We start from the raw sequence: 72,089 nt of genomic DNA on the forward strand, positions 1-72,089 counted from the left end.
TTATTTTTTTAAAAAAGATTTTATTTATTTATTTGACAGAGAGATAGAGAGCACAAGTAGGCAGAGGGAGAGGGAGAAGCAGGCTCTCCGCTGAGCAGGAAGCCGGACATGGGGCTCGATCCCAGGACCCCAGGATCATGACCTGAGCCGAAGGCAGCTGCTTAACCGACTGAGCCACCCAGGTGCCCCCCTTTCACATTTTAAACAGGCAAAGACTGTCTTCTTTGGCCAGGAGTGGAGGGTAGCTATTTATACAATGTCACTAAAAATGAATCAGTGCTAGGTAAATAGCAATTCTGTCATCTGCTGGCCTTGATATGTTATCAGTGGGTCAGAATGTGGCCACATTAGAGTGGATCTCTTCAGTGGGATGAACACATTATCCAAAAGTATCTTGATTCCTGGAATTCCAGTCTTCTTATTCCTAGAGTTCCTAAATACCTTAAACTTCTTGGCAATAAAGTTCGGGGAACAGTCCACCAATCTCCACTTATCTCAAACCAACCATAAGCCCCCTTCCAAGTCCCCAAAGACAGGCAATGCACTTTGAGGATCCACCCCGTGCAGGGGCTTGGGTGGCCCTGGGGCTGATTTTGGTCAGGCAGGTGTAGTAATAGCACAGGACCCAAGACCTCAAGGTCTTGTCTCCCTTTTGCCATCTTTCTTTGTTAATTAAATATTTTTGTCTTGAGAGATTATCTATTAAGATAATCATACTGTTCTTCTGTTTTAATTTGTTAATATGGTGACTTAACATTGATTCATTTATTAATGTTAACCAATTTTGCAATCCTGGAATAAACCCTATTTGGTTATACTTACCATTTTTAGGTACTGTTGGATCAATTTGTTAAAATTTTATTTAGAATGTTTGCACCTATTATCATGGTGAATACTGGTCTGTAGTTTTCTTATAATGTCTTTGCCCAGTTTTGATCTTAGAATAATGTTGATCTCATAAAATAAGTTGGGAAATGTGCCGTCCTCTTCAATTTTCTCAAAGAATTTGTGTGGAGTTGTATTTCTGCCTTAAATGTTTGGTAAAATTCACCAGTAAAGCCATCTGGGTCTGGATCTTTCTTTGTGGGAAGGTTTTAAACTACAAATTCAATTTATTTAATAGATATAGTGCTATTAGATAATCCATTTCTTCTTTGGTAGTTTGTGTCTTTTAAGAATTTTTTCCTTTTCATCTGAGTTGTCAAACTTGTTGACATAAAGTTGTTCATTCTTCCTTATGTTCTTGCTAATATCTGCAGAATCGGTAGTGATTTCACCTCTTTCATGCCTGATTGGTAATTGGTATCTTATTTCCTTTATGGTCTGGCAGGAGGTTTATCAATATTATTGATCTCTAATAACCAGCTTTTGATTTCAATGATTTTCTCTATTGTTTTCCATTTCATTTATTTATGCCTTGATCTTCATTATCTCCTTTCTTTTGCTTCCTTTAGTTTAATTTGTCTCATTTTTCTAGTTTCTTAAGGTGGATACTGAGGTCATCGATTTGAGACCTCTCTTTCATTCTACTATGGGCATTTAATGCTACAAATTTCCCCCTACTGCTCCTTTTGCAACATCCCACAAATTCTGTCATGTTTTCATTTTCACTCAGTTCAAAGAAGACTTTCTAATGTCCCTTTTAATTTCTCCTATTACCTATGGCTTATTTAGAAGTATGTTATTTAGTTTATAAGTATTTGAGAATTTTTCCAGAGGTCTGTAATTGATTTCCAATTTAATTCCATTATAACCAGAGAAGATACTTAGTATGACTTTAATCTTATAGAACTTATTAAGACTTGTTTTATGGCCCCAAATATGGCCTCCCTTGGTAAATTTTCCATGTGCACTTGAAAATGTATGTTTTGTTTTCTTACACCGTATACAAAAATAAACTCAAAATGGATTAAAGACCTAAATGTGAGATCTGAAACCATAAAATTCCTAGAAGAAAACATAGGCAGTAATCTCTTGGATACCTGCCATAGAAACATTTTTCTAGATATGTCTCCTTTGGTAAGGGAAACAAAAGCAAAATTAAACCATTGTGTCTATACCAAAATAGAAAGCTTTCACACAGAGAAGGAAATCATCAACAAAACAAAAAGGCAACCCACTGAATGGGAGAAAATATTTGCCAATGATATATCTGATAAGAAGTTAATATCCAAAATATATAAATAACTTATACAACTGAACACAAGACAAATAATCCAATTAAAAAATGAGCAGAAGACATGAACAGACATTTCTCCAAAGAAGACATACAGATGGCCAATAGACACAAGAAAAGATGCTCAACATCACTAATCATCAGGGAAATATAAATCAAAACCACAATGAGATATCACCTCACACTTGTCAGAATGGCTAGAATCAAAAAGACAAGAAATAAGTGTTGGCCAGGATATGAAGAAGAAGGAACCGTCGTGCACTATTGGTGGGAATGCAAGCTGGTGTAGCCACTGTGGAAAACAGCATGGAGGCTCCTCAAAAAATTAAAAATAGAATTACCATATGATCCAGTAATTCCACTACTGGGTATTTACCCAAAGAAAACAAAAACACTAATTCAAAAAGACATATGCACTCCTATGTTTACTGAAGCCTTATTTATAATAGTCAAGATATGGAAGCAGCCCAAGGTCCATCTATAGATGAATCGATAAAGAAGTGGTATATACATACAATGGAATATTACTCAGCTGTAAAAAAAGAATGAAATCTTGCCATTTGCAACAATAGGGATGGATCTAGAGCGTATAATGCTGTGAAATAAGTCAATCAGAGAAAGACAAACAGCATATGATTTCACTCATATGTGGAATTTAAGAAACAAAACAAACAATGATAAAAAGAAACAAACAAAAAAACAAACTCTTAAATATAGAGAACAAACTAGTGGTTACCAGAGGGGAGATAGGTGGAGGGATGAGTCAAATAGGTGAAAGGAATTAAAAATACACTTGTGATGAGCATGGAGTAATGTATAGAGGTGTTGAATCATTATATTGTACACCTAAAACTAATATAACACTGTATGTTAATTATACTTGAATAAAAAAAAAAAGGAAAATGTGTGTTTTGCTCTTGTTGGGTGGAATGTTTTAAGTCAAGTTCATTGATAATGTTATTCAAATCTTCTAAATCCTTTAGGATGTTCTATCTTCCTGTCCTATCAATTGTGGAAGGATGGGTAATGAGATCTTCAACCATACTTGTGAATTTGTTTATTCCTCCTTGCTTTAGTCTTTGCTTTATGTATTTTGAAGATCTGTTAGGCACAGGGTGCCTGGGTGGCTCAGTTGTTAAGCATCTGCCTTTGGCTCAGGTCATGATCCCAGGGTTCTGGGATTGAGCCCCGCATCGGGCTCCCTGCTCCGCGGGAAGCCTGCTTCTCCCCCTGCTTGTGTTCCCTCTCTCACTGTGTCTCTCTCTGTCAAATAAATAAATAAAATCTTCAAAAAAAAAAATGAAGATCTGTTAGGCACATAAACATTTATGATTTTTATATCTTCTTGATGAATTGACCACTTTGTCACTATAAAATGATTTTATCTCTATGAAATCAACTTTGTCTGATATTAATATAGCCACCCCAGCTTTCTTCTGACTAGAATATGCATGTATATATTTTTCCATTCTTTTACTTTTACCCTAAGTAATTTTATTTTCTTTTTTTTAAAGCCTTGAGTTTTTTTTTTTAAGATTTTATTTATTTATTTGAGAAACAGAGAGCACAAGCAGGGGGAGGGGCAGAGGCAGAGGGAGAAGCAGACTCCCTGCTGAGCAGGGAGTCCAAGGAGGGGCTGGATCCCAGGACCCTGAGACCATGACCTGAGCTGAAGGCAGATGCTTAACCAACTGAGCCACCCAGGTGCCCTGCTAAGTAACTTTATATTTAAGTGTGTTTCATGTAGGCAGCATATCGTTTGGTCTTATTTTGATAACTAATCTTTTTTTTTTTTTTTTTTTTTGAGAAACAGAGAGCATGCATGTGGTGGGATGGGGGGGCAGAGGGAGAGGGAGAGAGAGAGAATCCTAAGCAGCCTCCAAGCACAGCAGGGAGCCCTGCTGTAAGAGGCTTTCTCAGCCTGTGATCGGCAATCTGCATTGGGACTGAGAGTCAGAAAATGCCTGGGGCCCCCAGTCTTTCTCAAGAGCTTCCTATTAGTATTTCTCAGCCAGCATAAAAAGCATGAGAGCCAGCATAATGACAAAGATCAGATTAAGGATACCGCCTTCCTCTTAAACATATTGTTTCTTTTTTTAACATTTTATTTATTTATTTGGCAGAGAACACAAGCACGGGGAGCAGGAGAGGGAGAAGCAGGCTCCCCACTGAGCAGGAAGCCCAATGCGGGGCTCAATCCCAGGATCCTGGGATCATGACCTGAGCCAAAGGCGCCAAAGGCAGACGATTAACTGACTGAGCCACCCAGACGCCCCTTAAACCTACTGTTCCTGATGGCCTCAAGCAGCTGTCCTTATGTTAAGGAAGAAAGAACTGCCACATAGAGCAACCAGTAAATAACTGAAATTTCAGAATGCTGAACTCTTTAAATGAGATTTTATGCACTATGTGGCCATGGTTACCCGGTCATAGCTGTCAGGAGGCCAATAGCTGGAAAGCCTCCTAAGTGTCAGCAGGAACTTGTATTGTCAACAAGACCACACATCAGGCCTGCAAGCTGCTCTTGAACCACAGGATTCCCCATCTGGTTGCCCCAGAGTCTGACATTTGACTTTGCTCCTTTCAGCACAATACCCTCCTCCAGGCCAGCCTTCTGTTTTACCTGGAGCCTCAAATCTGTCATAGTGACCAAGTTAGACCAGTAGCCTTCTCCACATTTCCCACACCAGATTCCCCTCTGCTACTCCTTACAAGGTCTCCCTGACACTAATCAAGGGCCAGCAGTCTGCGTGTTGGACCAGACTTACGCTAGGGTCTGCCACCCAGTCTCCACCCTGCCCCACTGGCAAGTCCAATCTCCAGGTACCAGATCCTCCAGTCGGGCCTGAACTGTTGCCATCACCACCCAGGTGTTGAAAGAGAAGACTTCAGATGAAATCCACCTGCCTGCCCAGGCAGGGTCCTCAATATAGGGTCAGCTATTAGTGTTTCTCTCAATTAATTGAAGTGTCTCTGAATATGACTTCCACCCAAGGTTCTCAATTCACAAAGAACTTCCCTACTTTCCCCTCCATCCAACCACCCTTCAGACAAAAGACTTTTTTGATCATGTGTCCCTTTTGCCTTCTCTCCTCAAAACCACAACATTTTCAGTTGAATGAAACCTAGAAAAAATCATTGAGCCCTACTAAGGATATCTAAGATATAGCTGGACTCAGAGGTAGAAAAGTAGGAAGAAGGAATTCTGATCTCTGCATCAAGGAATTTTTTTCCTACTTGATGGGAAGTGGAGTAGATCCAGGCTCAATAGATCCTGAAGCTTATGCAATTTTGTGGGCCTCTAAGAGAAAGAATACAAAACTCCAAATACACACAAATTTTTTTCTTAAAATAAGGAAGTAAATCACAACAAATTAAAAACTATATAAACTTTAGAAATACAAGGATCATGAAACCCAGAAAAATTACATATTTTCTTAAACAGATATATCTCTTTAATACTTTTTCCCTACATTTTCTGGCCCACACACTCTCTGGTTGCTCCTTCATGTAACAATAAATTTGTGAAATAATTTTTTATAGAAAAAACAGAAGGATAATTTAGTCTTTCCTCTACCATGTTTGAACAAAACTTGCTTTTCATTGACAGTTGAGAAAAGTCTCTTTCAACTTTTCCAGCTCAGCTTCACAATTCATTAGTTGTAATATGTATATTGTTGGATTTTTCCCAAATTTGGGAAACACTGTCAAGTTCATTTCGTATAGGAGCTATATATAATTTCAGGGACTTTCAAGTTTTCTTGTTCAGTGACTCATCTTATTCTTCAAATTGACTACACTCACTATCCAGTTTGCCACCAATATTTTCATAGTGGCTTATTATGAGCTATATATCCTTTTATGTTATGCCAATGTTTTATATCAGGACAGCAAAAACTTAGTAAGAATGTATATAGATGTGCTTGGGAGATGCCATTTCAGGCTGGAGAGCAGTCTGAGCACAAGCAGGCCCAGAAAAGACAAGAATTCCATGGATGAAGCAAAGGGTACATGGATAGTGGTGATGGGTAATAAAGACTAGGGCGTTAGACCAGGCCGGAAAGTGGAAAATAGTGTCAAACAAAGCAAATATCTGAGGACAGACTCTCATGTCTTTAAGTGTAAGAATCAAAGCCTCTGATGAATCACTGAGAATAAGAAAGCCAACGTAGTCTGGTGTTAAGTCCATGAGATGAAACTTGGAATGAATCCTAACTCTGCCAAGTACCAGCCTGTGAAACTTTGCTAGCAACAACATGACTTTACACAGAAACGACTGTAAATCAGGTGAATGTATGTCCCTAAATTCCACTAATGGTACCTCCAAGTCAACTTTCCCTTAGCCAACTCCTCAAAATACCCCAGCCATTCCCACACCACCAGACTCAAGAGGAAGTATGAGGGAGGGGAAGCTAAAGTAGTAAGGGGCACCAGGCCCTAACTGACTGCAGTTAAAAAGTTTTCTGCAAATCTTACAAAAATGTATGACCACATGAACACATTGCTAGGGACTCTCCCAGGGCCATGCAAGGGGCTTATGCAAGGGAGGAGCCCAGAAACTTAAGTTTCTCTAGTTTCATAATACATTCATCTCTTGGGGGAGAGCATAAAACAAAAACCACATACACACTATATTAATTATCTCCTCTTGGGTAACAAATTATATCAAAACTTAGTGCTTTCAAACACATACATTCCTTATCTCAGTTTCTGAGGGTCAGGAATCCAGACACAGCTCAGTTGGGTCCTCTGCTTCACGGTCTCTCACAAGACTGCAGTCAAGGTGTTGGCCTAGGTTCTGCAGTCTCATCTGAAGACTCAACTGGGGTAAGAGTGGCTGCTAAGTCATTCATGTGGTTGTTGGCAGGATTCACTTCCCTGAGGACTCTTAGATGAGTAGCCTCACTTCCTAGTTGGTAGATGGCCAGAGACCACCCTCAGTTCCTTGCCACATAGCTCTTGGCAACATGGCAGCTTGCTTCATTAAAACTCGAAAAGAGAGAGTTTGCTAACATGACAGGAGTCACAATCATTTTGTGACATGGAAGTGACATCTCATTATCTTTGCTGTCCTCTATTGGTTACAAGCAAGTCACTAAGTTTAGACACTTGGAGACTCCATGAAGTGAGCTGGTCTCTAGAATAATTTTCAGTCTCCCTCCACTGGCAGGGACACCAGGCAGGACACAAGCTGCCTGGTTGGCCTACAGGGTGTGGCGGGAAGTAGGAGTGACTCTTATACGCTCTAGACACAGGAAGTGGTGGGGATGGAATGCCAGACTCCAGTCCAAATGGCTCACGCTGAGATTCAGATCTCAAAATGAGTCAGTAAATGCAAGACTGGGACAGATATCAAAGCCAAGAACAGAGGCACATGGGAGTTGGATGAGAAGAAATTCAGGTAGTCCTTTAGGTAAGTGGCCAGCACCTATGGCAGGGTGTTTACCTGTCCTCAGGTTATCTCTGCATAGACAGTTGGTCCAGTAAGAGGCTGAGATACGACAGACAGAAAGAACATAGTAAAGAGTTAGCACCTATGTGGAGCAAACACTTCCCTGCTTTTTCTTCCTCCTCTCTCTGGAGACCTTCAGAGCACCCCTCTAGCTTTCAATGAATATTACCATGTTCATCTATTCATTCAGCCAACAACTCTCTACTGAGCTCCTATTATGGAAAGGTATAGAGGTGAACACAACAGATACCTGCCCTTCAAGAACTTTTCATCCCAAGAAAACTGAGTGGAAAAAACAAAGATTAAATTCAAATTAAATCAGCCAATCTGGTTAGTACAAAACCTTAGGAAAAACACTTTGGAAATCTGAAACCACTGCCTATTCACTCACATACTTCTCCCTTAAATATTCTCTGCATTTATGCATTCATTCAACAACTACTTCTTAAGCTCCTATCATGGGTAAGGTACAGAGGTGAAAAGGGCAGTCACTCCTATGCCCTATTAGAACTATTACTTCAGTTGGTGGGAGACAATATGCAAGCAAAGAAACCAGTGCTTTGACGACAAAGGGAGTAACAAGACAGCAGGCACTAGGAGCTCCAGACGGATAAGACAGAACTGGCCTCTACCCTGACCACCTAGTCCAACAGGTGACAGATGGCAGGGCAGCAAACTGACCATGCCCAGTGAACTACAACCCTTTGCCCAGAATGTACCCCAATTCCACACAACTAGTTCACAGACAGGCAGGGGTCTCATGGCATCATGGGATCAGAATTATGGAATTTCAGCATCAGGAAAGCCCTTAGGCCTTTATTTTATCACCAGCACTGGGAAGGAGTATATGGACAATTCAGAGAAGGCCCCCGCGTGCAGGGGGAAAGCATTAAAAGGACACTCCTAGAGGGCAGTAAATCCAGTGTAGCCTAATGTGAAGGTCTTGTCTTTTACTGGTATTGGGGGGAGCTCAGAATTGATTGATTTGGTCTGTTTCTTTGCAAGCATTGGAACTGAGTCCCTGCCTTACCATTTTTTCCCCTTAGATTCAGTGAAATTTTATTTTTAGATAAGTTTCTTGAGATATAACTCAAACACCATACAATTCACCTATTTAAAGTGTACAAAGTCAATGGTTTTTAGCATATCCACAGAGTTGTGCAACAATTATCACAATGATTTTAGATCATGTTCATCATCCCCAAAAGAAATCCCACACTCCTTAGTAGACATGCCCCATTTCCCTCCAGCAGCACCTCCAAGCCCTAGGCAATCACTGTCCTGCTTTACCTTTCACAGCTTTTCTGAAATTAAAAGGCCACATGTTCTGTGGGTCTCAGTTTTCTCACCTAATAACACTTCTTCTCAGTGGCCACAAACCTTCCACAAACAGGCAAGTCTGTGAGTAGAACAACAGGCTTTGCATAGTGAGTCACCAGGGCGGGGTGTGGATCAGACTTTGGGATGACAAAGCCTGAGTGAAGCAGCTGATGGAGGCAAAAGTCCCTGGACAGCAGGGTCAAAGGACTGGCAGAAATACCACAGTACCAGAGGCGCTTTGGTGGGTCATGATAGCCTCCCAAATCATCTTCTGGAAGGCCCAGGCAGACAGTCCCGCAGTGGAATAAAGCTCTGGGGCTTTGGAGTCAGAGACCCCAAGTATAAATGCTGGCTGCCCACTTGCTAGTTGTGTGAATTTGGGCTGACATAAATTCTCAAGCCTCACTTTCCTCTTTGGCCAACTGGAGGAAGAAACCAGGACTGGGATAGGTGGATTGCAGTGTTCAGGCTCACAGAACATCCCCCTCTGCAGCTGAGTGCTTGACACACAGACGGACCACCAACCCTTTCCCCAGTGAGGCACGGAGGTCCCACCTCCCCATGTCTGCCAATACCAAGAGCATTTTTAAAAGAATGATCACTTGATTATGAAAGCATTGTCCTTTGGCTGTCCCAACCTTTGCAGCTGTGCTGCTGGGCCCCAGCTGGCTCAGGCCTGGGAGAGTCCTGGGCAGCTTGGAGCGCAGAACTTCCTAATGAGCATCCATCCGCCTTCCCCCTCACAGCTGCGCCCGGCTATTCACTACCCCACTATGGAGGAGCCAGGGTCTGGACCCAGGCACTCCTTGCCTTGACCATAGGACCCCACACAGGGGACCCACACCCCACACTCAGGTTGCATGGGCAGCTAAGCACCTCCCTCTGCCCAATCCTTTCCCACACCACCGGCATTTTCTCCCAAGGAACGGGATTTTACCCATGCAAACACACACAGACACACCCGTCTACCTTTTGTTGTTGTTGGCTCTTCATGTGTCATCAGAGCAAACACAAACAGAACCTTGTCAAACTGAACCTGAAAAAGAAGCTGTAAACTGTCTCGTCTGGGGATCTCCAGACCTACACTGAATATACCCTGGGAGAAAGGAAGGACGCCCCTGCTTCCTGAGTCTACCCAAATTCTTTGTCCTAAGACAAGTCTATCAACTCCCATCCCCAGCTGCCTACCAGTGTCTCGGGCTAGGAACCTGGAGACACTCGCGGCCGGCCTCAACCTAAAGCTCAGGGAAGGAGCCAGGCTTTCATCGTATCAGCCAGGACTAAGAAACCCAAGCCCAGCAAACCTGAGCAACAACGGGGGTGTCTTGGCTCACAAGGCTGGTGAGGCAGGGGTGGTGCTGGATCCAGGGCTCCACGCCCCCACGTGTCACCTTTGCTCTCTCTATTCCCCCCTTTCTGCTTCCACACATGTTCCTTTATTCTTTGGCCAATGGGAAGCTTTGTGCAGATAGTCAGGGAGCTGGCAGGGTAACTCTGTCAGCCCCATTTAGCAACCCTGAGAAAGAGCGGCTCCTCCCTTCTAGCCCTGGAGGGGTCCAACAGGCCCTGCTTGGTCACATGCCCAGCCCTCCAGTCCTGGGGCTTGGTCTGTCTCGAGGAGGAGACGCACAGGCGAAAGCATTCTGGGCAGGCAAAAATAGTAGCCACAACAGTCCCCTACCTGGCAGCTGTTTTCAAACATGAGAAACCTCTCCTCTTGGAGTAAAAATAGAGCCTAAATGCTCTAAAGTAGAGGAAGCGTCTGGAAGGCCCAGAAAGCTGCCAAGAACAGCCATTCTGTAAATAAAGCGCTGTGTGCTAGAGTAGGACAAGGAACCTCCTGAAAAGTCATCGGTAACAGGCTGTCCTTGAGCACCCTGGCATCTCCTGACCATTCTCATGTAGAGGCAACAAGGTTACTTTAACTTGGGTATCCTTGCCCAGTGTGGGAAGAAAGGGCAGACTTTGGTGCTCTTTCCACCCCTGACGTGACTCTCCTTCTCTGGTGGGGCCCCTAAAGTTGCCCAGTGCTGCAATCTACCCCCTCATTGGAGAAAACTCCACCACCTTCTACAGGAGGAGGTCCACCTCTGGCCCATTCCAGGCCCATTAGGAGAGTGACTGTGGGTCCTCAGGTTCTGGTCCAGACTCCCACCACAAGGGTATGGGACAGCTTTCCCCCCAACTATGATTACCTCAGAAGTAAACACATTTGGGGGTGCCTGGGTGGCACAGTCAGTTAAGCCGCTGACTCTGGGTTTTGGCTCAGGTCTTGATCTCAGCCTGTGGTAGGCTCTGTGCTCAGCACGGAGTCGGCTTGAAATACTCTCTCTCTCCCTCTGCCCCTCCTGCTCATGCTCTCTCTCTCAAATAAATAAATCTTAAAAAAAAGAAGAAGAAGACGAGGTAAACACATTCTTCGAAGACAGATGAACCCTTCCTCCTGTCAGCCCAGGGGCTTTGCCCTTACCCTGGAGTAATGGCAGGCTCTCGCTCCAACCTGATCCCCACGTGCTGAGGAGCATTCAGCCCTCTGTACCCTTCTTGAAGCCTCAGATACTTTTTTTTTTAAAGATTTTATTTATTTATTTGACAGAGAGAGACACAGCGAGAGAGGGAACACAAGCAGAGGGAGTGGGAGAGGGAGAAGCAGGCTCCCTGAGGAGCAGGGAGCCCGATGCGGGGCTCGATCCCAGGACCGTGGGATCATGACCCGAGCTGAAGGCAGATGCCTAACCATCTGAGCCACCTAGGTATCCCTCAGATACTTTCTTAAAAGATGTATTTATTTGTTTTAGAGAGAGAGCACAAGTGGGAGGGGCAGAGGGAGAGAGAGAATCAGACTCTGCACCGAGCGCAGAGCCTGAAGCCGGGCTTGATCTCATGGCCCTGAGATCACAATCTGAGCCAAAACCTAGAGTCAGATGCTTAAACCGGCTGAGCACCCAAGGCGTCCCAAAGCTTCAGATATTTTGAATGACAGTGCCAACCGCACGGTAGGAAGTGACCAACGAGAGGTGGATCAGCATGGGATGAAGAGGATAATGAGGGAACAGTAACAGTGGCCAACACCAGAGGAGGAAAACCAGAGAAAGAACAGGGACAGAGGGAGCAACGCTGATGATGAAATAAGCAACAGCCACAATTCACTGAGCACTTACTACATGCCAGGCTCTAAGCACTTCACATGCGTGAACTTAATTTAATTACTTGTACGTTTTAAATATACAAACTCTTAAATGTACAAATGTTCCCCAAGATATTTTTTAACTACAAAGAGAAAGATAGTAACTTACAGAGGAGAAACCCAGTCAACATGTGAAAAGTCACCAGGAATAGGACATTATTGGCACCATAAACCCCCACCGTGATGCATCGAGGACAATACATCACTTCTGTGGTATTCTTGCCCAAAATACACAACCTCATTCTAATCGTGAGGAAACATCAGACAAACCCAAAACGAAGGACATTCAACTCTTCAAAAGCACTCTTCAAAAGTATTAAAGTCATAAAAGGCTAGGAAATGTGAAGAAACCGCAACAGATTGGAGGAGTCCAAGCAAAAATAACTCCTTGCCATGTGGGACCTTGAACAGGATCCGGGAACAGAAAATAGTGTAGGCAATAGAATGTTGATTTCCTGTTGTTGGTTTGTCCAGTGCTGACTGTGACCACGGCAACACGGTCAGGGAAAGTTGGGTGGGGGGAGATGGGTACTCCCAGTACTACAACTTGGCAGTAAGTCAAAAATTAATTCAAAATTTAAAATTTTTAATTATTTTTGAATTTAAAGTTTTCTAAGCGCGAGATTTCTCCAAACAAATCAATCCCCCTCAGAAGAGTAACTTTAGAGAATTGGTCTACCAGCAGTGAAAAATGCCCAGACCTTGGATAAGGCAGAGAGATTTTTGTCTGTCGTATTGTTAAGAAATTCACCACAGCTGGGATTTTACTGCTCTAATAGCCCCTTTTTGTTATGCGGGTCCTCAGGTGCAGGGACTGTACCAGCACCCATTTCAATAAGCTTTTCTGCAGTTTCTGGAGGTGTGACCGCAAGATGGGCTGCCTCCGACCATGGAATGCTCCTCCCCAGCCTCGTGCACCAGCGGGCTCACAATGAAGTTGTTCTGCATCTTCTGTCTTATTCTTCAACCCAGCAGGACTCAGGGAGTGAGAAAGTTCTCAGCTTTCTTGACAGTGCATCACAGCCCCCCTTTTTCATTCCTTCCATGGTGACTCACTTTTGGAGGCTTTCACAATCAAATAAATAAAGGCATTTCCCACCAACTTCAAGCTCGACAACTTCATTCCTCAATGTCCACCACTCCTTTCTCATATCCCACAGAGGAAAAACCAGTGTGACACTTTTGCTGTCTAAGCGGTTGGGGTCTGCCTACGTTTGATTATCTTCTTTACCTTTCTTTGTGCTTCCCTGGGTTTCTCCCATCTCACCAACCAGGCTGGCAACAGCAGTTCGGAGGTTGCTGCTGAGAATCCTTAGCCCTGGCCTCTGGGCTGACTGCAGCTCCAGGAGCAGACACTTTGGTCCTCAAGTTTCCAGGGAGCAAAACAGGCGGGACTTGCACCTTGTCACTGTGCGTCCGGGACCTTGGCGCATGTCATCTGCCTGCTGGGCATCTGCCCAGTTAGGTCTCCTGCTAGGCCCCTGCAAGCCTGCCCCTTGGCTGTCTTTGTGCTGAGCCAGCACAGTTCTGTTTTCATTCCCTTCCGTCCACCCCACAGACTGGAAACAAATTATCCAATGATTAGTTAACACCTCATCCTTGTGCCACATTTTGCAAGGAGATGGGACACGTGGACAAAGGAATTCTGACCCCAGACAAAAGGAGGCAGAGCCCAGGGGGTTATTGATTCAAAGGAGGCGAGGGCTGGGCCTTCCTCTAGTGTCCAAGGACATTTTGGGTGGGGCCAAGTGAGGCTGGGAGCGCTTGATCACTTTGCACCCACTCAGGAATTTTTGGCAGCTGAAGGGGTGCAGCCTGGGTAGGGTCGGCTGTCTGCAAATGAAACCCAGAGCCCCCTTCCAAGGTCACCTCCCTGGCTACGGAGCTTTGCAGAGGGGGCTGCATGAAGCCTAAGGTAGAGGCAAACAGCTCTGCCCCCAGGCCCTTCCAGGCCAGTTTCAGCTGTCACCTCCAGCAGATTAACAAACAGGGAGGACAAGGGGCACCATGTCACAGCACAGAGGGGACTGTGTCGAGGGGAGGAGGTCAATGTGGTGAAATGCTACAGAGGTCAGGAATGATGAGAATGACGAGGGCTGGGGCCTCCTGGCCCAGTTCAGGAGAGCGGGCAGTCGTAAGTGCTGGCCTCCACCTCCTACTAAAATCACCTTGAAATGACAATAAAGGGATATAAAAATGAAGAAACCCAGGCAGCACTGGCAACAAGGATGTTACCATCAACAGAAGGATAGGAAATATACGCAACTGTATTATTGGACAACCTGGATAAGGGGAGGACAGCCCAGAACATGAACGAGGGAACACTGCAGGGATACGGGGTTGGCCTTCCCAGGGGAGCCCCACAAAGGCTCCCAGCTTGGAGAAGACGATGGGGATGACTTACTGGGGGCCTGGCTGCACAACAGCTGGACCAACCCCTCCAAACGCACACACACACACACACACAGTTGGGTGATCATGGGCTCAGATGCTTACATGCCAAGAGATGTTCCCTAAACTGAGCAGAGATAGTGTTCAGGGTAGGAGGGGAAGCTGAGTAGAACACCCTGAAACAGACCCAAAGCAAAAAGGAGAAAAGGCAGCTCCAGCATCTGGGGTCCAGTCTACCTGCTCAATCCCTGAAAGGATAAACAGGACACTACTTACACAGACCCGCACTCAGCCTTCCAATGCAGAGAAGTAGTCTTTGGGGCAAACAGCCTTGAAAAGAAACCCTTCCCAGGAACTTATACGAATCAGTTCAGTACATTCATTCACAGAAGTGGCCAAGGATCATTTAGTTTTCTCTTCCATGAAAATTAAGGTGAAAAACAGGCGCTGGGTGGCTCAGTTGGTTAAGCATCTGCCTTCGGCTGAGGTCATGATGTCGGGGTCCTGGGACTGAGCCCAAGGTCAGGCTGCCTGCTCAGCGGGGAGTCTGCTCCTTCTGCCCCTCCACCCGCTCATGCTCTCTCTCTCTTTCATATAAATAAAATCTTTAAGGTGAAAAACAGCATAATTAAGGCCTGAGATACTTCAGTAAGAATTATCAAAATAAAACAGAGCTAACTCATCTAAGTCACTGCATCCACAAAGAACAGGCTGCTATGGAAAGAGGAGTAATAAAAGAACAAGATATTGTTTGGGAAATTAAAAAAGAAAAAATATGGCCAAAAAAAAAAAAAAAAAACTATAGAGGGCTAAGCAAAAGAATGGTTAAGACTGGAAACGAATTTTTCTTTCTTTTTGCTGCAAAAAAGCTTTATTGTTTCCATTTGGTCCAGGCTTGGGAGAGGGCTCCAGGGTGGCTAAAAAGCTGCCTCGTGGCTTCAGGGAGAGGCTGGTACCAGCCCTGGCACCTGGGTGGGAGGGACGCCAGAGGGGCCTCTCAAAGGCTGCTGGGCCCCTCATTGTGTTCGAGGGTGAGCCTCTCCAAGAGATCCTCGCCCAGCCCAGCCTTGGGGCCAGCCGGCCTGTGGAGGTGAGTTAGGTGGCGGCACATCTTCTTGATTACTTTCTCATTGTGGTTCTCCAGCAAGTCACAGAGATGGGGGCCTGTGTGTGCAGAACCCAGGGCGTGCAGATCCAGACCTGCCTGGTTCGGGTTCCTCTCCAGAACCAGGGTGGCGTCTGTGGTGTCCAGGGTTTTCCAACACTCCTCTTGGGACCGCTTCTGCACATCCTGGGAGAAAGCACAGCCTCCTCGCTGATTTTGCATCTTCAAGAGATGCTCATCCCCCTTGTGCTTCTCCTCAGCCAACATGCAGAAGAAGTGGCCCGCGCCCTCCAGAGCCACATCGTCGAGGTCAACATAGAAACCTGGAGAGAAGCAGGTGTAGGAGACCTGCAGATGCATGCTGACCACGCGGGTGACGGCGGCCTCCACCTCAGTGGAATAATTCTGAGGAATCTAGGAGCTCGCGGTTGATCGGTAATGAGGAGCTAAACTCAAAATAGCGTGTTGGCTCGTCCCAGAGGCAGAGGATGGCCGAGAAGATGGCTCTGAAGGTTGTCATTGGAAAAGAGGTTGGAAGGGGGTCGGAGGCTGGTAGAAGGGGAGTCCCTGGGTCTGTTCCGTCCAAACATCATTGAAGCAAGAGACAGATCGGCAGGACCTCACGGCGCATTGCCGGAAACCGAATTATTTTTGTATTGGATTGCAGTGCAAGTTACAGCACACTCTAATTGACTAAAAAAATCATTGTATACTCAGAATGGGTCACTATCTTGGTGGGAAAATTATACCTCAATAAAGCGATTATAAACAATAGCCCAGCCCCCTCAGCCTTAAGAGGGATCATTCTGGGGCATGTTTTCCACACTGCTGTTTCCCAGAGATGTCCCGTGGGCTGAGCTCCAGCTCCATGGTAGCAGTTGGCTTAACACACACTCCTTGTTGGTTGCCGTCCTTCCCAACATCACCTCCTCCCCAAACTGTGTACCCAAAAAACTACTCGTGGTAGAATCCTTCTCTTAAGGTCTGTTTCTGGAAGAACCCAAACCAAGGGCAGAATATTTTTTCATTTTGCTCCAAGTTAAGAAGTGGTCAAGTTGGGGGGCGCCTGGGTGGCTCAGTCGTTAAGCGTCTGCCTTCGGCTCAGGTCATGATCTCAGGGTCCTGGGATCGAGCCCCGCATCGGGCTCCCTGCTCGGCAAGAGGCCTGCTTCTCCCTCTCCACTCCCCCTGCTTGTGTTCCCTCTCTCGCTGTATCTCTCTGTCAAATAAATAAAAATCTTTAAAAAAAAAGAAGTGGTCAAGTTGGTGCAAGGATCAGGGTTACTGATGACATTTCAATAGAATGGTCAGGGAAGCCAATCTGGGGAGGAGCTTGGTGATGAACAGAAAGGGGATGTTAGTTGAAGACAGGCCAAGAAAAGGCATGTCACAGATGGTAGGTTACCAGGGCAATGAGAAGCCCTTGCTAACACTCAAGATGCAATTTCTTCATGTGGCTTATGCTTGAGTATGACAAGGAGGACAGCATTTCCCTGATGCAGGGCAGCTGTCGGGAAGCCGCAAGCACCTTTGTTCAACCACCAGGCCTCTGACTTAGAAATAAGCCCTTGGATTACAATCAAATTAGAAACTTTATTTTTGCCGCTTTGAAGAAACCTCCCCTTTCACAATGCACACTAGGCAGGAAGAAAGCAACTGCCAAAGCTCAAAAGCCACCATGGTTTCTTGGGTGGAAATTGCTAAATGGGGAATGTCACACAAAAAAGTGAGAGAAGCAGAAAATATTCCTCAAAAGGCCTCCATTTTTTCAATTTAAGTGTTGCATATATATTATGTATATATATATGCATGCTATGTAACACACAGTAATGCTGTATTTCAATTATTCTAAGATGTAATATTTCACATTTTAATATCTCTGCAATTGAGGCATATCATACAATATAAATCATATTGAACTGACCTTTAATGGTAAATAAAATATTACATCTTAAAATAATTGTTATCCAATGTCACAAGATTTTTTGGCTCCTTAAATATAAAAAAATGCCTCATTCTTGGCCTCTCCTTTCCAAAGCATTACTTTAAGAACTGAATGAATCAGGACAAATACTTCAATTTTTTAGATTTACTGTTAACTCTAACAAGGTGAAGTTCTGCTTCAAGATTACTTGGCAGATGTTCCTAGCATTTAAAAAATATAACCAATATACAATTAACATTAAGGAAAAACTGAATTTATCCAATAGTCACAGCCCAGAGCATGAAAAATGTTTTCAACTGTTCTGAACAAGAATTTTTACTTCATCTGACATTTTTCTTAAGAAGGCAAATCATATTGAATTAACATTTGGCCCAAGTAAAGGTTTCATTCATTTCACTTTTCTTGGAAGTGAGAATAAGTCATCCTTTGCCTTAATAAATGCATTTTCCCCTTTCTGCATCTGAGGGAACCAAGACAACCCAGAACACCAAATATTCTAGACCACTCTCATCAGGGTCAGAGGTAGTAGGAGATGGTCACACTTGGGGAGGACTTTAAATTTGGATTCTACTTCCAAGGGATGCAAAGTATTCCTTCAACCTCTTGCCCTTCTTTTCCATTCTCCCTTGACCAAATCAAGAAAGGAAACCAGGGTCAAGGATGTCTCCTTCATCCTTTTCCTCTTAACACCTGCCTGGGTTCATGAAAATTTAAAACCAGGCAATGCTCATTCGGTCTTGACCTTCAAACATAAAATCAACATGATTTGGGAGTAGCCAAGAAAAAGGTCCAAACGTGTTTCTGCTGAAGACTCAATTGAGCAGTTCTCAGTGAACTAGACTGTGATGCTTACATCCATGAGGTGGAGGCTCAAGGGAGAATCCATCTTGTAAGCACCAAGAGAGGGCTTCATGTCCTTAAAGATCAGTTGGTAATCATAATGGAGCCCAATGCATATGTAAAGCTCTAAATATCCCATTGCTAAAAAGGACACAAACCCCAACATGGACATGGATTAGGATAATACAGTCTTTTAAGATGCCCCTTTAGAGGCAAGAATATACAATGGGGAAAAGACAGTCTCTTCAACAAATGGCGCTGGAAAAACTGGACAGCTACATGCAACAGAATGAAACTGAACCACTTTCTCACACCATATACAAAAATAAACTCGAAATGGATTAAGGACCTAAATGTGAGACCTGAAACCATAAAAATCCCGGAAGAAAACATTGGCAGTAATTTCTTTGACATCCGTAGCAACATTTTTCTAATAGGTCTCCTGAGGCAAGGGAAAGAAAAGCAAAAACAAACTATAGGGACTACACCAAAATAAAAAGCTTTTGCACAGCAAGGAAATCATCAACAAGACAAAAAAGGCAACCTACTGAATAGGAGAAAATATTTGCATGATATATCCAATAAGTGGTTAGTATCCAAAATATATAAAGAACTTCTACAACATCCCCCCAAAAAAATCCCATTAAAAAATGGGCACAAGACATAAATAGACATTTTTCCAAAGAACACCTACATATGGCCAACAGACATATGAAAAGATGCTTAACATCACTAATCATCAGGGAAATGCAAATCAAAACTACAATAAGAGAGCACCTCACACCTACCAGAATGGCTAGAATCAAAATGACAAGAAATAACCAGTGTTGGCAAGGATGCAGAGAAAAAGGAACCTCCATGCACCACTGATGGGAATGCAAACTGGTGCAGCCACTGTGGAAAAAGTGTAGAGGTTCCTCAAAAAATTACAAATGCCATACGATCCAGTAATTCCACTACTGGTATTTACCCACAGAAAACAAAAACACTAATTCGAAAAGATCTATGTACTTCTATGTTTACTGCAGTACTGTTTACAGTAGCCAAGATATGGATACCAAGGTATGACACTCAAGTGTCAGTACGTAGATGAATGGGTAAAGATGTGGTAATATACACACAATGGAATATCACCCAACCATAACACAGAATGAGATCTTGCTATCTGTGACAACATGGATGGACCTAGACAGTATTATGCTAAGTGAAATAAGTCACGTACCATATGATTTCACTTAAAGGTACAATCTAAAAAACAAATGAATAAACAAAACATAGAAACAGGCCCATAAACACAGAGAATAACTGATGGTTGTCAGAGGGAAGAAGGTGGGAGGATGGGCAAGATGGGGGGAGGGGAGAGGGAGATACAGGTTTCCAATTATGGAATGAATAAAATTCACAAAGATAAAAGGTATAGCACAGGGAATATAGTCAATGATAAAACAATAGTGTTGTACGGTTGACAGACGGAAGCTACACTTGTGATGAGCACAGCATAATGTATGAAGAAGTTTAATCACTATGTTGTACACCTAAAACTTACTAACATGGTATGTCAACTACACTCAAAAAAATTTAAAAAGGTGCTGCTTTATTTCCAATTACATTTTCTACTCACCACAAATGGAAGCATAAATAAATATTTATATTCCTCTTTCAAGACTCTAGATGGGAAAGCACTTCTAAGAATTTTAAATGCAAAGACAGAGAACCCACTGAGACAGAGAAAAAGTTATATTCTACTATATAAAAAAAGTTATTATATTACAGTAATAGTTTCTGGGGGGAAATGGTCTCTTTTGGGAAAATGTAATCAAACACAGGAAACAAAAAGAGATCACAGATTATTACACATTACACAGGACAATTAAAAATACAGTGACTTTATTTCCATCTTCTTACAGTCCCCAGTATCACATGTGGTAAGGAGCATCATCTCTATAAACACAAACATTTTTCAAGAAAGCATGTTACAAGATAGGATATGTAAGCAACAGTTCGGCAGAATTTTATCAACTCTAGTAGTTCAGAGCCCCCCTCCCCCACAAAAAAGCCAAGTTTTAAAATGCAAAAATAACAGTTAGCTTTATTTAACATATGTTACACCTTAACACTTAAAATACCATGCTCTAGTTAAATATTTCATCAACAACACTGTATACAAATAAAATATTACACAAAATATATTTAAGAAAATGTTTTGGTCTTTGATCTGAACAATAAATAAAAACACAGGCACTTCTACACTGAGACAGGGAAGCAGTCACTACTCAGAATAATTTTGTATAAGCGGCATGTGAAAATATGGCAAGAATAGAATCCTGGAGTTTTAAACTGACAATCCACTCATGAGAAGGTCTGCAGTTTCCATCTTTTCACTTAAAGTTCAGAAATGACATATGCTTTCCTGGGTCAATTCAATTTTCAGCTGACCATTACAGAATCATACTCATTACCGTCAAATACTAAAATTTGAGAACTATCATGATACCCCCCAGCAACCCAAATACAAGAACAGTTAAACTTTCTCCTTAATACAGCCCCCTAAGACCATAACAAGGTAAACCGGATAAATGTTACACACTGATTCTCATTTTGCAAAATTAACTGACCTGATTAACACAAGAAAATACTGTTGGGGTGGCAGGAAATTATGACAGAAGTTAATTTTTCTAGACAATTTAAAAAATTCATCCAAACTCCATGAAAATAAATGGAATTCCATTCAACAAAAACCACTGGATCGTATAAAACAAAGTCTTTGTAGCCAGTAAGTTTATAAACACCTAAACTGCAGGTAATTCACTCATTATAATGTAAAGTAGGAATATGAGGATATGGGGGCAAACATAAATAATCTAAAACAGTCAAATTCCACAAACTTATGATTTCAGATAAGAAGGGAGGCAAATTAGAAAATATGGCCATTAGCCACAGGAAGGATCAGAACCAATCATCCCCACCACATCCTCGATAAAAAAATTATAATCTGCTTTCCCTCTTCAGAAGGTACCACACTAGAGGGTTTAGAGGTCCTCAAATGGATACTACTAATAAAGGCAATTTTGATGGTTTAACATAGAAGTTACCCCTAATGTGAAAGAACACAACATGGGAACTATTCAAGATAGGTCTTTCTATGCAGAACTTAGTTTGTATGTATTTCAGCAATTTAAATGAGCATCTTGCAACCGAGACCAAATATCAATCATCTCTTGAGGTTTTCTACTATGTACTAACATCAAATCTACATAGGAACAAATGTTATTCTTGTTTTTCTCCTCTATATCAAATGTCTTGAAGCCTTTATGTTTCTCCGGAACGAGGCCGAGCTTCTGAAGGCACATTCCAGTATACACATCATCAATGGGGTATAGAAGGACCTGGTCAGTGATGTTATACAGCCTCAGGGCCAGGTGGCCAGAGTAGAGGAACCCACCTCCCCCCGCATAAGGCGGATAGACGCCAGTGTAAACAACTTCTGGGATGTAGTACTTCAGTTTCTTATCCCGGTGGGGTCCAGCATTGTGGATCACATCACCTATAAACAAATCTTTGGCTTTGTTTTGGGGTAAGCTATTCAAGTAATTCAGGATGTGATGGGTATTCACAAAAACATCGTCATCGCCCTTGAAAACGAACTCGGCATTTGGGCAAGAAGTGCTCACCCACCTGAGAAAGAGCACTTCTTTCAGGGACAAGTTGAAGAAAGTGTCTCTGTAGTTCCACATAAGAATGTCTTGGTGCTTCTCACTCTCAAATTTCAGCATGTCTGACAGGTCTGGGTGGTTGTCCTCAGGCGGGGTCTGACCCAGTAAGAAGACTCTCACCACCGTCTGGTTCCCCACATGGGTTTCTCTGCCCCAAGATTCCCGAATTGCTTGCCTTCTAGCAAAATGTGGGATGAGGGACTTTATCGCCAGTATTAGGAAGGGTTTCTTTGCACATTTATCCGGTTGATCTATAAGTAGTGAATAATTTCGACATCTCAAATACAGCAGAAAGTCTTTAAATCTGTCTGGCAAATTGCTGAAACCTGAAACCACTGACATGACCCTCAGGTCAGGTTCACAAAAGTTTAGATGGCTTATGTTGGAAAACCCATATACGTCCCCTGTGTGGTTGGCCAACGCGTTCAAGATGGGATTGTACTGCCTGTTCAGCTTTTCTTGTTCTCTGTTCCAGTAAGCCACAGGGGGGTCCGAGATCTTCCAGAACTTTTCCTTGGGTATTATTACTTCCCCCTTTCCATTTTTTTCTTGGCTGCTACTTTTGGAGACTTCCACGATCAAATAAATGAAGACATTAACCATCATCAGGATACCCAACAATTTTATTCTTCGACGTCCAACACTCATTTCTCATATCTGGAATAAAAAGGAGGAGCACTGTATTAATTAGATAATTACTAATTTGCATTTGCGGACATATGTCACTTGTCTCTTTATCTTCTCTGGAATAGTGGTTTAGAACACAGATTCTAGACTTGTACCGCCTAGGTTCAAATCAGGGCACTACCATTCTAGCTCTGTGACTGTGGGCAAATCGTATAACTGACGTCTCAGTTTCTCCATCTCTAAGATGGGGACAATAACCCACTTCATAGGATGGTTGCGAGGGCTCTACGATTTTATATGTAAAGCTTTGGAAACAGTGGCTGGTCCATAGCAAGCAGTACATAAATGACTGTAAACAGTGTGGCTGTCTTAGACACCTGAGGGCAAAGAGATGCATTTACTAAATAACCTCACAGGTGTCCAACTTCCTTGCTTATAAGGACACACATACAAATCAGTGTGTTGCAAACTGATTTGCTCACAATTCATAGCAAATACGTTTTATATCGTGACCTAGTAAACACACGTAACTGTATTTATATGTGTGTTACAACTGTGAGTTGCCATGTAATTCACAAAAATTTTCCATTTTGTTCTATTTCATTTTTTAGAATATGGCGGTCCCAACCCTGAATTGTTCCTCAACCCACCATTTAACAAATGAAGAAAACAAGGCAAGAGAGACAGATTAAGATGCTTGCCCAGGGTTGCAGGGCTAGGAGGTGGAGGAGACACTAACCACAACGAATATTCAGAAAATGGAAAGCCTCACACCGGCTTTAACTGACTGGCCCAAAACTGAGAACGACCCAAATACCATCAACAGAAGAATGGATTATCAAACTGTGGTATATTCATACACTGGAATAACCCTCAGCAATAAAAAAGGAAATGACTTCTACTCGCAGCAACACTACAACACTGTGCATGAAAGACAGACCTCAGGGGTGCCTGGCTGGCTCAGTCAGAGGAGCACGTGACTCTTGATCTTGGGGTCCTACGTTTGATTCCCAAGTTGGGTGTAGGAATTACTTCAAACAAAGAAACAAAGAACTGTTTATAAAAAAAAAAAGAAGAAGAAGATGACAACCTTGGGGCACCTGGGCGGCTCAGTCGTTAAGCATCTGCCTTCGACTCAGGTCATGATCCCAGGGTCCTGGGATCGAGCCCCACATTGGGCTCCCTGCTCAGCGGGGCATCTGCTTCTCCCTCTACCACTCTTCCTCTGCCCCCTCATGATCATGCTCTCTTTCTCTCTCAAATAAATTTTTTTAAAAAGAGAGAAGAAGAAGACCTGAAATTCCATTTATGTCAGGTTCAAGAAGGCAAGATTAATCTAGGACCTAGAAAACTGAAAACAGATAGGGATCGACATTTCCATTGACTGGAAAAGGGCAGGAGGGAACTTTCTAGGGCATAGAAATGTACTATGTATGTCTTGGCCTGGACGAGGGTTTCATGGATGTATACATTTGTCAAAACTCAAACTGCATACTTAAGAGCTCTGCTGTTTATAGTAAAATGAAAAAGGGAAATGAAAATGACATTTTCGTGAAATATCAAAGGCCAAGAATAGATTTCAGGCTGTGGGCAACAGCAGAAAAGAAGAAAGAGTAATAAAATAGTTTGCTGGATATAACTCCAGAGTTCTAGCACTACTGAGATAGATAACCGACCGTAAGAACAACCATTTAGATAAGCTCGACATTAAAAGACAAGCCATAAAATAATAAATAAATAGATAGATAGATAGATAGATAGATAGATAGATAGATAGATAGATAAATAAAAGACAAGCCATTAGGCAATACACTGTAAGGAATTTTCTTATCAGGCTAATTCTACAACTGAGCATCTATACTTAGAATTCCTAAGAACTCTTGCATTCCAGGCACGGTGTAGTATCCTCCTTGATATGGTGAATCTATGAAGTAGGTGTTGTTACTTTTATTCCCATTTTATACCTGAGGAAACAGTTTTAAAGAAGTCGCTGTTAAGGGCAGAGATGGGTTCCAAGGCCACCAAGTCAATGAGGTTCCAAGGCCACCAAGTCAAATGGTAGCCACTCTCCTCCGACCTCTAGAAACAAAGCTGGGTGTCCATTTTAATCAAGGGTAGTGTTTATTATTATTTTTTTAATATAAGAGGATTTTTAGGTTTACTGGGTTCTAACAAATAGTCCCAAGGTAGAAATGTCCATCATGCTGCAAATGTTGCTAAGTTATCACACGCCGGACAGCCCAGATTAGATGGGTTGGAATTCACAAGTTCTTTTGTGTCTCTTAAAATCTGTCTAGTAGATCCCTATCTAGTTGCTTGTGTTTACCACTGCTAAATAGCTTTGGTTATAGACACAGCAGTAAAAGATGTTTAAAAAAAAAAAACAACAACAACAACAACCGGGGCGTCCAGGTGGCTCGGTCGTTAAGTGTCTGCCTTCAGCTCAGGTCATGATCCCAGCGTCCTGGGATCGAGCCCCATGTCGGGCTCCCTGCTCAGCAGGAAGCCTGCTCCTCCCTCCCCCACTCCCCCTGCTTGGGTTCCCTCTCTCGCTGTGTCTCTGTCAAATAAATAAATAAAATCTTAAAAAAAAAAGAAAAATCCCCTATCCCATACCCCTACACCCCTAAAGCTTTTGCATATCTAGAAAACAAGGCAGATGACAAAGTTATGTGGGAGCCCCCTCAGCTCACCCAGTAAGCAGCTCCCCCATCACCACCCCCATTTCTCCCCTCACTTCTCAACCACTACCCACCTCCACCCCTCAAGAATCCCACCACTTAGCCACCAAGAAAGGGCCATTTTAAAAAATATTTTATTTATTTATTTAGAGAGTGAGCAAGCAGGGGCGGGGGGGAGGGGTGGTAGAGGGAGAGAATCCCAAGCAGACTCCCAAGGCAGGGCTCAATCTCATGCCCCCGAGATCATGACCTGAGCCGAAATCAAGAGTCGGACACTTAGGGGCGCATGGGTAGCTCAGGATTAAGCGTCTGCCTTTGGCTTGGGTCATGATCCCAAGGTCCGGGGATCGTGCCCCGCACTGGGCTCCTGCTCAGCAGGAAGCCTGCTTCTTCCTCTCCCACTCCCCCTGCTTGTGTTCCCTCTCTCACTGTCTCTCTGTCAAATAAATAAATAAATAATCTTAAAAAAAAAAAAAGAGTCGGCCGCTTAACTGACTAAGCCACCCAGGCACCCCAAGAAAGGGCCTTCTTAAACTTCCTCCAGAGAAGGCAGTTTAAAAAAACCACAATACATTTCTTACTCCTTAATTCCAGTTTGAAAGGGCCCCAAGGCACATACAACCTGAATAATTCAAACACCCACACCCAAGTCTAGGGTCCATATCCTCCTTAGGTCAGCTCCTTTCAAATGAGCTTTTGGGCAAATCTAAGGAGCAAACTGAAGGTCTCAGTCCAAGACACCTTTGGCAACTTAAACCTCTTTGCTCTGGGCCTTACTTATAAGGAGAAGAGAACTCAAATGGACACTCAGAATGTACTTGCATGGGGTACCTCATGCAGGTAAAGAAATCGCCATCTTTTAAGAAAATAAATCATAATTTTAAGGGTTGTTCTTTTTTTTTTGGTTTCTAGATGAGACAAAATGGTTTTCAAAAACAAGTGATTCTCTCTAAATTGGAATAACTCTCCTAAAGCTACAGTAGCACTTGGCCCCGTATCTCTGATGCCTACGTCTTGGGTGCTTCATGTAAACAGCTTGAAGGAAGGGCAATAAGGAAAAGAGTGAGGGTGAATGGAGAAAGCCTACAATGAGGAAAAAGATTTGGAAGGTACTCAGGAAAAAACAGCACACACTGTGAACAGCTAGCTACTGAAATTTTCAACTCAGAAAAGGAATATGGGTATCAGGAGACTACTTCTGAAAGTTCTAGAGTAAGAGAGATCAGCTTAAGGAAGAAAAAAGGAAAGCACAGAACTCTACATAGCAGGTTGTGAACCTGTGAGTTAATTTTCCTAGGTAAAGATTCCAGGAGAATAGTATGTGAGATGACTGCAGATGAATGAGCTGGTTGTACATCCAGGTTATGGGGCAGGGTTATGGCTATTTGGAACCCAGCCATAACTGTCTGAATGACGGTCTGAAGTTTCTGTCATGGAAAGCACCGTTCCTTCTTTTGGGAATACTCTGAGGAAAACATTAGGCTTGCCAACCTTGGCCAAGATTTCCAACTTCATCCATTGCAATTCAAGCTTTTATTTCCATGATCAAGACCCAGCTAGGACTTCCATCACCTTGGCCAAGACAGGGCTCTGTGGCTCTCAAAGGGACACCATCCCCACCTTCTATCTGCTCAAGGATTCCAGACCGCAGAGCGTTTTCCTGCGCAATTCTCATTTGCACCCCTAAGGGAAGCTGAAAGGAGAGCCCCTTAACAGTGAGAAAAATGGGGGCCCACAGACGGTTAACTGAGCTGCCTAAACGTTACACAGGAGTTAAGTGACAAGAGTGACATGATGCAGCTTTCTGGTTACCAACCCAGGGCTCTTTGGATCTCCTTTTTCTACAAGGCACGGCCACATTCTTGTAACCTGACCCAGGTAGGTCAACGGTAAAGTCTCAAGGGCTGGCTCAAGACTAAAAAAAAAAAAACCCAAAGCACAGGAAAACTCTATTTGTTAGCTCAAATGTACCCCAGGTACATCTGATCATTACCAAGACTCTCCAAAGAATGGGAAATGGGAGTGCCTAGAAGCTCCCAGCCCCCCTTCTGAGAATGGGCCAGCCTTCCCGGGTCCAAATTCCCAAACATGCATCTCAGGCTAACTCTACTTGCTAAAGGGCATTTCTTCCAACCTGAGAGGGAAGGATGGGAAAACCAAGATTCTCAATTATACATTTCCATCAAGTTGAAATGCCCTCTTTCATTTGTGACCTGGGCACGGTTCCTCGCATGAGAACTCTTCAAAGTTCATGGAAAGGAGGATAAAACAGTGACCCCCATAAAAATATCTGTGGGAAAAAGCTCTCTGAATATCTGACTAAATATTCCCATTACAGACATAAAACCAATACGTGTCCTTTTCTGAGCAGGAAGTTACATTGCTTAAAAAGAATTTGAGTAAGAAAACTTACCCCAAAGCTGGGGAAGATGTTATACAACCCTTACTGTGAAACACAGAAGTTTTATGGTGAGTAACAGAAATAAGAGAAAATCTAATATGCATACAAAGAATAACCTTAGCTTTTCACCTTGTGCCTGGGAGGAAAGCCTCCCCCCGATAAGGTCTGAACAGTTTTGAAATTTCTAAAACACTTCAGTTGGTTCTGTTTAATGGAAAAGAACTTCCTTCTTTATTTTGCAGTTAAAATATTTAGAAAAGCAAGGTAGAAACAGGAAAAATACACTTATTAGTTGAAAATGGATTACAAAACAGCACAGATACTATGCTTAAGCTACGTGAAAATTCAGATAAAATAACCACACAAAACCAACACTGGTTTAATTGGGGTGGTAGGATTGTAGGTTATCTGAACATTCTTCAATGCTGCCACACCATGTCCATCCCTGAACAGCCTCTACCGTACGCATCTAGCCCTGGGGGGGGGGGGGGGGGGAGTATAGCACACACACAATTCCTGATGCTGAGTCCCCATTTTTATGAAGCTAGCTGAGTTATGGCCTCAGTCCCACAGTCACTCCATCATGTACTGGGCCCCGCAGGGGTCAGCAGAGGCTCTGTGACAATGTCCATCCCCAGCCCATCTGACAGGTTTCCTTGGGCCTGTGCTCTTTATCTGAAGCCAGCTATTAGGAAGGACTACGAATACATGTGCCCTATTTTAATAAATACTTAGGTACCTGCCAGGCACCAGCAATCCCGTGATGTAGGTACTCTCAGAGAGGTGATTTAACTTGCCCAAGGTCACACAGCTGGTAAATGGCAGAGCCAGGATTCAAACCCAAGCAGTTTTAAACCCTGATACAAGTGAACGCTGCCACATAGGGTTATGACTAATGGGGCATGAGTCTTATTGTCCATGGCTAATCTCCTTAAAAATTATTAAATATTTTAAAGCTTTACATTTATACATTTGAACTTACAAAACTACCATGAGTCAAAGCCAGATAGGGGGGCAGGGTGGTAAATAAGTAAACTTGATTAATGATTACTGTATAAGCCAAATTCTGGGCAAAACCTTCACATACCTCATTTCATTTCCCAGTATGCAGTCCATGCAATCCCAGTATTTCATTCAGGGACACTAGAGAGGGAACCATGGAAGGGGATGATCCTAAAAGGTTTCCTCCAGTTCTGAAAGCCCTAGAAACACTCAAACAAAGTGCTGGCCAGAAAACATTTTAATGTGGCCATCAACAGCCAGAAGAACGCATTCTCAAAATTCCAACTCGGGGATATTCTCTCTCTCTCTCTCTCTCTCACACACACACACACGCACACACACACAGAGCCAAGGTTAAAAAGAAAGGCAAGACCTTCTGGTAACCAATACGTAAAATGAGCAGCCAACTCTGTCCAGCCAGGCTGAGGCAAGGAGGCTTGAAATCCAAGCTCTTGACTCAACCACAGTATGGGTTAGCAGCCTTCATGTCCAGTAGCCCCTGCTTCCTGCTCACTCTCCCGCACAAAGCAGACACACAAACCCTCAAGGGGCAGAGAGCCCAAGTCCACTGCCATATCACAAGGACAGAGGAAACACGTACGTACACGCTTTGGAGAACTGGCACATCATTCTGCCGGTCCGCTGTTCTCCCCCACCCTCCAGGAGCCTGGCGAGAGGGGCTCTTCTAAAGCCTTACCTCCCAGGCTGTTCCCATCTGTTGCCTGGTCCCTGCCAGCCCTTTCCAGGCTCTGCTCCGATAAAGAGAGACAGGGACAGTTTGCAGCTAAGTGGTTCTGGGGGAGAGAACTTGTGCAGACAGTGGGGTGATCAGGGTGTGAGGGAAGCAGCTCAGTGGGACCAGAAGAGCTGGGCCATACCTAGAACCTGTTCCTTAATAGGAACAAGAAGCCCGGTCTGGGTTCTTGCCAGGGCTGGGGCAGGGAGGCCCAAGACTTCCCCCATAACCTCACCTAGAAGCTGGCGCAGAGAGAACATGCATGTGTCTCTGACGTTGCTTTTTCATCTCTAAGTCACGGAACTACCATCTACATGCAAGGGATCTGGTTCATAGTCATTAGTATGAGTATTAGTACTTCATGTTTGAAATTAAAAGGGAAAAGAACATATAATGAATCTGCTTACCCATACATCCTCCCAGGCAACATTATACATGAAAGTGTCTAGTAGGACATGTTCTCGTCCCCAACTGATATACAGTTCTCCAAAGCCCAGCACGGCTGATGTCCTCAAGTGGTATTTATCATTTAAGATAAAATTATCACTAAGTTCATTCTTCAAATAAACATGTACAGAACTTTCAGAAAAGGGGAAAGAAGAAAATTTAGCAAATGATGACAGGGAATTAATCCTTGCAGAGGCCATCTTGACCCTGCCTTTAGTAAAACTGACAACAGTTTTAGATGTTCACTATAAAACAAGGCTGGTAGATGTTCGAGGATAGAAATGTCCCAGATCCATTTTCACTTTGAAGGTCAGCCTGGCATCTGGAGTCAGCCCAGAATTAAATTCTGGTTACGCTACCTACTAGCTGTATGACCTTGGGCAAGTTACTTGACTTCTCTGAGTCTGTTTCCTCATTTGTAAAATGGGAAAGATATAACCTACCATTCCAGTCTGTTTTCTACCACTCAATGGGCATTCAATAGTGCTCCTTCAAGGGTTCGGATTCCTCCAACACTAAGCACATTTCTCAAGTTTTGTTGTTCATTGCCCCTTTTCTAAATTCTCCCTCTCTAGAAACCCATCTATCCACTACCTTAAACATCACCTCCAAAAGGAAGACCACAGGTCGACCCAGTTAACTCCAGGTATTAGCTTCTAAATGCTTTGTAGGGTCCCTCTTCCCAGGTCCCCTATTTGTAATGGGTCGATTTCACAGGCACCTGGAGGTACACCCCAGAATTCCTTTGAATTGTTGCTTCTTCATGCTCCCCCGTCCAACCAGGAGCCGAGTCCCGTGTTCCCACAACATGACTTGCACCTCCTCGTCACCTCTCCTCTATTCTATTCAGGCTCTACCACTGGCTACCACGACAGCCTACTGCCTTACTGTCCAACACGCTCCCAGATACGCCCTCCCCCTCAACTACTCAGTCTTTAGTCCCCTGTACACGCACCCTCTCCCCGCTCATGCTGTTCCCCGGTTTGGTCAAACAACCACCAGCAGGCTGCAGCTCCCTCAAAGAGTTAACTACCTGTGTTGTCTTCTAAAAGTCCTCTCCTCTCCATCCCCAGGGCTAGAGCTCAGGGCCTCATGGCCTCTTCCCCTCTTCTACAAGATCTCCTGCGAAATGATATGCCCCGGCCCAAACACCAGCCTCAGTCCTCTCACTCACATGCCCTTCTGGTCCCAGCCAGGGCACTTCCCAGTGATTCCTGCTTCCCTCCACCGTCTCCAGCCAACATCCCCCATCTGCACACAATCCACACTTGAACATTCAAACACAGCAAACACATTTCTCTTCCAGAAAAATCTCAGCTTCGCTCTGCCATCTGCAGAGTGCCCTCCTTTTGCTAAGGCCTTCCTGAAGAGCTTCTCTTCCTTCCAAATAAATTAGTTCCAGTGTCACCTCCTGGCTGGAGCACCCACCTCCCAGGAGTTAGGGCATCCTCTCCTGCTCGTGTTGGCCTGGGCATATTCCGTATCGAGGTCTTCACATGACACCACCATTACCCCAGCCCCAGGACGTGCACCTGAGAGTCATTCCACATTTGCTAAATGCACAGATATTTTGGTCATCTGGTCAAGTTCACTGAATATAGTGAGACAGTCAGTAGAAACTAGATTAAACATATACACCTTTTCTCCAAAGAGATAACACTGGAAAATCACTTACTTAGTGCTCGTAAATGACACACACATGCATTTATATAAATCTCTTTTCAAAGAACTGAAGTACAATAGAAAAAATTTTAAAGGATTTTTTCTAGAGTTAAGAGAGAGATGAATTTCAGGAGTAGTGAGTCTGTATTAAATCTAGGAGTTCGGGGACAAGATCGGAAGAGGTAAATGGGGATGGACACTATGGCCCAGCCCCTCATTTCCCACAGTCAGCCCCAGGCCCACCAATGCACGAGGAATGCACCTGTGCGGGGTGGGGGGAGTGCATGTGCGTGGGATTCAGGTGAGGGCTCCATCCCTGCCCCTGCAGCGGACCCCTTCTCCGTCCTATCCCCAAACACGGGAGCCTCCACACCTCCTTCCTGGCGAGGGGAGGACCTTGCACAATTGTTACTCCCATCAAGGCTGTGACAGTAGAGGCCCAGGGCGAACATGCCTCAAGGAAGGCAGGCCCTTGGTACAGACTTAAACTTTGAGGGGCACCCACTTCCCTAGGTGGGAAATCATCTTAGAAAAGAAATGCTGAAAGGCAGGCAGTTGCTTCCTGTGGAATTTTTTTTTGAGAGAGAGACAGAAAAAAAGAAAGAGAAAATCTTAAGCAGGCTCTTCGCCCAGCACAGAGCCCTATGCGGAGCTCAATCTCATGACCCTGAGGTCGTGACCCGAGCCAAAATCAAGAGCTGGACGTTTAACTGACCGAGCCACCCAGGCGCCCCATCCCTGTGGAGCTTAACGTGTGCTGGAAGCCCTTGTTAGGAGCTGTACATGGCTATGCCTTGGTAAGTTTCCACTCCAAGCTCCAGGACCTATCTACAAACAGTGCAGTCTGGCAGGCTCTCAACAGGCCCTCAGAGAAATCCCCAGATTTCTCTCTGATCCATCCTTCTGTTTGCTTAGTTGGGTTACATGGGATGCATTTCAGTCTGGGTCTGACCAGGAGGCAGAAACCACACAAGTTTAAGCACAAGTTTCAGAATCTGGTAACTGAGTAAGTATCAAGATGGAATAGAATTCTAAAGAGTAGGCTTTGGCAGGTGAAAATTACCAGAAAAAGGACAAACGTGGAACAGAGGTTCAGAGCTTATTTGAGAAGATATGGATGGCAGAAAAGTTCCCGGGTTCCCATGCCAAAGATGGTCCAGTGCCCAGGAAAGCAGGAACAACCATCCGGGATGCAGGAACAAAGCCTGCAACACACAGGGTCACCATCAGGAGAATGAGAGAAAACAAGCCTTAGAGACTGCTGGGTGGGGCATGCAGAGAGAACAAGGGTGCAGAGGGCGTCACCACGCACAGGGAATCAAGAGTGCTGCAGGAACCAGGCAGTAGGGAGACCCCTTTCTACGGCAGGTTAGCATGTCAACATATGGCTTAGACGAGAGCAGCTCGTGGCCACAGCCTAGGACAAAGACCAGGCGGCCAGGATCATGGAACTCTAGTATGAACACACGTGGGGCTAATGAGGGGGGAGGGGCAGGCAGGGAAGCAGTGACCTGGGGTGAGCCCAGGCTCCCCCATCCTACCACTGTTGCCAGAGCTGGAAAAACCCATGCCCTGTAGGCCCCTAGGCGTGCAGGCAAAACAGCAGGTTCTACAGGACCCTGGTTCTAGACCCTGGGAACCAGGAAGGAAAATCCCATGCTTCTGCAACATCCTCTTCAGAGCCTCAACTTACAGAAGGCAAAGGTGAAGTATCTGAAGGCCCTGATCCATTTTCACATATCAGCAACACAGGGTGAATTCGGAGCTGGCACAAGTTCTCTGTCTCTAAATCACCGACCCAAATTCGTCTCCAAGCATACTTCTATCTAAGTCTGAAATTAGGAGGAAAGGTTTATCATAAAACATGGGTCTGATACAGTAAATCGGTAGACAGGCAACACATAGGTGACCATCCATGAGTGGACAGCAGAGGTCAAGGCAGGACCTGAGTGAGGCACAGGGCGTCTTCAGGCAGAGGTAACACAGCAGGTCTGTGGGCTCAGAGACCACACTGGGAAGAGGAGGTAAGTGCTGGTGGGCCCAGGGCCTCCCCACAGAAAAAGAGGACCCATAGCTGCACCTCACTTACAAGTGCAGCCACTGGCGAGGTTGCCGGAATGTGTTCTCTTTCTTTCACAGGCCCTCTATTTAAAAAAATAAAGAAAAGAAAATGCACTAAATCACACAGGAATATGAAATAAGGGAAAATAAAGAACTCCAAATTGATGTCCACGTTGAGAAACAAAATACAGTTGGTTTCTGCATTCACTGAGATTTTTAGTTTTAGTGGGAGGGGGAGGGGACAGAGGGAGAGAGAGAATCTTCAGCAGGCTCTACGCCCAGCACAGAGCCTGATGCGGGGCTCGATCTCAAACTCTTGAGATCGTGACCTGAGCCGAAAGCTGAAATCGAGTCGGATGCTTAACGAACTGAGCCACCCAGGTGCCCCAATGAGATTCAACTTCCGTACAGCAGATGCAGTTCACAGAGGAAAGAGCATGATCTGAGAAGTCTGTCCCCTATCAGCAGAGCTCTCGTGCATCTCTACTGGAACACAGGAATCTGTTCTGGCTTACCAATCACGACCAGTGAGTTGTTTGTGATTTTCTGCATAATCAAAAAAAATTGATGAACTACCTCATAAATGCATCTTTTTTGTCTTATTATCTCCTTTGGAAAAACTACAGAGAGAAAGTAAACAATCAAATTATTCTCCTCTCCTCCCCTTCCATCCCCCCACCAAAATGAAAGGCCAGACTGGTTTATCTTCACCGCACACCCAAGAACACGGAGCTATCCATGTGTTGACCGTGGACACTGCCTTTTTAATCTTTACAAAGAAAGGATGTCTCCCTGTTTTAATTTACACTGTTCTTTTCACATGCTTCCTTCCTGATTTTCCTACTCCTCATGCCCTTTCCCATTTTTCTATGTCGGTGGTTCTCTTCTCATTTAATCTTCGCAAGCTCAAAAATGTGAAGCAATTTGTCTGAGGTTATGGAGCTAATCCCGGTGGAGCCAGCATTTGGACCCTGGACCCTGACCCCAAGACAAAGCTCTCACTCTTTTTACCACACAATGTTGGTGCTCAAGAAGATTTCAAGAATCCCCAAATAAAGTTGGACTTAAAAAAAAACAGTAATTTAGTAATGAAAATCTTAATCAGCATGAGACAGAAATCCTATAGATGGCCTGTCAGGAACTCTTCACTGGTTGAAGGTGCCAGAGGTCCTGATCCCGTAAGGCAGGCACCTTCCCAACCAGGGCTGGAGTCCCTGCAGATGTGTGTCAGGTATTTATCCACACTAAAGAAGAGGGGCCGGCAGGGGCTTAAACTGTCCCAATCACAAACTCATCCAGGCAAACCCTTTTGTGAGAGCTGTTTACACAAGAGAAAATGCTGCCTTCTCATCCCCCTCGCCTCCAGCAGCAGGGCCTAAAGCGAGGGATCCCAGCACGGCCCTGTACCCGGCTACAGGTTAGTGCAGAGCTGGCCCAGAAGTCAGGAGAGGAAAGGATCCCGGCCCATGTCAGAAGAGATGATCAAAGAGTGAGTGCTGGCCACAAACTGTACCATCTCACCCTCTCACTGGTTTTCTCCATCACAAGCACACCCATTCCACACGCACAGATCACAGACCAAGTTTGTTACCACAAAGAAGCCGTAAGAATTTCCTCTCCAGGGCCTGAGAGCTCATCTACTCCAATCACCTCATTTTCAGAAGAGGAAACCAAGGTACCAGGAGGCCCAGAGTCTTAGCTGATGCCCCCGCCCCGGGGAGAATCAGGTGGGTGAGTCCAGCAGTGAGAATTACCGTTAGTGACAAGTCTTTTCCTCACAGTCCGCAGCTTCAATTCTAGGCCTTCAACAGAAGTAAGAAAAAGGCAAAGAGGCCCACTGCCCCAGCACTGCTCAGTGGGCACCACCCCCCAGACTCCTCTCCCGGGTGTGTTTGTATTACTTCCCCCTTTGCTGTTGGAACGCCTAACACACACGTTTATCTGACTTATCCACGCTTGTTGATAACAAGTCTGACACACCCACAGGATGTGGGGGGCCTCGAGGACAGGGGCGGGGCCATATCCAGTATATTGATACTTAGTCAATGAATCTGAGATTGAGGAGGACATAAAAGCGGAGGAGCAGTAAAGAAACAAGGACTAACTAAATTTTTACCTTTTTGATCAAGAGTCAACATTACTCTAAACAAGTCATTGTTGAATAATTTCACACACAGGCCCTCCATCTCCAGCCCCCCAGAGTCCCGTACCTGGCCCCTGGCTATTTTTGAGTCCAGGCCACTCCTCTTCCCAAGGGCCCTAAGCCTTCTCCAATTCCAGGGCTTTCCCCCTCAAGGCTTCAACCCTCAGCCATCATGGAAGCATTAAAAGGTGTCATATCTCAATGCAGCACATAACCTAAAAACATCTCTGGAAACAGTCTAATATGATCAAATAAATCTATAAACAAACATAGGCCCAAGGGTTGGAAGGCAATTACAAATTAATAAAACTGCACAAGCATAAATTACAGTACTGGACTAGAAAAGAACCCCATTATATAAACTAAGTTACCAAACTGACCTTGTATAAATGCTTCTGGAAATAAGTAGGCCATCAGCATGGCTTGGCAATCTTGGTGTAAAGAGATAGGGAGGGGAGGAGGTAATCTGGTGCCTGCTATGTGGGCTCCTTTTGTCTACAGACACTTATAAAAAGAAAAGCTGATGAAATCAAGCTCAGAGAGAATATTTTCGTAGAAGTATCGGAAAAGAGATTACTGTCATTTTTACATAGTAAAAATATATGAAAATTTCATCTAATGACTAACTTGTTAACAAAATTAAAAGTTGACTCTCATCAAAGTTTTAAAATTAACTTTCAAAATTACGTCATTGCCCCACCACTTAATTCCGTGGGTTGTGATAACTGACCACAAAAAGCAGCAGAACTTTATTTTAAAACAATCACCTTAATGTTAAGCACCTGGACAGCCAAATCCAATCTTCCATTTTCTCTGGCATAGAGATTTATCTAAGTCACTTCCCACAAGCTCTCCAGGCAAACTTTCAAATCAACCACTGCCCTTCCCACTTTTATTAAATTATACTTGGCAATTCTTGACCCTACGAAATGTAGAATGAGAGCATGTCCATCCATTTCCTGCAAAATAAAAGTTTCCATTTGTCTTCCTTCTAATATAAAAATATAACCTCCCCAAATCAAGAAAACATTGTTTGAACATGCTGCAAACTGAGATTGCAAATAACTTTATCAGACTTGTTTTGTAACTTTAATATTAAATCAACACCAATGACATTCATTGTGTTTATGTTAAGTAATTTAATAAATGGCCCTGGGAAGTCTCCATTTCTTGGCTGTTAGGATGAAGGTTCCCAGGGACACACTTTCGTAAAGAGCACCTGCCCTCAGTTACAATGAAAGTGACACCAAGGGGCATGAGTATCACGCCCCTGCTTCCAGGACTCCAGTCGCACCCATTCAGAGTCCCTTAGAGGAGCAGCCCTGAGTTGACTGCCTGACTCACTCTTCTAAAAAAAATGAATGACAATCGTAGAAAGTTGTGCAGAATTGGCTTGTGCAGAGATTTAAATCATGTCGTATTAAAATCGAAGGACCCAACAGACCTAATACCTTGCGGGGAGAGGGGAGACAAGAAACGAAGGAATGGGATAGAGGTACCAGGGACACTCCTTACAACAAGACTAACAAGTGCATACCAGCCCCTACTCATTCACAGAGGGCTTGTCCACATGCCAGGAAGCATGTCAAGGACCCAACTGGGTACTTAGTCCCGTGAAATGGTTCCCGAGGTATCCTCATTTTACAGACAAGTCAATTGCTTCCAAAACTGGCCCGAGGTTCCCAAGATGGAGAGTGAACGGAAGGAGAGTGGCAGGAACTGGGAAGCCGGATGGGTTCACATCCCTGTTGCTGCCAAACTTGAGGACAGACATGGAGTTGCATGGATGGCGTGGTTAGGGTACAGGGGAGGTAGGCACCCCCATCCTCATTAAGCACTCTCACAAAGACCTGATCCTAGATTCAAGTATGCTACCCTCACAATCGCCTCTCAGAGAACTCTTAGGGCACCTGCACCCCTTAAGAACAACTCCTGTCCTCCCCTCCCACACCTTTGCTCATGCTAGCTGCCTCCTCCACAAGGACACCCTCATTCCCTCAGTGCCCTGTACTTAATCTTCCCTCCCAGCACTCGGGATTCCCCCAAAACTGGAACCTCCCAAAAGGAATACCAAGAGCTAGTTACCCAGAACCCACCCCTCACCCCAGCAATGCTTCTCAGCCCAAACGGTCCCAGGTGAGCCAAGATCCTACTCTCCTCAACCCCAGGGGGAGGCGGGACCAAGGCAACCCCCCCCAACATGTGGTGTAATTGCGAGGTGAAAGCACCCCAACCACAGAGTGCCAGCCACCGCTCCTTACACAGAGTATCCAATTAAACGGGGATCCCCCTGGGATGTCACCTCTCCTCCAGAGTCAGGGACCATCCTCATCCCAGAAGACAACCTTTCTAGTGACAAGTGACCCTAGGGTGGCAACTTCAGAATGGGGTACCAAACAAGCAAACTGCCCCCCCCGTTCCCTTCTCCTAGACTCCTCTCCCTTTCCTGCCTCTTTTCCCTTCCTCACATGTCAAATTTCAAGAAGTTACTAAAAGAAGCTTAAGGATTGTTTTTTAAAGTTGCTTTTTCAAATATCAAAATAAATCGTATAGATTGAAAATACACATCCTCAAAACGGACATTTTGGCCTTTTATCCAAATGTTCTATTAAAAGGGGGCTGTTCAAGACTTATGTCCACATATTTAAAGAGATGAAATGGTAACACTTCTTTCTTTGGCCACCTGCCAAGAAAAATTTATGTTGCCAAAATAAAAGAGATTATGTTTGCTCAATATATGAGCACAGGACAGAGCAGCTTAGAAACGGGGACTCTTTTACCAAGCAGCTTAAATCATCTAATTTTAAGTATGTCTGTGAATGTCACCTTCACATGTCATAGGCTATCACCTACTTGGAAATATCAGGGACTGTAGCAATCGTGTTTCACCCAGGGTCCACTCTCTGCTCACCTCTCCCTCCCCGTGGGGGGTCCAAACACTCCCATGGTTTCTACTTCTCCAACTGGTGACCTGGAGGTCCAGCAGGACGTGTCTTCCCACTCTGGGTGGTGCCCACACAGCCTCCTACTCATGCGTGGGGTACGGACAAAAACAGAGGCCATCATGCTGAAACCAGTGACAGCCACCTGAGGCTTCATTCTATCATTCTCTGTATCTACACTGGTTGGAAAATTTCCATTATAAAGGGGATTTTTTTTTAAAGGATCCATCAGAAACTTAAGGAAAAAAAATTCAAAAGAGAGAAACATTCAGTTAAAAATAGGAGTATTCATGAGAGATATTTTAAGTTCATTTGAAGAAAATAATTCCTTATGTGGCAAAGAGAAGAAAAATAAAATGGCTGCATCTCATTTACTTTAAGAATAAAAGCTACGTAAGTTCCTTATAAACAAACATCAAATTCAGCCATAAAATAATAAATGTAAAATATATTTCATTAGTTCCAAATGTTAAATATTTAGAAAAGATGGTATTTGTAACAAACCCAATTAGACCCTTGCAATGCTAAACAAATATATTTGATTCTGAAAACATCACTAGGCTTCCCAATGAATAATCTAGAGCTAGACTTGAAGGTTTTATTTTGTTTTGGTTTGGTTTTTTAACACAATTGTTACTCTCTGATCGGGACTCAAAAAAGAAGCACTTCAGAGAAGCATTTGTATGTTAAGTGCTTTTCAAAGAAAATAAAAAACAACATAATTCCGAAGCACAAATTAAAAACCTTAGCAAGTTTATGGTCCATAGAAAATAACCTTACTGGAGTGTTAACGCTTTCATATTCATGACTGCATTGGATTTAAACAATCAACATGTGAGGTCAGCTGTGTAGGTTTTTTCCTATTTTGTGGGGGTGGGGGAGGTAAAAGAAGCTAAGTAGGTTGCCATGGTTACAAAGGTTTTGTTTTTTTGTTTTTAAGTCAGCGCTACAACCAAAATCTACTTCAAGTTCTCCACGTGGGCCACTGTCCCCATGGGCCACTACAGTAAGCCACTCCCCAGCCCTCGTAAGATTACCGTGCCCTGTGACAGTGCTTGATGTACCCCTGGGGTCCCGTATGGAGGGTGGATCTCCATTCTCCTTCACCTTCAAAGCTCTCCCTCCCAGTAGCTCCAGGCACAAGCCCCTCTTTCCCTTCTCTGTCAATATCCTGAAAAGGTTCTGCGCCTTGTCATGCCCTGACCCTCCCAATTCCCTTCATCTTCTAGAATCATCATAGTCCTTGGCCTCTCCTGACTTCCCAGGGCACCTAACACCCCAATATTCACCCCAAATTCAAGACCACCGAACCCAGATTCTCTTCCTTGTTCTCCTGCATCTTCGCAGCTTTGCTCCTGGCCTCATGCCCCCAAATGGATGCTCTCCACAGTTCTGGGCTCAAGCTTACTGCTGGGTCTTCCCTCGCTCCTATCCCCTAGACCCTCAGAGACACCACTACAGCCTCCAATGTCCTAAATGTTAAAAAGATCCCCAATGTACCTCTATCTGTAGATCACCCCTTTCATACTTTCCTGCACTGGTTTCCAAATCCCGTCCCACCAACATGAGTTGGTCTCAACTCTCTTTCAAATATCTCAATATCTCTTTCAAATAAATCACATATATACACTTTAATCCTGTACCATCCCTGGGCCTGGTTTGGGCACTCACTTTTCCTCCAGAAAGATTAATGAAGTGACCGAATTCATCAAGTATCAAGCACCTACTCTAACTGAGCAGTGTTTAAAACAGACAACCAAGAATAAAGTTACGTGGCCAATTATCGGAAGGTTGATAAGAACTCAGACAAAATACAAAGGACAGTACAGATGATAAGGGAAACCTCTCTTCTCAAAAAGAAGGTGCAGAAGTGGGGCAGGAAGAGGGAACAGCCAGAGGCAGGAGAGCGCAGAGACCAGTGTGGCTAGAGTCAACAGAACCAAGAGCCTGGGAGGTGACAGAAGAACCCTGGCTTTAGTCTGACAAGAGCAGGAGCCACTGGAGGTGTCTGAGTAGAGAAGTGTATAAAGTAATTTCAGTTTTTAAATATTCCTCCACCTTCTTTCAGAGAACAGACCGTTGAGGGGCAAATGGGAAACCATTCCCCATCAGGAGGCTGTAAAATGACGGCCCATGATCACACGTCCCTTGCATCGACCTGTCAGGCTCAAGCTCATCTTCCTAAATGCAAGCCTGACCCTGACCTGTCACCACATTCTCTCTGCAGGAACTTTCCATGGCTCCCATGACCTCCAGAACTATCCAGTGCCACTTCATTGCATGGTCACTAGGGTTGCACCGTGTCCTATTACCCCTTCCTAAACACCCTGACCTCCACACCCACAGGATCACCTGCTATTTCCCTGACACACTGCCATAAGCCTGCAATACCTGCCTCTGCCCTCCAAAAAGTTATTAATTCATCCATTAAGGCTAAGCCCAAACACCACTTCCTCAGGAAGCCTTTCTTGGCTGCCCCGCAAACTGCATATTGCTTGCACCTCTACAAGAACACTCTTTCATCAGTTCTGGGTTAGAGTTTCCACAGACTGCTAACTCAAGGGCAGAACTGTGTCTGACCTATCTAGGAATACACATGGGGCCAAGCACAGTGCTAGACATACAGTAAGTGTTCAATTAATGCATGCTGGCTAAGTGAACAAAATGCTCATCTGATTATACATCATCTTGAGGTCTCAGGGGGAGGGGGGTGCCAAGGACAGGTTTTCTCTCTCAGCTACTGTAATCTGGAAGACAGGGGTCTTGATGGGAGTGTTGCGGGACTGCATGCCCAGGACCCCTGACAACGGTAGAGCCACAAGTAGGGGCCAGAGTGGGGATGGATTTGAACCTAAGCCTTCAAAGCCTCACACCCCCTCAGCCAGATGTATCTCTAGGCAGGCCATACAACCCGTTTTAAATTTGCCCAAAGCATCAGCAATGTGTTTTTCCTAAGCCCATTTTAGAAGTGTACAGATGCAGAGAAAAGAACATAGAAGGATCCAAACCAAGTTAAGAGTAGTTACTGTGTTAAGAGATGGTGAAATTTTCTTTTCCTTTACCTTACCTTGTTTTTTCCCCCTAAACAAACATCATAAGAAAAAAAGCCTTTTAGAAAGAATGCCACAGTACCACCCGAGTTGTATTTAAAGAATGACTCCAAAAATACAAAGTATCCAAAAAGCCCACCAGAACACTGGGAACCTGAGAAACACTGAATACGTAATCCTACTTGCAGAGGAAGACTATAGAAGCTGCGAATGTTTTAAAAGGTTTGTCTGAGCATGCAACGGTCTGAGCCTAACAACTGGCCCTGTGCTTTCACTTCTGAAATAATTATTTCACAAAACATAAAGCAGTAAACATTGTTCTGGATATCCCAGGCACTTCTGTTCCCTCTTATCTAAACTCTTCCATAGATTTCATAATCAAGTGTAAACTGTCACCACTGCACCCTAGCTTATACCATGCAAGTGACAGCAAGTGACTGATCGGCTCTAAATAGGACATTTCAATGACTGTCATTTCATGACTTACAGAGAAAATGTCAATTAAAAATAACAGGAGGGGCGCCTGTGTGCTCAGTCCATTAAGTGTCTGACTCTTGATTTCAGCTCAGGTCTTGGGGAGCCTGCTTGAGATTCTCTCTCTTCCCCTCTGTCCCTCCCCCACTGCTCGCTCGCTCTCTCTTTCCAAAATAAATAATTTTTTAAAAAAATAATAGGTGGCTCAGTCGTTAAGCGTCTGCCTTCGGCTCAGGTCATGATCCCAGGGTCTTGGGATCGAGCCCTGCATCGGGCTCCCTGCTCCGCAGGAAGCCTGCTTCTCCCTCTCCCATTCCCCCTGCTTGTATTCCCTCTCTCGCTGTGTCTCTCTCTGTCAAATAAATAAATAAAATCTTTAAAAATAATAATAATAATAGGTGATCAGTTATCAAGACATAATATGTCTTATTTAAGCTGAAAGCTACATCAACATAGTGTCGAATCAACAAAGACTTGGCTTCTAACTTTCAGCAAAAGACCAACATAACTTTTATAGTGAAATAGCATTATTAAAACAAGGAAGATATAATTGCTTTAGTTACCACTTTTTTTTTTAAAGATTTATTTATTTATTCTGAGAGAGAGAGAGACCACACACGCATGAGTTGGAGAAGGGGGCAGAGGGAGAGAATCTCAAGCAGATTCCCTGCTGAGTGTGGCTCAATCCCACGGCCCATGAGATCACGACCTGAGCTGAAATCAAGAGCTGGACGCTAAACTAACTGAGCCACCCAGGCGCCCCTTTAGTTATCACCTTTTTAAAGAAATAAAAGGGGGACAAGGAAACCTCATGTCAAGCACAGTGCTAGATATTTTAGGTGCATGATCATATTAATCTTCCTAGTAAATCTGAGATCGTTTCATCTCCCCCATTTCACAAATGAAGAAACTGAGGCTCAGAGAGGTTAAGGAACTTAGTCACAGTAACCACAGTCACACAGCGGCAAAAACCAACTCAAAACCAAGTCTGTTTCACAAAAGACTATACACAGTATGATTCTGTAATTCCACTTCTATTAGGTTCAAGAACAGGCAAAACCGATCTATATGAAAGGAGTCACATCTAAGATGATATGAAAGTTCCCTCTAGAGGGCGGATACTGACTAGAAAGGGCGCAGGCACCTTTTGGGGTACTAAAAATGTTTGCTTCTTGAGCGGGGTGGTGGATATACATTCAGGAGGTACATACAATATCAGAGCACTTCACACTTTACCGTATGCTATTACCTCAAGTTAAAGAAAAAAAAATTCTTCATCTGACTGACTCCAAATTCATACTCTTAACCACTAAACCACCACTCCGACAGAACCTGGCCACACTCTAGAATTGATTCCCTCGGATTATCATTTTTTAAAAGTATTCTGGTAAGCAACGTACATCCTAATCACATCAGAGTGAAAACACTGGAACAATAAACCTGTTTTTAAATGCCACAGAATGAAAAGTAGAAAGTATCAATTTCCTGGCTACTGGGAATTTCCCCTCTGTAGCCACATCAGAATACAATTTTAAACCCTGCTCTAAGTGAATGTTCACAGATGCACAGAAAATCATTTGTAGCAAAGTCATCTATGGAAACACCTAAAGCTAAAATTACACAAAATATTTCAAAACATGTTATAACCTTATCAACAATGCTAACTCTCAAAAGAAATTTGAATTTGGGGGGCACCTGGCTGGCTTAGTCAGTAGAGCATGAGACTCTTGATCTCAGGATTCTGAGTTCAAGCCCCACGCTGGGCATGGAGCCTACTTAAAAAAAAAAAGGAAATTTGAATTTTGTTACAAAAATTAAGACAGGCAAGCAGACAAAGCTGATGGGCAAAGAACATCAAGTTCACAGTAGTGGCAACACAAGTAAGTGCAAAATCTCAGCTCAGAGTTCTAACATATAGAAAACTGGTACAATGAACTTTTTCCAGCAGGAAAGCAATTGTGCCACAAATGCCCTAATAACAAATTCTCCATCAAGTACAAGTGCTTCCCACCGAAGTTCTGTTCAGACTAGCAAAGCCTCATCACCAGGTGATGATGAAATCATTGCATCAATTCTCTTAAAGTCTTATACCACACACATATACCTCTTATTTGAGCGGTAATTGCCTCTCCAGAGAGAGGAATTTATTCATCCTACAATTTGGAGAAATCTCTGGCAAGCACCTAGTTAACAGTTATCCCCCGTGGGGGTGAGTGTGGGGGAGGAGACAGCTGTATCTACACACCTGTTGGCTACGGGTGCCGGGGTCCTTCCTGGGTGCTTTTGATTAGGTCAGCCGGGAAACCCAACCTTCAAACTGTCAGAGCCTGGTTTAACTCATGTTTTAACATTCTGTATACACTAAAATTACCACGCAATTGATTGAAATGATTTTAGTTCCCTCTGAGCATCTGCGTATAAGACCAAAAGGCCTTTATAGAATTTTCCAGTATTTGTAAGTCAGTTATACATCACAATTGGGCATGTTGCAATAGATTATATAACCAAATATTATCCCAGGTGCAAGAATCTTAATGTTTATAAAAGTAACCATTGGCATTTATTAATTGTTAAAGTCTTTAACAAACTGTCCAATAAAACTGTCAAAAAAACTAAGTAAAGTCAAATATTGTGGCTATTAAGCAAGTTAGAAAGAATTAAAAGCACTGACCCAGTATGTTAAGAACAGAGGACATTGAGGCACATTCACAGCCTCGGGTCAGGATCCCTAAATTATGGTTCCAAAAGAAACAAAACAAAAAAACAGGCATTACCAGAAAACATTAAAACTTAAAGTTTCAAAGTTTCTTTAAGAAACAATGGATTCATCTTTTCTCTTACCCTGCATCAGCTGAAAAAGCCTCATGCATTTCTATCCAGAACATCTTAGCTTTGTACCAACAACACATCACGTAAGGCAGAATGATCCATTTTTTTTAGATTCCTCATTTCCTAATATAACTCCTTTCTCTCTAAAAAAGGCACACATTTAGGGGCGCCTGGGTGGCTCAGTCAGTTAAGCGTCTGCCTTAGGCTCAAGTCATGATCCCAGGGTCCTGGGATGCAGTCCCTCCTCCGACCGACCGCCCAGTCTGTCAGTCCATCGGTTCACAAACTGGCAGGCTTCCGGCTCAGCTCTCCCTCTCCCTCCCCCTGCTTGTGCTTTCTCTCTCATTCTCTCTCTCTCTCTCACCAATAAATACATAAAATTTTAAAAATAATAAAAAATTATAGACACATATTTGAACAACTTGTATAGTGAAAAATCAACCATGAATTATCAGTTCCACTTTCCTGTTTTAGCAAAACTGTAGTGTCTTAGTATTGGAGAAATCTAAATTGTTTTTTAAACACAGAACTCTTCAAAACTACAAGCCATTACTCAGCTATCCATCAGAAACCCAGGAAAAAAAATCGTAATTTTTACAAGCATATTATGTTTCTTTTCATCAAAAGATTACTTCATTTCTTGGATTTTAAAAACTTTATCTGCATCTGCCAAATCTGGCTGATTTCAGTGTCAGTCAGACCAATCTAACTGGTTCCCAGTTACTGTTTTTGGTAAGGGGAAGTTGATGCCTAGAGGAACGTCTATACTGATTACACAATGACCACCACCCATTAAGTGCTTCTTAATTCCCATGATGCAGAGCCCGGAGTTGGACAGACATTATCCTATCTGTCCTCAAAAACAATCTTGTTGATCAGGGGCTGCCATCCCCAAGACCCGTTATGGAAAATAAGACTGGGATGGTCAACAACCTGCCAGAGGTCACAGAACGGTATGTGGCAGATTCGAGACCAGTGAACAGTGAGGGTGGGAACTTGAACTTTTATGGAGAATTAGGCCTTTCATCAACACACATGAAATGAAGAGCAGTGAGCCCCTGCTGTTGGGAGATGACCGAGGGGAAAAGCAGTATTTCAAACTGAAAAAGTAATTTCAAACATTAGATCCAAAGATACAGACATTCGCAAAGCTGGGCAGGGGGGAAAGGTTTTCTCATGTAGAGAATTCTATAGGGTTCTGCAATTCCCTGGTCTTAAAATCTAATCTGATTTAAGAGCACAAGACTGTGTCTGTAACAGTCTCCCAAATTCCACCAGGCTTAATAACCTCTATTGAAAAGAAAGAGAAGTGAGAACTAGCACAGTGGGAAGAAGTGACCACCCAAGCCTGTCCTCTCACCGGGGTAAGCTGTCAGTTCCACATGGGCACGACCAGGAGACAGCTCGGCTCCAGAGCCCTCAGACTGGGTTAGGCTCCGATCCCCCCGCTTTCCTGGTCCCGATCCTGACCCTGTTGACCACCTCCCGAGGCAAAATACACCGGAAAAATGTTATAACAAGTAGACGCCCATATTCACCAACTGGTTTAGAAATCTGCAATCTACAGCAAGGCTCCAACAAGGGAGGGGCCTCCCTTGGTATAATTGTTCTAAACTATCTTTCCACGAAATTGGGAAGGTTCACGAGGCCATGGGGGATAGGGGAGCAAAGACAAACATACCATCCCTGAGTTTTTAAGCAGGAGAGGGAGCCTCCTCGCCAACCCAGGCTTACAATGTGTTAATTTCAGAGATAAGCTTTCATGCCCTGACATTTGTAGGGAGATAATGGGTCCTGGGGCTCCCCCGTCCTAAGTGCAAAATACCGCGGCCGGGATATTAAGGTGACTTGATTTTACTACCTCCATAAGGGTCCGCCTGACGTTCCCGGGCAGCCTCCAGGATCTCCGCCCACAGGGTCCCACCGAGCGCCCCCACGCCCACCCTTCCAGCAAGGTGTTTTGCCAAGGCCTGCCTTACACGCTCCGGGCAGCTCCCACCCATCCCCCTCCCCAGGTCTCAGACTAGTAGCCTGGTTAATCATTCAACGCCGGCGGCGTGGAACAATTTTTTAGAGGTCAAAGCGAAAGGTTCTCCCTAAGTTTCCCAGAAACCAGCCTTTGGGGACCCGGAGGTGGCAGCGGCAGGCAGATGGGGGTGGGGAGTGGCGGCTGGCGGCTCTTTGGCTCGCAAAACACCTGATCTCCCCATGCGGCAACCGAGACCAGCGCAGTGCGAGGGTGGGGTGAGGGGGTGCGAGCGAGAAAATACGCACGGCCCCCTACCCAAAACGCGGTGGAAGCCAAGTGAGGACGCCGGCCCCAGACGCCCCTTCCCAATGCCTGCCATCACCCCGCGCGGGCTCCCCCGGAAGTTGGGGTGCAGCGAGCAGGGGGGATGTCCCAGGGCCCCGTGGGGGTGGGGGTGGGATAGGCAAGAGACTAAAAAGACAGTCCGCTGCTGGTTTCTTTCTCCTCTTCCTCTAGGGTAAGGAAGCCGGAGGGACGGGGACGCCTAAATGCGGCGGGAGCCACCCGGGAACGGTTTCCTCCTGCGGCGCGCCGGCACGAAGCCGGAACTGGCGAGGAAGGGGACTGAGAGGGAGAGGAGTCAGTGCGGAGCAGCGGGCAGCGGGCAGCAGAGATGGAAAGGCGGTGAGAGGGCTGGGGAGGCGGGGGGAGGGGGAGACGGGGGGAGGGGACCCTACCTTGTCCGGGAGCCGCTCCTGCTCAGCGGGGCGGGGGCGGGAGATCCCGGCCGCATCCACGTCCCGGCCGCTCGGCGCGGCTCAGCCCGGCGACTGCCGCCGCTCCCGCTCCATACGTTGCTCCGCGAGGGGCGGCCCGGTGGTGTCGGCGGCGGGCAAGTCACCCGCACGGCTCGTCTCCGGCACTTGTTGCCGCCACCGCCACTGCGCCTCTCACTCCCGGCTCCAGCTCCCCGCGCCGCCGCCGCCTCCGGGCGCCCGGCTCGGGCCCCGCCTTCGCCCCCGCCCGGCGCGCCAATCAAGCCCGGCACCACCCCTCACGTCACCGCCCAGCGGGGCCCGCAGCCGGCGCCCCAAGTTTGGGGAAGGCCGAGCTCCCGCCTGTCTGCCAGCTGGCGCCCAAGATTCGCCCAGGCTGGTGCTCCTCCTAGCTTCCAGAGACCCTCCGGGGCCCAGGTCCACACGTGGAAAGTAAAGGGCTAAACTGGGGGGAAGGGGCCCCCAGGAAGTAGACCCCCTCGGAAGCACAGGACAGTTCGACCATATTCCAACCCGGGTCTAACCTAAATCTCTCCAACAGCAGGTCGCCCCTCTTGCGGGGCGCCTAATGTTGGGGGACTAAGCACATAGCCTGGGTAGGACTCCAGCGACCTTTTCTGGCCAGAACCAGTTTGTGACTGGGCCTAGACCGGACCACGGCCGACGTTCCCGTGTTTGGGTGCGTGCGCCCCTGCAAAACCCGGAGTTCCACTGGGGAAGGGGGAACCAGGGCCACCGTGGGACTTGACCGTTGCTCTCTGCCCACCCATTACTTGTCGCCACCTCTTAGATCCCCAAATACCGCCCTAGAGCCCAAGGCCTAAATGATGCCCTACTTGGCACTGCCCCCCGATCTCCAAATTTATGGAGCCGCCCAGGAACTGGTGAGGGAGAAGTTTTAGCTCTCCTCCTTGCGGTGTCTTGCAGAGAATTTCCTGGAGGTTCCACGCGCGTCTTGGAAGCCATAAAGGCAAGGTGTCCCGACGCTGCGCCTCCAACCCGCGCCGCCGCCCAAAGGGGCAGGGTGGACACCTAGGAGCAGCCTAAATGGCTGAACTCTGACACACCTTCGGCTCCCCACTGTTGGGTGAGGACACCCCCCGGCCGAAACACCTGGAACCACAGACGCACCCTCAGCCCAGCGCCCCCTCTGGCTCGCCAGAGCACTGCCTTCTAAGGTGAGTCCCAGCCCAACTTTGGGGGCCCCAGGTAAGCCTAGCGCAACCGGATGGGGAGGTTGCGCAGGTCTGAAAGGCCCGGAGCGGCCAGCTTGTCACGCGCGTGCTCCGTGGGGAGGCAAGCCTGGCCCGAGGCCCATCAGAAAGCACCTCCCTCGCTTGGTCCTCACCTCTTAAGGAAAAAAGAGATCCCCTTTACACAACCAGAGCGAGCAATTAAGAACACTCCACCCTCAAATATTTGCATTTTTCAGAAGGCTTTCTGAGGCGGAATTAGCCGAAGGGGAAGGAAATGCAAATGGAGGAATTTCAGGCACCTAGGAGCTCAGCCCTATCGAGTGTGGGCCCCTTACTCTTATCCAAGCTCCGAGCAAAAGACCACTTTGCTGCTGGACGCACTGAGCCACGTGGGTGCACGCTAGAAACAGGAATTCAGAGTCAGATCTGGGAAAGTTTTGATTTTCAGCCTTCCGACCTTTTTGCTTTTATGTTGATCACGTGATTCTCCTAAGACTGAAACATAAAAGTCAAAGAAACAAGTTGGATTTGGTCTATTCCTAGAAAAACACAAAGGATGCACACCGACTGCTAACCATGGTTATCCCAAGTGTGGGACTGGAGTGTGGGAAGGAGGGAGATGAATTTTATACCCTTATACTGACTCTGCATTTTGTATTTTTCCAGTTATATTAACTGTCAATTTAGAAAGCTAATAAAACATTTTTAAAGAAATACAGAAATTAGAAATTCTTCAAGAACTCTAGAGAAAGTATAAATTAATAAACAAAGCCTATGCTTTCATTCTGCATCAAAATAATTATTCCTGAGTCCATGTTCCTTGGTTTAAATAAAGGTATCTCTAGGCTGCTGTTCTGATTAAATGCTGTGGTGGGACAAGACTGACTTCTGAAGATTTTTCTGTGCCGTCAGACTGACATACTGTTTTCTATGCGCGTGTGTCTTCCCTTTAAATGGGCACCCAGTAGCCACAGACATACTTTTAGGGACTGCCTGCCAAGGAGTTTTTAGTAAAGGAACTGCTACAGTGTAAGTTGGGATCCAACAAGGAAATTAAGCTTGTGTCCTTTGTAGCTGCCCAGGCCCTGAAATTTAAAAATAAGGGCATTCTCTCCATCCTGCCATTAATTAATGCAGCTGGGAGTGTATCTATAACAGTTAACACTGTACCTTTGGGGGAATTACTCAACGCTAAGTTCTGCACCCACTTGGCTGTAGTCTTTACTCTTGCGTTGGGGCCTGGGTCCATCATCAGTAGGTAAAGATGTATTATTTATTTATTTAACAAATATGTGGTGACACTGGAGTGGTGAACATGACAGACAAACTCTTCCCTCTTGGAGCTCACAGTTTCACTGGGAGAGACAGCTTCACAATTCAATGCACTGTCAATTATATAATGACAATTGCGGAAGTACAAGGTGGTGGGACCATTTGGGGGAGTCCAAGAGGATGTGACATTTGAGTTGAGCTCTGAAGGGTGAGCAGGATTTACTCAGGCAAAAAGGAAAGTGGAACGGAGTTCCTGGCTGGTTTATACTACAAGGCGATGTGGTTGAGGGAGAAGTTGGAGAGGTAGGCAGGGGCTATGTTTTGTAGGACCTAGAATACCATTTTCAGTAAGATCACTCTGACCAAATGTGAAGAATAGGGAAGAGGGAGAAAGGGGGTTGAGGGATAGTTAGGAGGCTGTTGCCAAAATATAAATGAAAGGGTTGGGGTGCCCAGCTGGCTCAGTCGTTAAGCATCTGCCTTCGGCTTAGGTCATGATCCCAGGGTCCTGGGATTGAGCCCTGCATTGGGCTCCTTGCTCAGCGGGGAGCCTGCTTCTCCCTCCCCCACTCCCCTTATTTGTATTCCCTCTCTTGCTGTCTCTCTCTCTTTCAAATAAATAAATAAAATCTTAAAAAAATAGGGCTTTTTATCTAAGTGGTAAAGCAAACAGAGAGAAGAATACCAACAGGACTTGGTGATTGCTTAACTAGGGAGGAATTAAGGAAAACTCCCAGTTCCCTGCTTCTTCAACCAGATGGACAGTGGTGCCATTTTATCAGTTGGGGGACCCTCAGGGAAGAGAACTGAGAAAATCTTCCCAAGGTTCACATTTGGTCAAGGTGGGTCTGAGGTGCCTGTGAGGTGCCCAAGTGGAAATGTTGAGTAGGTCATTGGTCGTATGGTCCAGGTCTCTGAAGAGGGGCTGAAACTGAAGTAGTAAGTAGAGGTGGTAATAAAGCCAGGAGAATAAGGTGGTCCCCTCGGAGAGTATAGAGCTCGACTGGAAGAGGGCCTAGGACTTACCTAAAGGCTGAACAGAGGCAGACTATCTGCAGATGAAGCAGAGGAGCTGCCAGAGGGGCAGGAAGAAAACTAGGAGCTTGGGGAGGGAGGGATTTCCCAGGGAAAGAACATGTTATAAGGAGGCAGTAGTCAACAGCACTCAAAATGGCTGAGAGACCCTAGGGAGATGAGCACTAAATAACATCCCCTGAATTGACTGACCTTAGTGTCATTGGGAGTTTCACAGAGCAGTGACTGGTATAGTGAAGGGCAAAGAGATAGACTGGAGTGGATTGAGGAGTGAGTGAGCGGTGAAGAAATGAAGAACGGTACTTCATGCAGACAGAAAGGTTTGAAGGGTCAGAGAGAGAAACAGCTGGAGAGGAATGTTCTATCAGCATTGGGTTTAGGATAGAGTAACTTGAGTGTGTTTAAATGCAGATGGGGAGGATCCTATAGAGAAGAGGAAGATGAAGGTATAGCAGTGAGAGGACAATGGACAATAAAGGTTCCTGTGACCATGGGAGAGGACCAGAACCAGAGTATGGGTGGAAAGTCTAACCTCATGCAGGAGGCTACCTCCTCTATTATAACAGGAGTGAGGAAGTTGGAGGAGGACTGAATCAGGCAGGTTTGGTGTGGGACATTGAATCCTTCCACAGGATGATTTTCTCTTGCTCTGTGACATACAGGAGGCTGGGGGTGGGGCAGGGAGAGCTGACAGATTTGAAGAGAGTGGAGAAGGTGTGACAGAGTCCTTGCAGAAAGTGGGAAGGTTGAGGGGTGCCTGGGTGGCTCGGTCGTTAAGCGTCTGCCTTCAGCTCAAGTCATGATCCCAGGGTCCTGGGATTGAGCCCCACATCAGGCTCCCTGCTCAGCAAGAAGCCTGCTTCTCCCTCTCCCACTCCCCCTGCTTGTGTTCCCTCTCTCGCTGTGTCTCTCTCTGTCAAATAAATAAAATCTTTAAAAAAAAAAAAAAGGAAATGGGAAGGTTGAAATGGCAGTATGGCAACCCACTTGAGTTTGGTGGTGTGAACTTATAAGGTACCCTTTGGCCCTCCTATGTGATTTCCTCCAGGAGGGCTCAGGTGTCTGCTCTGGTGCAGACTCAGGTGAGGGAATTCCTAGGGTAGAGGAGCAAATTCCTTTTGCTAAGGAATTGAGAACCTTGGCAAAAGTGAGGTTGACATGATGAATGATAAGAGAGAAAGGAATCAATGCGCTGGAGGTATCAAGTGTTTAGTCATTTTGGAAGAAGAGGGGGTTGCTGACTTGGGTCAGCAATCTGGATGCTTAGGTTAGTGGTTCAGGAGGTGGAGAGATTTAATGACAAAGCCAGGATATGATAGGGGAGAGTAGAAGAGAAAGTCACTGGAGAATATGAGGCCAAGGGAATGAGAGGCAGGGTATTGGATAGGTCACCTGTGTGGGCAGTGAAGCCACCCAGGAAGATATGGGCAGGAATTGAAGTCAAGGTCATGGTATGAAGGTCACGGAGCTGGGAGCTGAAGTCTTAAGAAAGTGAGGAAGAGGGAATGACAAGGAGGTCAGAAGATGGGAACCACCAGAAAGGAAGAGGGATATGGCTAGGCAGAGGTCTCCTCAAGAGTGGAAGAACAAGAGTGTTTGTAAGAGGTGGAGGAGAAATGATGAGAGAGAGAGTACTAACCCCACCTCTGGGCCCTGGGAGACACAGAGATGAAAAAATGAGCACCTTCATCTCCTAGAGCTTCAGGGAAGCAAAGAAGGTGGGGATTTCATTCTGAGTAGAGCTTAAGGATAGATGGATGGATGGATGGATGGATGGATGGATGGATGGATGGATGGATGGATGGAGCAACCTTCAATTCAGTTTGCTTGTTGAAGTCTGCAGTCCCAGAGGATTACATAAAAAGATTTGGAGGGTGGGAGTGAGTAGGGGTGGGAGTGAGTAGATGTGGGAGGTCAGATGCTGAGAAAAGCAGAGGATTGTGCCTGATGGTGGATAGAGGATCCATGATCCATGAGAATGATCATGGAAAGAGAAATGAGTGGTCTCAGTGAAGCCTGACCTGGTAGCTCTGTAAAGCAGGGCCACATCCCCCTCACTTGTTTCACCCCAAGATTTCCATCAGGGAAAGGCATGTGAGTCACACCTCCCTTCTCCTTACCCCTCTTCTACACTAGGGACTTCGCTGTCAACACATGAGCTCCTATGGGACTCTTGGCCACGAGTCAGGAATCCCAGGCTTATCTCCCCTCTGCTACTCACTTTGTCTCTTCCTCAGGCAGGTTGTTGACCTCTTCCGTCTCAGTTTCATTGTATGTAGATGCTAAAACACACACACTTCTCAGGACAACTATAAGGAGTAGAGAAGATAACTTAAGTAAAAGCACTTTCTAGGGGCACCTGGTGGCTCAGTTGGTGGAGTATGTGACTCCTGATCTTAGGGTCGTGAGCTTGAGCCCCATGTTGGGTGTAGAGATTAGTTTAAAAAAAAAAAGGCACTTTCTAAACTATAAATCACTGCAGGAATGTGAGTGATTTCCCTTGTCCAGAACGCCCTCACATACATCCATATGTCTCCCAGGAGCCCTCCCAAAAAGATCGCGAGTCTTTGCTCTAAAAGAAGCTGTAATCTCGCCCAGAGACAGGACAAACACACCCAAAACAATTAGAGAGGAATGCACAGCTGTGTCTGATTAAGTGCTAAATTGTAAGGTGCAGAAAGTAAGAGCTCTGAGATGAGAAAAGAGAACAATTAGCCAGACTTGGGAAAGTCTGGGAGGCTTCCTGGAGAAGGTGGGGTGAAAGGCACCCAGACTGCTCACTGAAGCTGAGAAGACTATTGGCAAGTGCCTGTTCCTTTGTGGCTACAAAGACTGTCAATGGGACAGACAGTCTGACATGGGTCCACAAAAAGCTTCTAGGTCACAGATGCTCTTTTGGCACCCCTGCTGCCCAACCTGTTGTCACCCCGATGGCCGTGCACCTTCTCAATCATAGTCTGGTGCTCCCGCCAGGTGGTTGGGCAGCCTGGGCTACATGGCTAATCTCCTGGGCTTTGCCCTGGGCCTCTCATGTTTGGGTCACCTGTGTGCCTGGTGAAGAAACAGAGGTTGATCTTCAGCAAGTTTCCTGGACCGTCTTTGGTGCCAGCACACGTGCAGTATTTTTGCCCGGCCAGACTGCAGGTTGTGGAAGAAGCAATCCCAGCTGCCCCTCTTGCTGCCATTTGTACCCAGCCAGCCTAGGGGACCTGCATGTCCACCGAACCAAAGCCTGCACCAGCTCCCACACCTGCCTCCTTTGCTCTTGCCTCTGCTTCATTGTCCAGGAGCACCCATCAGCCCACCATTCGGATACCACCCCACGGAGCTGCCACCCTAGAGCCCAAGAGCTGCAAGCCCAGAGCTCCCTTCGGCCTCCTTGGTTGTACTGGAGCCACGGGAGCCAGCCAACTCCTGCAGCCCACTGGATGTGGTTCAGAACGATGGCCTTCTTCCTCGGCAGCTTGCCCCATGGCCTGGTTGTTCCCTCCTCCTTCCCCACAGACCTGGGAAAGTTCCCATCATGCTTCAGGGGCAAGCGGACACAGGCAGCTGCAGTGGCAGCAGAAATCCCTAAATCTTGTATATGCTGTGGACTTAGGTTGCTCCAGAAGGACAGCAGTGTTTTGCGAGTCTGTTAATCAGTCCCAGTTGGAGCCATAAAAACCACAGTCACCTCTGTCAATGGCTAAAATATTAATTACTGATGCGAAGTGTGGAATCTGGGCACTGGAATTCTTGGAACTCCAGTCCAAATCCCTTGGAACTTGAAAATGAGAAAAAGGAGGTCCGAAAAGTAGATCTCGGAAGGCCAAACACCTGATACTAGAGATAATCTCTTGAATGTTGGTCAATTAAGTCACAGGTTAAAAATCAGCTGGCTTCTAAAGCAGGCCCTTTATCCCAAGATTACTTTGACTTTGCAACAGCAGAAAGACATAAAACCTCATTATCAGATGCAGATACCAGAAACCAATGTTATGATTCCCAGGGGATTTGCTCCATCTCCCACAGAATCCTGAGGCTAGAAGAACTCAGAATTCCCAGGTGAGTAAAGTCCAGCCTGTGTATGACGTTGTGATGGTGTATAAGGTCAGTAATTTGAAGGGGCACCAACAGCCCTCTCTACTAGGGTCGTGATATTGTTTGGGGAATGGAACTCTCATTAAAGAGAAGTGCAAAATCATACTTGTAATGACTATCAAACTGCAAAATTACATTCAAGAGGAGAGGCCCATAATTGCAGCATCAAGCATGAGACAGTGCCATTAATACGATTATCAGGGCATAAGCCTATTAGAGAACCTAATGCCTCTTTGCTGGCATCATCCTGCCAGCTACCCCAGGTCTGGAAACCATCTCAGTTGTAAACAGAACTGTTACAAAACAGGGACTTGCAAGGGGCATAACAAAGATCTGCTGACCTTTACCAAAGGTCAAAGCTGCCTGGCTAAGGAGAACAGAGAACATTTCTGAAAAAGGAAGACTTATCTGCCAACTCCAGTTGGCTCTTATTGAGAAAATAAGTATGCTAAGCTCCAAGTCCTCCCCAGTTGTGCAGCCATCCAGGTGTGGGTATAACGGTGAGGCATGTGCCACCTCAGATGGATACAGGAGCCTAAGTCTTGGCTGCTGGTGGTGAAAAATCATGGTATGGAAATCTACAAACCCAAGTTCAAATCCCACTCTGTGTGTCCTCATGGGTATAGTAAAATCTATCTCGAAGAGTTCCCAAGAAGGGGAAGGTCATGCATGACCAAGTGCCTATAGATTCCTGGTGCTTAATAAGTTTGTTTCATCTTTGGCTTTGACAGTAGAACCAAGTCCTCATCAGGATGAAGTACAGGTGGTATCTTGGCATAGAATCCTAGGGATTATCAACATTTGTTCTGGGAGTCCACAAGAGGAATTGCTACTCTCTCTTTATTCCAAAGTGTTTGGATATCATTAATCATCATCACCATTGAGGACAGGAAGATCAATTGGCTGTACCTGGGAGGAGCCACCTGATTGGTCTTTTAGGACCCATGACTGATGAAACTCACTTGGTAAGATGTGTCATAGCAAAACCATTGCCAGGAGGGGCAGGGCCTTTCCCTTAAGCAGAGAGAAATCAGAGAACAAGGGACCCCACAGATGGTTCTAGTTACTTTCACTGTAAGCATCTTTGCTGTAGTCATCTTTGCTGTGAGCATTTTTGTCAAATAACTAAGTAGCAATAAGGCAATTTTGCCATTAAAGATTAAAAAGTAGGGGTACTTGGCTGGCTCATTTGGCAGGGCATGCGACTCTTGATCTCAGTGTTGTAAGTTGGAGCCCCATGTTGGGTGTATAGATTACTTAAAAAAATAAAATCAGGAGCACCTGGGTGGCTCAGTCAGTTAAGTGGCTGACTCCTGGTTTCAGCTCAGGTCATGATCTCGGGGTCGTGGAATGGAGCCCTGCATGGGGCTCAGTGCTCAGCGGGGAGTCTGCTTGTCCCTCTCCCTCTCTGCCCCTCTCCTCTCTCTCTCTCTCTCTCTCTCAAATAAATAAAATATTTTTTAAAATCTTAAAAAAAAAAGAAGTAATTGGTTGACAGTTTGGTTTCATTAACTGGCTGACAGTTTGGTTTCATTTCTCAAGGCAGTCCTCACATTTGTATATGATGTAAATCTTAGCTCTCATAATCGTCTATATGGTGGCATAGAGTTTTGAACCCACATTTCCCTAGAATTCTGGAACATCTATCAATGGACAAGTGACAATATGCCAAGAACAAACAGCAGTATAAAAGGCTTTCCCAACACAATATCCCAGTTACAGATATGCATCCTAGTTTTTGGAATCTGATGCCTCTCTTAATGAAGGAAGAAATTTTAGCAAAAAAAGAAAAAGCATGATGCCAAACAGGGAAACAAATCAACAAGAAAAAAATAAAAGTATATACTCTGAATGAAAGACTTTGAAGACAACTACTTAGGTACAATCTACAAAATAAAATCAGTTATTGGTGCAGTATTACCATGAATCAACATTATACATTTTGAAGGTATTCAAGTATTTCATATTTTGCAATAAAGTCTTTTAAATCTATTCATTTTCCAAGTTTCATTATGTTCTTTTTAATGAATGTCCCTCTTTTATTTTTTGCCATTTTATCTTTTATGTCAAAATTGTCTTACAGCCAATAACTCATATGGAGGAAATGCTTGAGGCAAAGATGCTTAAGGCAAAAAACCAGCACGCCCATGGATAGTCTTAAAAGGGAAGCAGGATACAAGTAACAAGGTGGATAAATCTCCAAACATGTTGAGTGAAAGAAGCCATACACAAAAGAATATACATGAAGTACAAGAACAGGTAAAAACTAACCTGTAGTGATAGAAATCAGAACACCAGTTGCCCCAAGGATAAGAAGAGAATTAAATGAAAAGAGGTGTAAGGGAACTTTCTGAGATGAGAGAAATGTTTCATCTGTTGATTGGAATGATGGCTAAGTGGGAGCACACCACTGTCAAAATTTACCACACTGTACACTTTTTTTTTAAGATTTTATTTATTTATTTGAGAGAGAGAGTGAGAGAGAGAGCACAAGAGGGGGGAGCGGGAGAGGGAGAAGCAGGCTCCTTGCTGAGCAGGGAGCCCGATGTGGGACTCGATCCCGGGACTCCAGGATCATGACCTGAGCCAAAGGCAGATGCTTAACCAACTAAGCCACCCAGGCGCCCCTCAAAAACATTTCTACTGGCAGGTTTTACTCTAGCTCATACTGCCAATTATCAGCCAAAGGAATTCTATACACTGTATACTTTGAATTTGTGCATTTTACTGTTTATAAATTAGACCTCAACTAGCAAAAAAAAAAAAAAAGGCAACAGTGTGTAGATAGAGGGAAGTACAGGCAAGTGGGAGAAAGAAGGGGCTCCCACCCACTACCATGCTGGGCAGTTTCTTCGGTGCCAAACTGAGACAGCTACAAACTGACATTTCAAAATCCACTGCAGATAGGAGAGGATGCATTTTTCTAAAAATTAGTATCCTCTTCTGAGCCACACATTAGGTTTAAGCCCTTGTTCCTCTGCAAATTGAAATCCTTTTCATTCCATTTCCTTCACTTCTCATCTAAAGCTGTTCTAGGACATGGTTTTCCCCGGGCAGCACCCTTTAGGAGTCACCCTCCCTCCACCCCCAGCTGCACAGAGACATTTTTGGATTTCATTAACTCTAGAAACTTTGTGCCTATGAAACTATAGAAAAAGGAAGCCAAGTTTAATTGATCAGCCAAAATCAAATTAATGATCATTATAGAAATCAGAAAAAAAGAGTTTGGGTCACCAGGAAACTTTCTGGAAGAATCTTGACAAACCTTTCAGAAAGGGGATACCTGGCTGGCTCAGTCAGTGAGACATATGACTATAGAGCTAGGGGTCGTAAGTTTGGGCCCCATGTTGGGCATGGAGCCTACTTTAAAAAAGAAAAAGAAAGGCATGGGAAGGAAGGGAAAGGAAGGAAAGAGGAGAGGAGAGGAGAAGAGAGGAGAGGAGAGGAAAGAGGAGAAGAGAAGAGAAGAGAGAAAAGGAAAAGAAAAGAAAAGAGAAAAGCCTATGTGATTTTTCAGGGAGCTCTGGTTCTGGGATATCTCAGAGTTGTCCCAAATTGGGGTGACAGAGCTGGGCCTTTACTTCCGCATCAACCAGCTATTAGATATGAGCTGCCCTTGGGAAGGGGAACATGGCCATGGGCAAGGTGGCTCTTTTAGGCAGAGAAGTCTCAGAAAGGGGCTCAGCTGCCAGTGGCTGCTGTCAACTCCCCTCCCAGTAGATGGGGAAACAAGTGCTTCAATCTTGGAGGGAGATCTGGGGGGTACAACATGTCATCCACTATAGGGGGGATGGACATTGCATTTGTGGTCCCACACGTCTCCTAGAGACCAGCTAGGAGTCCACACTCATGTCCAGAGAAAACAATGTATATCGGCCTTTACCAGGACCATCTCTGGAACCCAGTGATCTCACTACCCTTCCAGTTCCTTTGGAAGGGGTGATAGGAGAGCCTTTGTCAACTACCAGCCTAGTTTTAAGAGTAGGACAGCTAGGAGGTGGCTGTGTGGACTGATTTTGGGTGGGACCTAAGCCTTCAGACTTAAGGGGCATGCTGCCCACAAGAATGAAAATCCACCGGCTTAGTCTTGAACAAGCCGAGAGCCTGCTAAGCCCTAGCATCTGCTGAACTTCCCAAATTACACACATTAAGCTGTTCAGTTCCACGTTTCCACCGTGTGCTTCCTGCCAAGCTTCCTAGCGCAGTCTACACAATAAGAAAATCCAAACGAGCAGTTAGAGCAATTATGGATACGACGGGTCAAACAAATAAGCCTTTATCTAGGACTTAAACAGACATAGTCAACAAGGGTCTAATCCAAAATTGAGTCTTGGACAAAGAAAGGCTTTGCAAAACAAAGAGAGGTGGGGGGTAGAGATATTTGCATTAATTTTTTCTCTGTCTCCCTGAAAATACTAAAATAACGTATTATTCGGCCTCCCGGTGCGACTCTGTCCCGCCATCCCCCAACCCTAGCTTCTTGAACATTCTCTAACTCTATTACTTACCTGGCTATAGGGCCAGCTCATGGGAAATGTTATGCTAGGGTATGAAAATAGTCATCACTGAAAGGAGCTGGGAAATTTACTTTGTTCATTGTTATGTACCTAATTAAATACCCAAGAATTAAAGCCGTAAGTGTGAGTGTTGTATATAAATGCAGGAAGTACAGAAACCATGTGTTACAGAAACCCTAAGCGTTTCAGCTAAGTGAGAAATTCTAAGTAAAGTGAGGCGCTTCACTAGTGTAGTGGGGAGCCACGATATGATAGAACTTTATTATTTTGTTATTATTATTTTAACAAGAAAAAGCAAATTTGTACTTACTCATTCTAGCAGTAGAGACCTCTTGTGGATATTCATTGTTCTGTGGAAGGGGGGATACAAAACAGTTCTCTTTTCTTTATCCTTTTTCCCTCTCTGGAGTGAAAAAGGCCGCCCCTCCTCATACTGGTCCATAATCCTGTGCAAACCCAAAATCCAACACAGCTCTGGAAAACGAGATGGCACTAAAACTAACTTGGCAACAAAATCTGACTAGAACTGATGAGAGGGTGGTTCTAGTTTTTATTTATTCTGTTTCACTACCCATATGTTAATGTGTTTGATCATAGGTGCTGCTGGAGACACATTAATATGAATGACAAGACATATTTTGGGGGGATTATCAGCATATAGATGGTAACTGAAGTCATGGGAATAGCAGAGATGGTCCAGGGAATGAAGAGACTGAGAAGAGAAGAGGGCCCAGGACAGAGCCCCTGGGAACCAGATGTAGGGAATGGGCCCGAGGGAGGATCCAGCAGAAGAAGTCAAGAAGAAGTGAGATGGGGAGGAGGAAAACGAGGTGTAGAGACACAGCGGCCCAGAGAAGAGAAGGTTCCAGCGTGGCAGGTGGTTATCAGCCCTGGCTGCGGAGGTCAGTGGTGGACCAGAAGGCAGCTAAGGCATTTGCAACCTCAGAGATCTTGTCTTCTAGAAGTCTGAGAACATGTCTTAAACCTATATTCTCTTTTGAACAGCACTGAGCTGTGCTTTGCTCATTGTAGGTGCCCAATAAAGACTTGTTAATTAATTGATTATGTCAGTAAAAGCCATAGATCAGAGAGGCAAACCTGCTTTTGTGAGGCCTCATTTCAGATAAAAGCCTGGGAAGACAACAGAGCACAGAGAAAGAGCACGAAAAACCACTAAGAAGTGAGATGGCGAGTTCGCTCACCAACAGGAACAACTGGAAAAGAGAACATTTTGCTTCTTTCTACAGGGAAGAACAGTAGGGCTGGGTAATGAGAAACAGTAAAATTGGTAGGTCTTTAAGGTGGAAAGTGTAAGAACCATGGTGTAGAGAGAAAACAGATTAACCAAATAAATATTTATTCTTCAACTATGGGTCAGGGCAATTTATAGAAACTTAGAGATAATCAAATCAACAATTATTTCACAAATGATATAATAAACAGATTCTGAGAGACTCTTTTAAGGGAACAGTCAGTTACTGACAAAACCTGGAGTCAAACTGAGGGCTCAGGGTCCAGTCCAGTGCTATTTGATATAAACATAGAACCTCAGTCCCAGGGGCGCCTGGGTGGCTCAATCAGTTAAGCGTCTGCCTTGGGCTCAGGTCCTGATCCCAGAGCCCTGGGATGGAGTCCCACATCAGGCTTCCTGCTCAGCGGGAAGCCTGCTTCTCCCTCTGCCTGCAGCTCCCCCTGCTTGTGCTCTCTCTCTCTTTCTCTGACAAATAAATAAAACCTTAAAAAAAAAATGTGTGACTGTTTCCTACTCTATCATCTAATACCCAGCATGGTGCCTGGGTAGAAAGGACTCAATCAGCCTTCCTGAATGAAAGAATGAGATGTCCATTCTTGAAAAGATGCAGCATTGGGGCGCCTGAGTGGCTCAGTTGTTAAGCGTCTGCCTTCGGCTCAGGTCATGATCCCAGGGTCCTGGGATTGAGCTCCGCATCGGGCTCCCTGCTCTGCGGGAAGCCTGCTTCTCCCTCTCCCACTCCCCCTGCTTGTGTTCCCTCTCTCGCTGTGTCTCTCTCTGTCAAATAAACAAATACAATCTTAAAAAAAAAAGAATGAGATGTCCATTCTTGAAAAGATGCAGCATTGGGGCACCTGGGTGGCTCAGTCAGTTAAGCATCTGCCTTTGGCTCAGGCCATGATCTCAGGGTCCTGGGATGGAGCCCCGCATTGGGCTCCCTGCTCAGAGGGGAGCCTGCTTTTCCCTCTCCCTCTGCCTGCTCCCCCTGCTCGCTCTTTCTGTCAAATAAATAAATCTTTAGAAAAAAAGAAAAGTAAAGCAAAGATGCAACACATCCTTTCAGGTGAAAAAGAAGTTCTCATGACGTGACTTTTTTAGATCCATTAGTCCCAGCAGGTAATCTCTGCTCTAAGATGTCAGGAAGACCAGGCCTCATGGTACCGAAGGGTCACCATTTCCCCTCTCTAGATATTCAACAGTGCCCAGCTGGCTATTACATTCACTAGCTGTCCCCCAAAGTCCCAGGCATTGGGAAAAGACCAAGATCCTACTCGAACATTGATGGCTAATCAAGCAGTCCGCTCCAAGACCTCCAGGTCCTCATGTCTAAGGTCAAACATGCCATTCTGGCCCTAAAAAGACCCTAGAGACAGTTTCTCCTCTTCAGTGGCAGGTTCAGGCCTGGCTCATGTGCGGTGGCATTAGGGGCCAAAAGCTGTTCTTATTTTGCTTCTAAAGGTCACTTTTAGATACCAGAAAAAGGAAGTTTTAACCTCTACAGCTTGGAACACAACATTCTAAAAACAGTTGAAAACGCCTTGGAAAGTTCTCAGCTGAAGTTAATTAAAACCTTCCCCTGTCCTAAGGGTCAATCCTGCTGTTCCAAGTTGTTATCCCGCTGAGTCTCTGGATGAGCAAGTCTCCCAGGGACTGGTGAATTTAGTTTAGAAAGCTAAGCCACGTGGAAAGTGCCAAATGTCCCTGCAAGGGAACCAGTTGTTTTCTGCCTTAAAGTTTCTAGGCCAGAAGTGTAGGAGAACTCAAAAACATTCCTTTTTCTTTTTTAAGATTTTATTCATTTATTTGACAGAGAGAGAGAGAGCACGAGCGAGAAAAGGGGCAGAGGGAGAGGGAGAAGCAGGCTTCCCATGAGCAAGGAGCCCGATGCGGGGCTCGATCCCAGGACCCTGAGATCATGACCTAAGCCGAAGGCAGACGCTTAATCCACTGAGCCACCCAGGCACCCCTCAAAAACATTTCTACTAGCAGCTTTTACTCTAGCTCATACCTCCAATTATCAGCCAAAGGAATTCTATCCCTCAGAAACAATCAGGAAGAAAACCTCTCTGATACACAGCAGGGAGTACCATGCTCACCATCAGAAGGGCTAGCTTTGCTCTGGGAAGAACTGATGGTGTCAGCCTCTCGGTACAATGTCAATAAGCTCATATTGCTGAAATGTGACAAGAGGGTTACATAGCAGGAAGGCAGCGCCTCACTTGCTCTCAGGCTACACTCAGAGATTTCTTAGTACAAGGAACTGAGCCCAGCCTGCGCTTGGTGACACACAGCTGGGAGGCATTTCAGGAAAAAGGGAGCCATTGTCCCCAACAGGATGCACTCTTCGCCAGCCTGTCTATCAGCCCAGCACAGGTTGGCTTCTCTGCCTGTGGATCAACAAAGTCCTTCTCAACAAATGTCAAGTGTGTTTGTGCTTTAAGATTCCCAGGAACAGATGTAGTTGAGGTAGCTAGTTGCAACTTAGGGGTTATTTTGCCCAGGCTACTCAGTAAATGCTGACTGAGTGGCTGACTTAAAAGAAACGATGCCATTTTCCGAAACTGGAAAACCAATGTAAGACCCAGATTCCTGACCTCTAGGAGTTTGTCATCTAGTAGTAGGGGGACCCTGGGAATGTCAGCCAGGGGCTCCACCATACCCAGTGTCTTCTATACAGGGGAGACTGCCCCACCTACAGCACTCTGCTCAGAGAGATAACACCAAGCTGTTCTATGTCCAGGAATGACCACTGTTAGGTGGTTAGCCCAAGGGTCACCCCCATAGGCTAGGCAGTTGCCTCTGTGGGTCAGCACAGAAAGAGGAGCTGGTCCAAACCTATGGGAAGAAGAGCTAGAATCTGGGTGCAAATGGAGGAGGCAGAGGGCAGACATATGGGTAGGAGCTGGGTCCTTCAAGGCCATGCCCTGTAGAGAAGCTCCTGTGACCTGGCTTTACCTCTGTTCCTGCCTTTCCTCAGGCCCAGCTACCTTCCTTTTTCTGGGTTCCTCTGTATATGTGCCCTTCTAATACCCATGCCTAACACACACCTGCTCATACACACTACCAGTAGCTACGGTAACAAGAGAATCTTTTTTTTTTGCTTGTTCAAATTTTTATTTATTTATTTATTTATTTAAGATTTTATTTTTGTGTAATCTTTACACCCCATGTGGGACTCGAACTTACAACCCCAAGATCAAGAGTCGCATGCTCCACTAACTGAGCCAGCCAGACACCCCTCTGTATTTATTTAAAGTATAACAAGAAAATCTTTCTTTATTCCTGACCAAGAGGAAAGAGGGATAAGAGGAGTCAGGCAATAACCATGGTACAAGTTGGAGGGCTTATGATCCTGAGCGTTCGGTCTGGATGTAGTTTGCAGCTTTGCCTAGGCCTGACATGGCCAGAGGGACTGTCAGCTCCATGAGGGCTGCCTTGCTTACTGCTATGTCTCCTTGCTCAGTGCCTGCACAAAGCTGGTGATCAGTTAAGTGCTGGCTGAATGAATAGAGAGAAGCCAGGCAGATTAAGTTTAGCATTCGCTGTTTTCTGTGTGTTACGATCTCTCTACCTGAGGCTCCATGCCCCAGGAGGCTGACCTATAGTTTCTATATTCAAGGGTTTCTTGGTTCTCTGACTTCCAGTGGGGTTCAGCCAAATGGGGAGCCCTTGCCGGAAATCAAAGGGAAGGAGGCAAGTGATATAGGGCTATCCCTCCCCGCACTGACGGCTACACTGTGTAAGGTGGCCCTCTCTATCCCATCCCTCTGCTGCCATGTCTCTCATTCTGCAGGCTTAGGCATGGGAGTGACTCTCCATCCAGTGTGATCAGCCCCAGGTAATACCCATCCTTTATGGTGTCCCCACCAACCTTTCTAAATAACCCCTTTATTAAAAGCTCCTCAAAGCATCTGATTTGAAGGTAGCATCTGTTTCCTGCTGAGACCCTGACTGACAGAGTTTCCAAAAATCAATTGTGTACATTTTGCTATCTGGTTTTCTCTATGTACCAGTACATTCTGCTCCACTCTGTCAGCAAATACTCATCGCTTCACAGAGGAGGAGGAGGTTTGCTCAAATTGGCCTAGTATGAGGTGAAGATGGTGGAGTGGCAGAAGGGAACAAGGGAGTATCCTGTCTCAACACGAGCAAATACATTGCATAAATGCTAAGTGAGGAAGACCACTGGTCGCTACTTTGCCCAGGACAAAGTCTCACCTTCTGTCAGGCAAGAAAGCTTTCCTTCTCAGATAAAATTAGTTTCTTTGGTTAAAAAAAACCTTTGTTTTGAATTACGCTTTATTGCACAACTACAAAATAATAATCAAAGGTTCTGTTGGTGAGAAGGCCACCGCTCCTCTCTGACCGCACAGTTAATTTACCCAAATTAATGCAGCAGAAGCAGGGGGTGGTGGGTGGGGGAATCTACTTTTCTATGTCATTTTTGCCTTTTAAATTTGATAAGCCCTTGAAAAGCAAGGGTTATTGAGCATATCAAGCTGTGCTCCTCTTTCAGCTGTTGGTGCTGGGGTAAGCAGAGTAGGTGGAAGGGCGATTTTTATTTTTATGACAATTTATCCTCCCTGAACATACTAATGGGGAAAAGTACATTTTAAATTTTCTAAAAAAGGAGACTAAAAGGGTCTCATATGATCCAAGCTTTCTCTCACCTCTAGGAAAAATATCCTCCCTCAGCTCTTCGGTGCATATTATCTTGTCTACTTGGGATCTGCTTTTAAAGCAGGTTTCCTACCAGGGAGATTCAACAGCAGTCTAAGAGAGAAAGGTCTGATTTCCTACCTAAGACTCAAATGGAAAAACATGGGACCTGCATGTATTTGTTCTCTTTTTCCGCCCCCCTCCCTTACCCCTTTAAAAAAGGGGTAGACTGGTTTTTTTAGTTCCCTGTCTTTTGGCAACAGCCATTTGAAAGAAAGAATCATGTGGTAATTATTAATTTTGCATGGGATCAACTCTGGCCTCAGCTTTCATTTGAGATGCAGTTACATGAAAAACAGACTGAGTTAATTTCATCCCCTCTGGGGTTGCTTGGCAACAAGGCCTAGTTCCGGATCATCTCTTCTCCTTGGCCCAGAGTGATCTCTTTGGGGTGTCGCTCATGCTGAGGCAATCATCACCCTGCTGCTGTCACTCCTGAATGTGTCCCTGTGGTCTTGATGGCACAGGGGGTTTGTGGCTTTGCCCCAGTCACACAGCCTGGGGTCTGTGTAAGCCCTGAGCTTGTTAGCACAGAGAATGAACTATGCTTGGGGAATTTGGGATTCAAACAATTAAGGTTAAACAGGAAAGAGAGGGAGCATGAGCAATGTCTGAGGGGATGCTGGAGGGCAGGGGGCTGAAGACCATTTGTTTTTGTTTTTTTTTTAAGCATTACTATGTTCTGATCTAGAAATCTTTCTAACTACGTTGTTAAATGATAGTCCAGAACAGTATGCATAGGATGCTAGCTTTTGGGGGCAGGAAGAAAGAGAAAAGGAGGAGGTATGAAAATATTTTGTTTATGTCTGCATAAAGAAAAATACAGATGGTCACCTGTGAGTGTTTGTGAGGTGTGAGTGTAATGGGGTAGAAAGGGCAGAGGCGATGGGCTCCCTCTACTTGCTAGATGGGATGCTGCCCAATTCATGATTCACTTAATAAAGTCAATTAGATCTTCAAAAAAGAAAAAAGAAAAGAAAAGAAAAAAAGGGCAGAGGCAAGAACAAGACTTTTCACCTTTGTACCTCTTTATACTATTTCTCTTTAAAAACTAAAAGAATGTGTGTTGTCTGATCAAAAAGTTTTCAAAATAAATGTTAAACAAGTGTTAGAAACCCAAAGCAAAGTGTTAATGTTTGGTAGAGCTGAGGAAGTTCATTGAGGGTATATGGTAATTCCTTGAAATGTTTTTGCTATTAGTAACCCCAACAAATTTTCTAGCCTTCCCTTCCTGTTTTAACACCATTCTTCCTATTTTTTATAAAGGAAGTCAATAGGCACATTTTGAACATTTTGAATGACTTGGTAGGAGATAGGGGTATCTTTAAGATTTCTGAGCTGCAGAGAAAAACCCTCAGCTAGGAATATTAGCCTTAATCAGAGTATGCGTCCATCCCTGTCCCAAATGGCTTCAGCTGTGGTCCCTGAAGATCTGAGAAGAAAGAAGTGGCAACCTTGTCAGGGACTGGCCTGAGAATGGAACTCCCATGGTAGAAGCATAGCTCTTCAATTCATACAAGCCCTCAATTGTACCTTCATGGGGCTCTCCTGGATATCTCTCAGTGTCCTCTCATCTCTGCAGCAGGCAGCCATCTCCTCATCTTCCAGATCATTCTGTTGGTACCTTGCTCCACTAGACTAACCTCCTTGAGGATAGGTACAATGGCCGAGGCATCACCACACACAGCTCCCTTGGCATAGTAGAAGTACATACTTTTTCTTAAATTTTTTATTTCGAAGTAATAATTGATTCACATGAAGTTGAAAAAATACACAAAACCAGAAATGCCTGTATTTAAAAAGAAGAAAAAAACCTTACATCAGTAACCTAACTTCCCACCTAAAATAACTAGAAAAAGAAGAGCAAACTAAATCCAAGGCAAGAGGAAGGAAAGGAAAAAAGATTAGAGAGGAAAAAAATGAAATGGAGAATAGAAAAACAATCGAGAAAATCAATAAAACCAAAAGTTGGTTCTTTGAAAAAATCAATAAAATTGATAAACCTTTAGCTAGACTGATGAAGATAAAAGGAAAGAAGACTCAAATTACTAAAATCAAAAATGAAAGAGGACGTTACTATCAACTTTACAAAAATAAAAAGGACTATAAGTAAAAATTAAGAATAATTGTACACCAACAATAGATAACATAGATGCCATAGATAAATTCCTAGTAAGAGAGAAGCTACTGAAATTGAGTCAGTAAGAAATAGAAAATCAGGTGTGCCTGGGTGGCTCAGTCAGTTGGGCATCCCCCTCTTGGTTTTGGCTCAGATCATGATCTCTGTGTCATGGATCAAGCCCTGAGTGGGGCTCTGTGCTCAGCAGGGAGTCTGCTTGAAATTCTCTCTCTCCCTCTCCCTCTATCCTTTCCCCTGCTCATGCTCAATCTCTTTATCTCTCTCAAATAAATAAATAAATTTTTTTTAAAAAAAAGAAATAGAAAATCAAAACCACAATGAGATGTCACTTCATACCCACTTGGATAGCTATAATCAAAAAGACAGACAATAACATGTTAGTGAGGATGTGGAGAAATTGGAATTCTCATACACTGATGGTGGGGATGTAAAATGGTGCCGCATCTTGGAAAACTGTGTCAGTCCTTCAAAAAGTTAAAAGAGAGTTATCATATGACCCAAAAATTCCACTCATAGGTACATACGCAAGAAAATTGAAAACATATGTTCAAAAAAGTCTGGAAATAAATGTGTATAGCAATATTATTCATAATTGTCAAAAAGCAGAAACCACCTAGATGTCCATTAAGTAATGAATGAATTAACAAAATGTGGTATGTCTATATGATGGAATATTATTCAATCACAGAAAGGAATGTAAAACTCAAACATGCTACAATGTGGATGAATCTCAAAAACATGCTAGGTGAACAAGGCCAGACACAAAAGAACACATATTGTATTGATTCCATGAAAGTGAAATTTCAAGAATAGGCAAATCCAGAGAGACAGAAAGTAGATTGATAGTTTCTAGAGGATAAAGGAGGGGGAAACGGGGAGTGACTGCTCCTGAGGATAGGGTTTCTTTTGTGGTGATGAAAGTGTTCTAGAATTAGTAGTAATGGTTACATATATGTGACCAATATACTAAATTGGACTGTGAATACTAAAGCCCATTGAATTGTACACTTCAAAAGGGTTAATTTTGTGGTATATGAATTATATGTCAATTAAAAAAAGAATGAATAAAAGCAGCAGCTAATGCCTTTAAATATGTAATGAGAGATTCCATTTACCTTTTACTCAGATTCGCCCTGTGGTGTATAACTCTACACCATATCACAACCAGGAAAATGACATTAGTACAATGCACAAAGCTTATTTAGGATTCACCAGTTGTACATGCCCTTGTGTGTGTGTGTGTGTGTGTGTGTAGTTCTATGCAATTTTCTCATGTGTAGATTCATACAAATACCACCACAATCAAGATACAAAACTATTTCATTATCACAAGTGTCCTTCCTGCTACCTGTTTTACTCATGCCCTCCCTCTCCTCCATCCCTAGCCCCTGCCAACCACTGGTCTGTTCTCTCTCTCAATAATTTTGTTATTCCAAACTTAATATAAATTGCTACATAATACATAAATATAATCTTTTGAGCTGGCTTTTTTCACTCAGTATAATTCCCTTAGGATCCACCCAAGTTGTCACATGTATCAATAGTTCATTCTCTTTATTTATTTTTAATTTTTCTTTGGTAAGGCAGCATTTTATTTACTCTTTCCATTAATAACTAATATTTAAGAACATTTATAATATTAATAGAACTTAATCTAAGAAAAGTTCAACTTACTTTTTTTAACATCTTGGTACTGGGTATTAATAAAAGATAGTCAAGATAATTATAGTCAAAATTATTACATCAAAGATCACAAATAAATACTTGGTGTTAGTATATCTACATACAATTCAGTTTTTGGTGTAAAGTTCTTTGGCTACAAAAAAAGAATATTTGGTTTATGTCACTAACAGTAATCTCTCTTTTTTTTTTTTTTTAAGATTTTATTTATTTGACAGAGAGAGACAGCCAGAGAGGGAACACAAGCAGGGGGAGTGGGAGAGAGAGAAGCAGGCTTCCCGTGGAGCAGGTAGCCCGATGCGGGGCTCGATCCCAGGACCCCGGGACCACAACCCAAGCCAAAGGCAGACGCTTAATGACTGAGCCACCCAGGCGCCCCAGTAATCTCTCTTAATGTTGGGATGGCCTCTTGGTATTTTTCTGCTGTTGATTTTTAGCATAGTTATATCTGTGCCTATAGGAATGGAGTTAGTGGAGAGGTACTCATCATGTACTCCAAATAAAAGGACATAGCTGATTACTGTAGGAGGTAAACAGGCAAGGCAAGTGCCCAATATTTCTGAGGCCAAAAGGTTAAGCCTAAGGAATCTAGTCAAGATTCAGGAATAAAAGTCCATACAAGATATAGTATAAAGCCAAACTGGGAGCTCAAGAGCAAAGCCATAAATCACTCTTTCTGGCAATGATGATAGTGAATTTTCCACCACTTTCCTGATGGGTTTAGGCAGTCTCAGCACTAAGTCCTCTGTTCAAGCACTGCAGAGGGTGGGGGTAAAGAGAGAAAATGAAAGGCCAAGGTGTGAAGGAAGGTACCTCTAGCCCAGGCATGGGTGCACCAGAACTCTCTCTGGGAGTGGTAGAGGAGACACGTCTATTTCCTTTATTTTAAAATAATTTTTTATTTTCAGAACCGTCTTAGATTTACAGACTTATTATTTAGATAGTACAGACAGTTCTTATATACACCACACCTAGTTTCCCCTACCATTAGCATCTCTCATTAGGATATTAGTATGGGGTGATTAATGGGCCAATCTTGATACACTCTTAGGAACTGAAGTTCATACTTTAGATTTCCTCAGTTTTCCCCTAATGTCATTTGTCTATATCAGGATCCCATCTAGGATACTATATGATGGTTTGCAGTTATGTCTCCTTAGGCTCCTTTTGGCTGTGACTATTACTCAGACTTCCCCTGTTTTTGACAACACTTGAGAGTTTTAAGGACTTCTGGTCAGATATTTGTAGAAGGTCCTCCAATTGTGATTTATCTGATGTTCCCTCATGATTAGACTGGGGAAATGTGTTTTGGGGAGGAAGACCACAGAGAAAAAGTGCCATTATCATCACATCATATCAAGGGTTCATACTATCAATATGACTTATCACTGCTGAGATTAGTTACCCTTGATCAATTGGCTGGGATAGTGTTCGTCAGAATTCTCTACTGTAAACTTTCTCTCTCTTTTTTTTTCTTTCCATACTGTATTCTTTGGAAGAAAGTCACCATGCACAGCCCATATTTAAGGAATGGGGAATTATATTTCACACCCTTAAGAGTAGAACATCTATATCAATTATTTACAGTTCTGCATGGGAGATATATCTAATCTCCTCAATTTATTTATTTACTTAATCACGTATTTATATCTGTATGGACTCATGAATATTTATTTTATACTTAGGGTTACAATACAATACTATTTTATTTATTGTGTTGTTCACATTGTTCCAGCTTTGGCCATTAGGAGCTCATCCAGTTGGCCCCTATATCTCCATATGACCATCACTGTGAGGTTGGTTTTTTGGATTTTTTAGCACTCTATTACTTTCTGGCACTACAAGATGCTCTAGGATCAAACTGTATCTTTCCTGTCCCATTCCCAGAATCAGCCTTTCTCCAAGAAGCCTGATTCCTTTTATTGAATAATGGTGTTAATAACCAAGATCTGGGCTCTAGGTTGTTCCATGCTTCTAGGTGTCATTTCTTTTCTTCTTCTTCTTTTTTTTCCTAAAGATTTATTTATTTACTTTAGAGAGAGAGAGAGAGAGAAAGAGAGCGTGTGCAAGCAGGGGTAGGGGCAGAGGGCAGAGGGAGAGAGAGAGAATCTCCAGCAGACTAACTGATGAGCATGGAGCCCAAGGCAGGGCTCAATCTCAAAACCCTGAGATCATGACCTGAGCCGAAATCAAGACTGGGACGCCCAGGGCGCCTGGGTGGCTGTCGTTAAGCATCTGCCTTCAGCTCAGGTCATGATCCCAGGGT

At 44.5% G+C, this 72,089-nt stretch overlaps 2 protein-coding genes across 2 annotated transcripts; both read right to left on the minus strand.

The window, feature by feature from the left end:
- Nucleotides 1-15,397: 15,397 nt before the first annotated feature.
- Nucleotides 15,398-16,760, minus strand: LOC118007458 (ferritin light chain-like). The gene has a single exon (XM_035000500.1). The coding sequence runs from the start codon at nucleotides 15,989-15,991 to the stop codon at nucleotides 15,524-15,526; it is 468 nt and encodes a 155-aa protein (XP_034856391.1). The 5' UTR covers nucleotides 15,992-16,760; the 3' UTR covers nucleotides 15,398-15,523.
- A 3,526-nt stretch (nucleotides 16,761-20,286) lies between these two features.
- B3GNT2 (UDP-GlcNAc:betaGal beta-1,3-N-acetylglucosaminyltransferase 2) lies at nucleotides 20,287-48,138 on the minus strand. The gene is made up of 2 exons (XM_035001461.1): nucleotides 47,891-48,138; nucleotides 20,287-22,786 (listed from the first exon to the last, which is right to left on the minus strand). Exon 2 carries the CDS (start codon nucleotides 22,775-22,777, stop codon nucleotides 21,584-21,586), a length of 1,194 nt encoding a protein of 397 aa, XP_034857352.1. The 5' UTR covers nucleotides 22,778-22,786; nucleotides 47,891-48,138; the 3' UTR covers nucleotides 20,287-21,583.
- Nucleotides 48,139-72,089: the final 23,951 nt, after the last annotated feature.

The sequence above is a fragment of the Mirounga leonina genome, unplaced genomic scaffold (assembly GCF_011800145.1).
Source record: "Mirounga leonina isolate KUSES-001 unplaced genomic scaffold, KU_Mleo_1.0 Mir_125, whole genome shotgun sequence".
In the NCBI taxonomy this organism is placed as follows: Eukaryota; Metazoa; Chordata; class Mammalia; order Carnivora; family Phocidae; genus Mirounga; species Mirounga leonina.

Bases quoted from the DNA above. Each gene is read 5' to 3' on its own strand.
- LOC118007458 (XM_035000500.1), bottom strand. From the start codon at position 15,991: ATGCATCTGCAGGTCTCCTACACCTGCTTCTCTCCAGGTTTCTATGTT.
- B3GNT2 (XM_035001461.1), bottom strand. From the start codon at position 22,777: ATGAGTGTTGGACGTCGAAGAATAAAATTGTTGGGTATCCTGATGATG.